Source organism: Pleurodeles waltl, chromosome 10 (assembly GCF_031143425.1).
Source record: "Pleurodeles waltl isolate 20211129_DDA chromosome 10, aPleWal1.hap1.20221129, whole genome shotgun sequence".
Lineage (NCBI taxonomy): Eukaryota > Metazoa > Chordata > Amphibia > Caudata > Salamandridae > Pleurodeles > Pleurodeles waltl.
The window spans coordinates 179,849,946-179,922,034 of NC_090449.1; positions in this window are offsets into that span (position 1 = coordinate 179,849,946).

Genomic DNA, 72,089 nt, shown 5'->3' on the forward strand with positions numbered 1-72,089 from the left:
TGACCTCCTTATGTCCATCCCTGTGGGGCAGACAACCATTATGAATGCCATCCAGGCACTGTCATCCCGGATGCAGCAGACCAATAGTTCCTGGAAATAATTAATGGTGCCCTGTCTGACCTGCAGAGATCGTTTCAGGCTCTGGACTTCTCCTTGATGGCAGCCAGTGTCCCTTTTTCTTCCGTCCCCCCTCCAGCTACCTGTCCCCAACCCACTTCCCTCTCCCCTCACCCATCCAAGACACACTTACTGACCCACATGCATCCACATCAACATACAAGAACAGACACAAGCACCACAAACGCCACCACTGCCATGCACACATACCACATTCAGATGCAGACATGCCAACATCCACTCCCTTCACCGACTACTCCACCACCTCCCTCCTCACAGTCACAACACCACTCACACCTGCAGTCAGAAACTCATCAGTCCCAGATCACGTCACATGTCCCCTCACTTGCACTGTCACCACAATGTCAGACCACCATAAATGCACCCCATACAAGACGTGTGTACACACCACGAAAATGAACACCCCCACATGCAGCACATCCACCCTACCTGCAGACACCACCCCAACATTCACTCACACATCCTCCCCGCCATCTCCCTGTATATCCTCCACCACTCCTCCCAGTACACCTAAACACCCACACTCACCCACCCAACACTCACCCAGCACACACAACACACACCAACGCACCTGCACCCAAGGCACCTCCACGTACACACCTCTCAAACATACCCTCTACCTCCACTCCCAAAAGTCCTTCCCACAACCTACCTTGTGCCCCTAAGAAACGTTTCCTGACTGAGTTTTCCCTGTTCCCCACCACTGGCCTAGTCCCTGTTCCCCCCATGTCCCCTGCTACCCTTCCCAGACCCCTACCTTCTACCTCCCAGGCCTCCACTGGTCATCGTCATGCCCCTCCCCCGCCTAAGACGTCCACCCCAGCAAGGCCACAGTTACCCCTCCCACAACCAAGCCAAGCCCACTCCCTCCAATTCCATTGCTAGGCCCAAACCACCCCCCCCTTGGCTGAACCACCTCCGTCCAGGAGCAAGCCTAGGGACCCCCCCAGATCCAGTCCAAAGGATCCCCCTCCAAGCCCAACCTGCCCCTCACCCCGAGGTGCCTGCATGCCCCAATGATGCCCCTGCCCTGTGGAGGCCAGTACTTTGCAGTCAGGAGTCAAGTTGGGGCTCATACTGTGCCCTGTGTTGTTGGGGCACAATGGACCATTCTGAACTGGCCCTTGGGGCTCATTGTATATAGTTTTATTGGTTTTAAGTTGTTTATTATATATGCACCACTGCACCGTCGGTGTCGATGAAGACAACCTTATCCTGGCTTTCCTTTCACATGTATGTGTCGTAGATATGCGATTTGGCATATGTGCGTGGGTGTGGCTTGCCGTGCCGTGTGTGTGTGTGTTGAGTGTGTGTACTAATGTCCTTCCCTCCAGTGTGTGCTAGGTTGGTGCACTTACGGTTGGTGTCGCTGGTCCTAGAAGTCAATGGCCAGCAGGAGCATCGGGAAGACTTGCAATTTGCGTGCCATGGCGCCTACGGACGCGCCTGTGTTCCTGAAGTGAGTGTGTCCTTTTACGTTGTTCATTTCTGCCATGCTTTTTGTGGCAGTGAGGCCGCCCCGCAAATCCTGGCGGTTTGCAGCCTCGTAAAATGGACGTGGGAAACTGCCTGACCGCCAGCCAGGAGATGTGTGCCGCCAGCTGAGGCAGTCCGTCCACACTGGCAGTTTAGACGGAAACCTGGCTGTATTCCTTCCCCCGACTCGTAATATGGCAGTCTTCACAGCCGGGCCCGCAATGACCTGACCGCCACCTTCACCATGGCGGTCCACTGACCCCATACTCATAATGGGGCCTAAATTTCTAATCTGTCATTTATGCCAGTCGGTTGTATGGTATTCAACAATTTAATTCAATAAATTTCTCTGTAGCATTTTTTTATGATCTGTTTCAGATAATTAGTTCAGGGACCTAAACATGTAAATGACTGATGTTTTGATTGAAGTCTTGGCAATGTATAGCATCACTGGATGTTTTAACTTTTTTCCGAGTGTTTTTTTTGTGCTCAGTGACTTGAACTTTGATTTTTCTTGCAGCTATAACAGAATACAGCATTCCACATGGGCACTTTAAATCATATACAAAATTTTGATTATCCAACTTTCTGTATGTCTCAATAAGATTTTGTGACCTTGATGAGGGCGTGTTACAGTGTTAACTACTATGACATTGTTATAATAACAGCAATTCTCACACTGCAGCATACCTTTCCATTCCTTTTACCTGAATGAGGTTACTTTTTTGGACTTTTATTTTAATATTGATTGAATGTTGAAATGAAAATAGTACTCTATCTATATAAAGATTCCAAAAATCATTCTCACTTTGCAAAATTTCCCAGTGCCTCAAAATGATCCTAATGATCCTCTTCGCTTTGCTGGAGATGGTGGAAACTTTAGACAAAAATGTGAATCTTGGTTGTTGCTGTTTCTTATGTGATAGTAAAGTATTTTTCACTTCAAACAGTTACCTCTATCTTGTATGGGAGTCTTTAGGTACTCACATGCCAGAAACTGTTCAAAGTATTCTCCCTGTGTTAATACAAAATCTGATGTAGTAGTTGATATTCTTTTCATTCTCACACTCTGTGAGCAAGGAGGATGCTTTTTGAGTGCTTCAGGAGGGGAACTCGAGAATTATTGACAGTTGCTTCTGGCTGTAAATTTTCTGTGTACTCATGTGTAAATGCTACTACCCTCAATGTATACTTCCACATCAAGAAATGGATTGATCTTATATTCAATTTTGGTATGAACCTTATGTGCAATATCTTATTATTCCATTCCACCACTTGACTCAGCACACATCATGTGGACCCAACCATATAATAAATATGCCATCTTTGCATCTCCGACTGATGAGGACGTTGAGTTGTTGAAAGTACTAACAAAAGAAAAGGAAGTCTCAGGGCCGGAGAGTGATCGATGGGGAACTGAAACAAAAGGGGAACTTTGCACTAACGTTTTCTTTCGCTTGCTGAGTGAGTATGTTGACACAATGGATGCAAAGGATTGCTTTGTGTGCACACAGATTCCTGTTTCGGTACAAGAGGGGGTTACCTATCATAGTTTGCCATTAACTTATGGGATAAGTTGTAGTCTGTTACTAACAAGATTCTATAACCAGGAAGAGATTCAATATTTCTATTCGAATTATGACCTTGTGTTTTCTTATGTGCCTATAATAGAGGATTTGAGTGGGGTAGCTAGATACTATAGTATAAAGTTAGTTAAAGGATTCTTTGAGTCGACATTGACAGTTAGTACATCTTATGCACACCGCAATAATTTGACATGCTTGATTACACCTGTAGAGAAAAGCTTTCTGTATCACACGGAAGATAGAAGAAGGGCATTGAAGGGTATATTAGAAAAAGGATTGCAGCAGCGGGCTTTGGCTAGTAGTGAAGGTTATGGTGCAATTAGGGAACAAGGGAAGCTAGCTTTAGATGCATTACACGTAGGGAAGCTTTGCATATCTAGGCCGAAATCATATTATGACAATGTGTTTGTGGGAATGAGTGAATGTAAGCATGTGTTTTTGTTTCAGAGTAAATGGACGTTCACGTTAAATGGACAGGATCCAGCGATCCCAGGGATTTATTACATATGTGGACTTAATGCTTATTACGGTCTTCCAAAGGGATAGTATGGGACATGTTATTTAGGGATAGTTTTCCCAAAGATATATAAACTTGACGATTTGAAAAGGTTTCCGAAATTGTCTGAATTACATCGAACTAGACAGAAGAGAGAAACTGCTGCTGGTGTAGTAGGAGACATATTTGGGGCAATAATCCCCTCAGTGGTAGTTATCTTGAACTCAATAAAGATTCGGAAGTTGTCTACTATTGTGGATAACATGCTGACAAACTTTTCAGGGGCTATACTTCTGATGGATACTGAACTTGTTGCGGAGAGGGCTATGACTCTTCAAAACAGGCTTGATTTAGACATTCTTTTAGCGAAAAATTGCGGAGTTTGTAGGATGCTTAATGAGCGTCATTGTTGCACATATATACCAGACAATAGTAATAAGGTTAGAAGTATGCTTACTAATTTAACTAGGGATAGTACAGACTTGAAGGAATTGAAAGAATCAGGTGTTTGGGAAAAGGTTGGTAAAGGATTCGCTTCAGTGGGAGATTGGCTTAGCTACATTTGGCATGGGATATTGTCTAAAATAGTACAGGGGATATTGATTATTATAGCTTGCAAATTTGGATTGTGGGTGGCACGTAAAATTAGTAAAAGAATAAAATTGAAGATGGCAAAAAATAATAGGAGCAGGGACGAAAAACAAAGGGAAAAAATGTATAGGGAAAAATCAAAGGGGAAGCCAATAAGGGAGGAAATTGAGTTGAAAGAATTTAACTGATGTAAATTTTGGGGGGAAAGTTTTGTGTGATGAAAAGAGTCATCAGAGGAGGGATTGTTGGAGTGTGTCTTGTAAAAGCAATATTAACATGAAAAGCTTGCAATGTATTGTGTGATGAAGCTGCATAGAAAACGTGTTAACATAGAAAAGAATACACACGTTTGAAATGTGCCCACGGGAGTGGCTACCAATGTATACGAAAACTAATGAAAAGCTTGTTAATTCTGAATTTTTTTCCAATAATGTTTGAATTTGTATTAGTACATCATGATTAGATTTATGGGTTAAGAGTTTTGCATTATTAAAATAGAAGGCCTTAGCTTAGCGAGGGTCTGGACCTAGCTGCCTGGTCTCATATTAAACTGCATTTCTAACATGTATTGTGCTGTTTTTCTGAAAGACCTGATGCTGTACTTTTCCAGAAGTTATGTGTGTGTGTAGCTGTAGTAAATTCTTTCTCATGATTACCGACTTGCTCAAGGCGACGTTCTTGCTGAATGCAACAGTGTAATTCGTAACAGGTGCAAGGTTAACTGTAGTAGGAGAAAACAATGGAGACACTGACTGGAGTGCAAAGTGTAACTTTTCCTACCTGACATTCCAACCGATGAAGACGTCAATAATATGGACCAATCCGCGACATGAGAACTGTGGTTTGTGGAAAATTCTAGCAAATTGCTTGAACAATTATTGGACAGAGATAACGGTGCACCAATTATTATCCAATGAGGAGTTAAGGGCTAATTAGACAAGTTTTGATTTAACGGCGTGACTCAAGAAGAAACGGGTTTCCTTTTGCTCACTTTACTCAAATTCCCTCCACTTCGACATCTCCATTTGTCATTCCTATTGCTTTAGCGTTTCCATGAGTTTATTCTGCGTACTCTAAACCCATCCTCTACCCCATTCTTGCCTAATACTTCCTTCTCCTTCATATGAGGGAAGGGTCCTATGCCTTAGCTATGCTTTGCCCCGTCCTATCTCTGCTGATGGTGAATTGACTGATGTCCTGAGGACGAAGACTGACGCGGGTTGCTGATCTGTTGGATTGGTAACTATCTGATGCAAATTGAAATTGTCTGTTTGCCTTTTCTTTCTAGGTACCAACTGCTATTTTGATAGAGTCCTTAGTTAGATGTTTTCCAAATTTATGTTTGCTAAATGTTTGCATGAAGCCCAACATGCTAATGCTAATTTGAGGTTAGTTAAGGCGTTCACTAATATCTTGTGCAAATAGACAAATTACTGAGTTCTTGCATTGTTGAACCATGTATTACTGAGACTTTGCTAAGTTGCTTCAGATAAATGATGTGTCTAATTACTGAATGAATATTCTCCATGCATTGATTAATTGTGTTCTAATTGCAAATTCAGAAGAGTTCTGATGAGTTTTATTGCCGATGAAATTAACATAGATGACATTAGATTGTAACAAATAGGGAAATAAATATCCTAACACTTAACGGATTAGTGTGGTTATATGTGACTGAAGGGTCATGGTGTGTTTGACTTATTGATTCATATTAAATGTTATTGATTAGTTGTTGGTCAGCTACTGAAATTATTGAGTGGTTTATTGATCTATTGATTTGTGATGCCAAAAAGACATTTTGTACTGGGAAGTCCCCAAACTTGGTCCAAAGGTTCGTCACCCTAAACGCGTCTCCGTGTAAGTTTACTTATTAAGGCTCTGACGCGCTACCACTTACGTTGCTAGCATACTCTAATATCCACTACCTACCATAACTGGCTATCTTCAAAGGAGCACGTACACTGGAGACAGTAAAGGGTTCTGGGTAGTTTACAGGTAGCTTTGATGTTATTAGGTGACGGATGTCTCTCCCCTTCCGAGATCCAGCAACCTAAATATTGAACATGGGACAAACAGAACTGTAGTTTCTCTTATGCCCCTGTTTAGCCAATTCAGTCTTCAAATACAGAAAATCAACCTTGTATTAGTCCTTTAAGCTTCAGGCAATCAACAAGTCATTAATATATTGAACTAATGTGAATTCTTCTGCCAATCTGTGGGTGTTCGTGGGAAGATAAGTTGCCCTGTAAACTCTTGAAGGAATGGACACTACGTGAATTGGCCCCAGAAAACGAGAAAACAAAAGTATATTGGCTAGCAGTCATACCGGACCAGAAAGGAAAGCAGAACACCAGCCTACGACAGAGAACAATGCAGCAGTCACTGGTGTACATAACATAATGGTGGGGGTATTTGGTACATCAGGAAAACTCGGGAGTACAACATTTCACAGAGCGATAGGTGTCTTTACAAGTCTTCCCCGAAAATGGGTACCACAAATGCTTAAAGTAGGCACCAATTCTCCTTGATGAATCAATGAAGCAATATCCAGGCGGATCTCCAGCTCTACCTCACAGCATAAGGTACTGTGGTATGAGGATGAGGGGGGGCTTTTTCTTGGGATTAATCCTAATTTTTACAGGTCAGCAGTTAAACCTCAAACCGTATTGTTAGCAAGTTTGGAACACAGAGTTAAAGTATCTTCGTTTAAACTCGTTGAGCACTGATTGGGATGAAGGTTTCACATGAATCATTGTTCTTGCACAGCACAGTATTCTAATTTTACACCGGAATTTTAAGATACACAACATTACTAATCCAAAACACAGTACAATTCAAATTTCATAAAAGATCCCTCGCCGGGATGTTGGTTGGTTAGATACGGCTCAAAAATAAGACGTGTTGGTCTGTGATTGGACCCAAAGAGAACACACAGGATCTGTAATGTAGTGAGGAACATGCATGTTAGAAACATCAACCTCATCAATTGTTTCACCCGAGGGAGGCAGTGAGGTAAATTCAGAGGTTTTCAAGACCCACTGTCATCATGAGACACAAGGTGAGCTTTCCATTAATGACATATTGCCGGAACAGCCCCTTCTAATCTACAGGGATTACAGTCAGATCCTCCCAGGTTGTCCTAAAAGGTAGGATATTGGTTTTTTGGGAGAAACGTGAATTCAGATTGGTTTGGTTGATGAAGGGGCTCCTGGGGTACATAAACTATCTTGTTTCCACTGCCCTAATGAACCACAACTGAAATAGGAGAAGCCACCAGGGGGACACATTCCCCCTTCCCTATCCATCCTGTAGGTCAGGGATGACTTTGCTTCTTTAACCCTCCTTAGCCCCACCACTTGCCCATTTGCTGAAATGTTTGCATTTTCAAAGTCAGTAGTTTAGATTCAGTTAATTATTTCTTTTGTTCTTGCACCACAACGCAATGAATTGCAACTGAAACCAATCTGATAGGCCCTTAGTTTGCCAATGAATGCATAAAGCTCTTAGTTGATTCTGTCTCTTGCGGCACTAGCCCTTGAACGAACACCAATCCAACAGCTTTGTGAGCAGTTTCCAAAACATTGACAATGCATGCCAGAATAATAAGCAAGCACATCTTTGAAGTGATCGAGGCAATACGCAGCGGCTTCCCCTTTTTTCTTGCAAGTATTAAACTTGGGTCAAACAGTTTTAACAGGACACATTTCAGCAATTACATTCACCAGTGCATCTTTACCACCAATAAGAGCAGCTGTGTTAATGGCCACTTGTTGCGTCCAATGGCTTTGTCTAACAATTAGTCTTTCATTTCACTTGCCCTCATTACAAGTAACAATTGACTGACATCAGCCTAAATGGGCTTATACCATTCAAAGCAGTTTGTGATTCTTCTCAAAGCTTTTGGCGTTACCACGTATTTTAGGGAATTGTCTGGTGTTCTTTAGGAGATCAGATGTGGACCATGGAACACAAAGAGTGCATGCCCCCCTGATCCAGGACCTTGATACACTCATAGGGGTAGAAGGACAGCTGCAAGAAGTCATTAGGCCATCCCTGTCTTCCTCACTGTCTGAGGGCGTGTCATTAGATCCGGGGGCTGTTTCAAGCTCTCTCGCTCTTCACCCCTTAGAGAATCTTCCATCATAGCTTTGGACACATTGGGCTGTCATACATAGCGCGATCTGATCTTGATCACCGCAGCAAGCACGAGGGCTTCTACACCAACCACATCAATACCCGTTAAATAAAATGTACTCATACACCAGTCAAAGTCTGAGAGACTTTATTAAACTTTATACTTTAAAGACTTTATTAAAAAAAATGAATGGCTGTGAGGCACAGGTTCAACCTGCCAGAGAGACCCCCAGCAAACTGAATTCAGGCAGCCTTGGTAGGAAAAGGCAAGGCACAGGTTTTGGTGATATGAGCGAGTCTGCTTCAGGGAACACGTGATGAATTCAAACAAAAGCCGCACACAGATGTCTGAAGACAGATGATGACAAAGGCTGAGCAAGATAATCAACACTTTCCTAAATGGGGGGTGAGATGTGAAACAAAGGCTCGAAAAGTCAGAGACGGGCACTTCCCTTATGCATTTGTTAGGGCAGAAGAACATGGCTGAAGTAGGTCACAGTTCGGCTAATGAAAATCTTTTTCTCAGCATCGAGTGTTATTCGCCTCTGTTCGGGGTATTAATAGCATGTATTGTCCTCTACTCTGGGTATTACCATCTAGTAATTCTCTGCCCGCAATTATGAGCCAATGCAGAAGCAAAGGAACATAATGTAGGAAAGAGCAAATAATAGCTTCTAAGTATGAACACTTTAAGGCCAATTGCATCTGTCACTCTAAAGTAAGCCAAGACAGGAAGGCAAACACGTCAGCTGCTCCCTGCTGTTGCCCTGTTTTCAATTCCTGGACAAATGATCAGATAAACAACAGCGCGTAATCCCATCATTTTAATCATTCTCCTTGGGTGAAATAAATGTAGCATTTGATACGGGGTGATAATTCCTAAAGGGGACATTTCAAATAAAGGACATTTTAATGATGTTGTTCTTGGCAGACAGGGGTGTGCAGTGATGTAATTGAGAATGTGCCCAGGGCTGAGAGAAAACAGAGTTGTTGTTAACAGAGTCTAATTGCTTTCATAACACAGTCATTTTGTGATCAATATGCAGAATAGTGTACTCTTTCTGGCATCAGTATTCAAAGTGAGTCACTCTAAAGCAAAACATTATATTTGTTTTGCACCATACATCTAGTAATTATAATAACAGATGAGAAACCCATGGACTAATTACCGCCTGAAAATATCACAATGCCCTGTTATGGTTACAGTAGCTGCTCATTTGATTAAATATGACTTGGCACTAACAAAAATAAGACAAATCATACTGTAACCCGAAGCTACCACTAATCAATTTGTGACATGTTAATTAGAAGACCTCTTTATCCACAAAAGTCAATGAAGTGTATAAATTAGCTGTTGTATCACACAGTGTCCAGAAGGGCTGGACTCAAACTTTCAGGGTATCCATATCAGATAACGTTCCTCGAAAAGCAAAACAAATGAATTTTTTTACACCTGCCTATAACATAATCTGTATGACTGCATAAAGGAAAGAACTATATCGATAGACATAGACGGACGTAGCTTTGTTTAGTTCTGCTTGGAAAGATCTTCAGAGGGGAGTCAATGAACACCTTCTCCCGTTGGCATTCTTTCAGGGCTGGCTTACCACGATTACATTGGCCTATGTTCAGGCTTATCATGCCCACCGTTTGCTATCAATTAAGGTTTTTGAGGAAATGCGATGTTGATTTCATCACAGTTGTCAAAGTGACCCATTACTGCACCAGTTCTACTCTATAACAACTCAGGAGATGAGGAAGGATTGTTTTGACCAAGGACAGGTCAAAGTGGACCCCCTTGACTACCACAGTGATTCGCATGCATAACTGAGTTCATCAACAACTGAGATTTTCAGGTCCTTTGCTCTTTGCAAGGGAATAAAGATTTCAGTCAAGCTGAATCTAAGGAACGTTATGGGTTTCTCGCCCAAAACTAAGACATTGGCCTTAACATTGTTCACAAGAAAAAATATCTCCATCGTTCACCAGTGGGTGTGGAGAAGTCATCTCCATGTTGTGTCATCTGCATACATTTGGAAGTGCACTTAAAGCTAACTATGCAAGAGTTTATATGTAGATACTGAAGTGTACAGGGGAAACGAGAGCTCCTCTAATACACTTACGCTATTTGACACTCTGGAAGAAAATGATTCCAATAAATAAATATGAAATTGTTGGCTGTGGTTAGGGAAGAAGTGTTTAATCCCCCCAGAACTTGATGGGCTCACCCAATTTTCAGCTCTCTTTGTTCACAGTATAACAGACTGCAGGGAGGTCAAAGATTGCCAGGAAAGCTGACTGGCCCTTATTGATGTGGAATAGAATGTCCTCTCAGGTTTTGGCAGTGCATATTCTGTGCTCCTCAAGATCTGAAGCCAGTCTGAAGGCCTGCAGAATGTTTTGTTCATGTAAATGTTTAGTTGTTTTAGTAAGAAAATGAGTAATAATTCCATATGTTAACAAAAACACAACCCTCCATGAAAACATAGATTGACACAAAATGCCTATTACAGGCATGATGACCCCAAATAATTAATATCAGGATATAAAGAAAAAGCAGAAGGCTGTGCACATCTCAATTGCCAACCACTAGGACTTTCTAGACCTCAACCAACACCCCTCAAAGGGCACACTCATTGTGCTCTGAGATATTTAAGTAGAGTTGGCAGCGTGGTAAGTATTTTTCCATGCAAAACTGTATTAATAGTATTGTGAGTATTCTTTTTAGAAAGGATCTAAGAGTTGAAAATATAAGGTGTCTTTGAGATACAAAATGGTGCATCGTTAGTTTTCATTATGCAGATGAAAGGATAAAGACTGACCAATCATGTGGGATATGGTCCCAATTTTGGTGATGTATGCTCCTTTCTGGAAAATAGGCAGAAATTAGTGTTGATGCTAGGCATATTTTAGTTAGAGATTGTAATCTTCTCTTTAATCCATTTATTGATGAAACTATGTTACACATGGCAATAGGTCAAATAGAAGAATTTCTAAATGTTCAACCTTTGGAGGCGGATATACAAGAAAAGTAGGGAATTTAGGTGCCAGTTTAAAACCTGGCAGATTGCCCATTGTTCCAGCAGGGTGACAGAAGAAATTACTCCCTCTCCTTGATGGAGGGACCGCCCACCAGATTTATAAATAACTGCCAAACTGGCCGTCATTTATGAAGCATTTCCAGGAACCACCGTCATGGTGGTTCCTGTCAATACATTTCTTTGTTTGGTGCAGGGATTGCCCTGCACCAAACATTTTTTTTACAAAAATACATATGATACAGGACTTTTTTCTTGTAAACAATAAAGAAAGGGTCCCCCTTGCCATGGCAAACTTCACCCTGGGCAAGGGGAACATTTAGCAGTTTTCACTGGCGGTGACGGGCAGAGAAGATTGAATTCCGCCAATTTAAGTTAGGAAGGTGGCATTACAGGTCTACCTCCATTGGCCCTTACTCTGCAGGGAAATCAGAGGGGTTTAATCATGGCAGACACATCTCTGCCATTATTATTAAACCAATGGTCTGCCAATCTCTAAATCAGGCAGGTGGGCCATTATCTTGGTGATATAGATACTCTGTCGCCATTGTGATAGAAGATAACAAATATTCTGGAGTAGGTTATTTTTTTCTTTAGTTGTAGACTGCAAGTGATTGTTTGCAACATTTTTGTCCTCTCCTAGCTGGTCGCTGATCACTCCCAAATTACCACAAGCTGATTGTCAGGAGGAACAGGCACTGGTAAGTCTCTCCTTAAGGCAGAGAATCAATAATAGACTTGATAGTTGTTGAGAGAAGGGGCGCTGTTATCATTGTGGTCTAGGAGACTCAACTTACTACAGTCCTCTACCCCTCAGGTGAAGGATGGGCTGCCGGTATAGGGCTGTAAAGCGCAAGAGACCTTCCTGCACACAGGACACTGTTACCATTGTGGCCAGCCCTGGAGACTTAACTTACCACAATGCTCTACCCCTCAGGTGAAGGAGGGGCTGCAGGGCTAGCACTATAAAGTGCAAGGGACTTTACCGCATACAGGACGCTGTTATCGTTGTGGCCAGTCCAGGACACTAAACTTACCACAATCCTCTACCCCTCAGGAAAAGGAGGAGCTGTGGGCACATTGCTATAAAGAGCAAGAGATATTCCCAGGTGCAGGAAGCTGTCTGTAGGAAAGTACCATCTTACCTGGCATGTTACTCCTATTTTTCACTGTATATATGTTGTTTTAGTTGTATGTGTCACTGGGACCCTGCCAGCCAGGGCCCCAGTGCTCATAAGTGTGCCTGAATGTGTTACCTGTGTTATGACTAACTGTCTCACTGAGGCTCTGCTATCCAGAACTTCAGTGGTTATGCTCTCTCATTTCTTTCCAAATTGTCACTAACAGGCTAGTGACCAATTTCACCAATTCACATTGGCATACTGGAACACCCTTATAATTCCCTAGTATATGGTACTAAGGTACCCAGGGTATTGGGGTTCCATGAGATCCCTATGGGCTGCAGCATTTCTTTTGCCACCCATAGGGAGCTCTGACAATTCTCACACAGGCCTGCCACTGCAGCCTGAGTGAAATAATGCACACATTATTTCACAGCCATTTTCACTGCACTTAAGTAACTTATAAGTCACCTATATGTCTAACCTTTACTTAGTAAAGGTTGGGTGCTAAGTAACTTAGTGTGTGGGCATCCTGGCACTAGCCCAGGTGCTCCCACATAGTTCAGGGCAATTCCCCAGACTTTATGAGTGCGGGGACACCATTACACGCGTGCACTACACATAGGTCACTACCTATGTGTAGCTTCACAATGGTAACTCCGAATATGGCCATGTAACATGTCTAAGATCATGGAATTGCCCCCTCTATGCCATCCTGGCATTGTTGGCACAATCCCATGATCCCACGGGTCTGTAGCTCAGACCCGGGTACTGCCAAACTGCCTTTTCAGGGGTTTCACTGCAGCTGCTGCTGCTGCCAACCCCTCAGACAGGTTTCTGCCCTCCTGGGGTCCAGCCAGGCTTGGCCCAGGATGGCAGAACAAAGGACTTCCTCAGAGAGAGGGTGTTACACCCTCTCCCTTTGGAAAAAGGTGTTAAGGCAGGGGAGGAGTAGCCTCCCCCAGCCTCTGGAAATGCTTTCATGGGCACAGAAGGTGCCCATTTCTGCATAAGCCAGTCTACACCGGTTCAGGGACCCCTCAGCCCTGCTCTGGCGCGAAACTAGACAAAGGAAAGGGGAGTGACCACTCCCCTGACCTGCACCTCCCCGGGGAGGTGCCCAGAGCTCCTCCAGTGTGCTCCAGACCTCTGCCATCTTGGAAACAGAGGTGCTGCTGGCACACTGGACTGCTCTGAGTGGCCAGGGCCAGCAGGTGACGTCAGAGACTCCTTCTGATAGGCTCCTTCAGGTGTTGCTAGCCTATCCTCCCTCCTAAGTAGCCAAACCCTCTTTTCTGGCTATTTAGGGTCTCTGCTTTGGGGAATTCCTTAGATAACGAATGCAAGAGCTCATCAGAGTTCCTCTGCATCTCTCTCTTCACCTTCTGCCAAGGAATCGACTGCTGACCGTGCTGGAAGACTGCAAAACTGCAACAAAGTAGCAAAGACGACTACTGCAACTCTGTAACGCTGATCCTGCCGCCTTCTCGACTGTTTTCCTGGTGGTGCATGCTGTGGGGGTAGTCTGCCTCCTCTCTGCACTAGAAGCTCCGAAGAAATCTCCCGTGGGTCGACGGAATCTTCCCCCTGCTACCGCAGGCACCAAAGAACTGAAGCACCGGTCCCCTGGGTCTCCTCTCAGCACGACGAGCGAGGTCCCTTGAATCCAGCAACTCTGTCCAAGTGACTCCCACAGTCCAGTGACACTTCAGTCCAAGTTTGGTGGAGGTAAGTCCTTGCCTCCCCACGCCAGACTGCATTGTTGGGAACCGCGTCTTTTGCAGCTACTCTGGCCTCTGTGCACTTCTGGCGGAAATCCTTTGTGCACAGCCAAGCCTGGGTCCACGGCACTCTAACCTGCATTGCACGACTTTCTAAGTTGTCCTCCGGCGGTGTGGGACTCCTTTGTGCAACTTCGGGTGAGCACCATTTCACTCCTCTTTGTAGTGCCTGTTCTAGCACTTCTGCGGGTGCTGCCTGCTTTTGAGAGGGCTTCTTGTCTTGCTCGACGCCCCCTCTGTCCCCAGACGCAATTGGCGACATCCTGGTCCCTCCTGAGCCACAGCAGCATCCAAAAACCCTAACCGCACGATTTGCAGCTAGCAAGGCTTGTTGGTAGTCTTTTGGCAGGAAAACACTTCTGCACGACTCTTCACAATGTGGGACATCTATCCTCCAAAGAGAAAGTTTCTAGCCCTTGTCGTTCCTGCAGAATCCTCAGCTTCTACTGCCTAGTAGCAGCTTCTTTGCACCCACAGCTGGCATTTCCTGGGCATCTGCCCATCTCCGACTTGCTTGTGACTTTTGGACTTGGTCCCCTTGTTCCACAGGTACCCTCGTTTGGAAATCCATCGTTGTTGCACTGCTGGTTTGTGTCTTTCCTGCAGAATTCCCCTTTCACGACTTCTGTGCTCTTTGGGGAACTTTAGTGCACTTTGCAGTCACTTTTCAGGGTCTTGGGGTGGGCTATTTTTCTAACCCTCACTGTTTTCTTACAGTCCCAGCGACCCTCTACAAGGTCACATAGGTTTGGGGTCCATTCGTGGTTCGCATTCCACTTTTGGAGTATATGGTTTGTGTTGCCCCTATCCCTATGTGTCCCCATTGCATCCTATTGTAACTATACATCGTTTGCACTGTTTTCGAAGACTATACTGCATATTTTTGGTATTGTGTACATATATCTTGTGTATATTTGCTTTCCTCATACTGAGGGTACTCACTGAGATACTTTGGCATATTGTCATAAAAATAAAGTACCTTTATTTTTAGTATATCTGTGTATTGTGTTTTCTTATGATATTGTGCAAGTGACACTAGTAGTACTGTAGGAGCTTCACTCGTCTCCTAGTTCAGCCTATGCTGCTCTGCTAAGCTACCATTATCTATCAGCCTAAGCTGCTAGACACCCTATACACTAATAAGGGATACCTGGGCCTGGTGCAAGGTGTAATTACCCCTTGGTACTCACTACAAGCCAGTCCTGCCTCCTACACTATCATTGTAGCCACCCCAGGAGACCCAACTTACCACAATCTTCTACTCCTCAGGTGATGGAGGGGCTGCAGGGATAGTGCTATAAACTTTGAGGGACTTTCCCGAAGTCGGCAGGGTGTTATCGTTGTGGCCAGCCCAGGACATTCATTTTACCATAATCCTTTATCCCTCAGGTGAAGGAGGGGCTGCGGGGATAGCGCTACAAAGTGCGAGAGGCATTCCTGCATGCGGGACACTGTTGATGCTGTGACCTCCGCATGAGACTCAACTTATTACAGTTCACTACCCCTCAGTTGAAGGAGGGGCTTCGGGGATAGCACTATAAAGCATGACGGACATTTCCGTATGTGGGATGCTGTTATGATTGTGGCCACCCGGCAGACTCAACTTACCACAATCTTCTACCCCTCAGGTGAGGCGGGGCTATAAGGATAGCGCCATAAAGCACAAGGGACCTTTCCGCACGCGGGACACTGTTATGGTTGTGGCCAGCCCTGGATACTCAACTTACCACAATCCTATCAACCTCAGGTCAAGGAAGGGCTATGGGGATAGCACTATAAGGTCGAGGGACTTTCCAGCACGCAGGACACTGTTATTGTTGTGTCCAGCCCAGGAGACTCAACTTACCACAATCCTCTACTCCCTCAGGTTAAGGAGGGGCTGTGGGGATAATGCTACAAAGCGTGAGGGACCTTCCCGCATGCGGGATGCTGTTATTGTTGTGGCCAGCCCAGGAGACTCAACTTACTACAATCCTCCACCCCTCAAGTTAAGGATGGGCTGCGGGGAAAGCGCTACCCATCAGGGAAATCGTCAAAAACATGAGCTCCATCCACTCAGGCTCCCCAACAGACCCTTGCCCCCACCACATCTTCCACAAGGCCAGCCAAATAATCGCTCCCCGGCTCCGGGCCGTCATCAACAGTTCCTTCAAGACCGCAACCTTCCCAAATATTTGGAAACATGCCGAAGTCAACACTCTTCTCCAAAAACCCAAAGCAGACCCTGAAGACCTCACAAACTTCTGACCCATCGCTCTACTCCCCTTCCCCGCAAAGGTCATAGAGAAGATAGTTAACAAACAACTATCTCGCTACCTAGAAGACAACAGCATACTCAACGTCTCCCGGTCTGGACTCCACCAGAATCACAGCACCGAGACCGCCCTCATCGCCTGTACAGATGACATCAGGACCAGATTCGACAAGGGCGAAACCTCCGCCCTCATCCTCCTAGACCTCTCCACAGCTTTCAACACCATATGCCACCAAACCATCCGCACACGCCTCTTCGATGCCGGAATCGACAACAAATCCCTGGTCTGGCTTACCTCCTTCCTCTCCGAAAGAACCCAAAGAGTTTGCCTCCCTCCTTTCCGGTCTACATCCACCTAGACCATCTGTGGGGTCCCCCAAGGATCCTCTCTCAGCCCCACCCTTTTCAATATCTACATGGCTCCTCTCGCCAACATCATCTGCCCCCACAGCCTCACCATCATTTCATATGCTGACGATACCCAGCTCATCATCTCCCTCACGAAGAAACCATCTACCGCCAAGAACAACCTACACGCCGGACTTCTCGCCATCGCTAACTGGATGACAGCAAGAGCCACCTCAAACTGAACTCAGAAAAAAACAAGATCATCATCTTCGGTCCCAACAAGACAGCATGGAACAACTCTTAGTGGCCCACCACCCTTGGACCACCCCCAACACCCACCACCCACGCACGCAATCTTGGCATCATACTGGACTCATCTCTCTCCATGACTCAGCAAATCAACGCCATATCATCCTCCTGCTTCAACAGCCTTTGCATGCCGCGCAAGACTTTCAAATGGATTCCTTTAGAAACAAGAAGAATGGTCACCCATGCCCTCATAAGCAGCAGACTGGACAAAGGCAACGCCCTCTATGCAGGGACCACAGCCAAGCTTCAGAGAGAACTCCAGCGAATCCAGAACGCAGCCGCATGTCTCATCCTCAATCTCCCTCGCCACTAACACATCTCCACCCACCTCAAATCCCTACACTGGCTGCCCATCAACCAAAGGACCACTTTCAAAATCCTTGTCCACGCTCACAAGGCCTTCCACAACACCGGACCAGCCTACCTCAACGAGTGAATCAAGTTCCACAAACCTACTCGACAGCTCCAGTCCACCAACCTCGCCCTCACTACAGGCGCCCGCATCCAACGCACCACCTCCGGAGGCAGATCCTTCTCCCACCTCGCGCCAAAACCTGGAACTCCCTCTCCACCAACCTACACAAGACCCAGGACCTCCAGTACCCCCCCCCCCCAGCGCCTTGAGACCCTACCGGGTGAGTTGTGCACTTAAGAAATGTGTTTGATTGATTGATCAGGTAAAGAAGGGACTGTGGGAATATTGCTATAAAGCCTGAGGGACCTTCCCTCATGTGGGATGCTGGACTCATCTCTCTCCATGATTCAGCAAATCAACACCATATCATCCTCCTGCTTCAACACCCTTTGCATGCTTCGCAAGACTTTCAAATGGATTCCTTTAGAAACAAGAAGAACAGTCACCCACGCCCTCATAAGCAGCAGACTGGACTACGGCAATGCCCTCTACTCAGGGACCACAGCCAAGCTTCAGAGAATCCTCCAGCGAATCCAGAACGCAGCGGCACGTCTCATCCTCAACCTCCCTCGCCACAAACACATCTCCACCCACCTCAGATCCCTACACTGGCTGCCCATCAACAAAAGGATCACTTTCAAAATCCTTGTCCATGCTCACAAGGCCCTCCACGACACCAGACCAGCCTACCTCAACGAGCGAATCAACTTCCACAAACCTACTCGACAGCACCACTCCACCGCTCTCGCTACAGGCCCCCGCATCCAACGCACCACCTCTGGAGGCAGATCCTTCTCCGACCTCGCCACCAAAACCTGGAACTCCCTCCCCACCAACCTACGTAAGACGCAGGTCCTCCTAACCTTCAGAAAGCACCTCCAAACATGGCTTTTCAAGCAGTAACCCCCCCACAGCGCCTTGAGACCCTACCGGGTGAGTAGTGCACTTAATAAATTTGTTTGATAGATCAGGTGAGGAAGGGGCTGTGGGAATATCGCTATAAAGCATGAGGGCCTTCCCGCATGTGGGATGCTGTTGTCATTGTTACCACAATTACCACAATCCTCTTCCCTTTAGGTGAAGGAGGGGCTGCGTGGATAGCGCTATAAAGCGTGGGGGACCTTCCTGCACATGGGCCAGGGACATCATTGGGGCCAGCCCAGGATTTTCAACTCACCACAATCCTCTAACTCCTCAGGTGAAGGAGGGGTGGCTGGGATAGCGCTATAAAGCAGGAGGGACCCTCCTGCATTCAGGACGCTGTTATCTTTGTGGCCAGCCCAGGAGATTCAGTTTACCACAATCCTCTATCCCCCCGGTGAAGGAGAGTGTGCAGGGAACGTGCTATAATACTCAAGGGGCCTTCCCACATATGGGATGCTGTCATTGCTGTGGCCAGCCCATTAGACTCAACTTACCACAGTCCTCTATCCCTCAGGTGAAGGAGGGACTGCTGGAATGGTGCTATGATGTTCGAGGGACCTTCCCACACGCTGTACGCTTTTATTGATGTGGCGAGCACAGGTTGCAGGGATAGCGCTATAAAGCATGAGGAACCTTCCTGCACGCATGGTGCGTGTGGGAAGCGCCCAATGCAGCCCAGGCAAAGACATGGACAAGAGCTGGCCCTTCCGCACCTGTATGAGCCCAGAAGAGGCTGGGCTACCCATGTTGGCCATTATATCTGGGTGCAATCACATTCAAGCTTCTCACCCACACGTACAAGGCCATACACAACGAAGGACCAGCCTACCTCAACCACTGTGTCTCCTTAAACACGCCCGCCAGATCCCTCAGCTCCCTCCAGATGGCTCTGACCACCAACCCTTGCATCTGCAAAACCACAGCCGGAGGGGGATCTTTCACCTACACTGCAGCAAAGAACTGGAACAACCGCCCCCTGCACCTCAGACAAAACCCATCGCTCACCATCTTCAGGAAGAAGCTCAAGACGTGGCTCTTTAGTTGAGGCTCCTCCCCTCCCCCCCCAGCGCCTTGAGACCCTAATGGGTGAGTAGCCACGATTTACATATACTGATTGATTGATTGATTGATTGAGAGGAGACACTAGTTGTACTGGAGGCCTCTCTTCTGAAAGTCGGCCTCTCTCTTAAGCTGTGTGTTGCAGGAGGCTCCCAGAGTCTGTTTGACAACAAGGAGTGGGTGTTCAAGCGCCTCTGGGACAACATCTGTGTTGTATTACCCTCTAAAAATGTTGCACCTTCTTTTTTAACAACTTGTATTCAAGACTGCAAGAATTCTGTGCAGAGATACTGATACAGTAACTTGTAACCCTGCTAGTGTGCCATTGCAAAATGAACAGACTGAAATCTATGCAAGGATGCCTTCAAATAGCAACATAGAAAGAAACCATCCTTATAATTTGTATCCGTGTATTACATGTAATCAGCCATGAGTGGCCATTAGACACCAGGTCTGCTACCAGAATGTAAATAACCATATACCCAGTGACACTGTTCCTCCTGTACATGACACAGTATCTAAGAAGATTTTACCATCTTCCACCCTATTAACCATTTGCTTTTACCCCCCTGCATGCACCCTGTATGTTGTGTTTTGGAGAAATGGCTGTTATTTTTTTAGCTGTAGGGAAGTTCAAACAAGTGTCAGACAATGAGATCCTTTTGGTTAGAAGAGTCAAAAAAGTTGCCTACGCCCTGGGTAACCCAAAGACAATAGTGTAGTGGCTCATTTTAAGAAACCATGGCTTGTGGGAGTTCGTTTGAATCATCTCACTCACACGTATTCGTGTGAAAATGGCATACAGGCCCTTCCATTGGGGTTCTCCTACAAACCTTCTAGGTACAACTGGATGGAATTGATCAAAACCTGGGGTAGAGATGGGGTATCCCCAGGGGCCTTCAACATTGTAACACAAAATTGTTCTGAGGCCCTTGTGGGCCTAAATGATCTACATTGACTGAAGTACAAGGCGGAAATCTCTGAATCAGGTGAAAAACGTGGCCCGGCGGGATGTTCCTATCACTCAGGTTAGAAACCCTTGTACTTTGGATAAAGACTTAAAGGTCTATTCTGGTAAAATACAGCTTTGTGGCACCTCCACTGGTGTACTTTTTTGGAATTTTGTGGTGTACACACTAAGGTTGATAATCCAGACAGGCTAACTCAAATGGGTAAATAGGATTTAATATGTGTGCAAGAAACTTGGATGGTATCACCCTTTGTTGTGTATGTTTTTCACACTTATGGTAGCCTTGCCATTCCATCAATAGTCGGGCGCATTAAGGGGGCGTGGCAGTGCTGGTCTCAGTTACACTTCCCCTTGTGAAGGTTAAGGAAATATATAAATCTACATGGTTTTATCTGTGGGTTCTAGAAATTTGTTGATAATTAACTATTATTATAACATATTTGATTGTAGGCAGACAGTGGATGGGTGACTTTAACTTTAGGCTCTGTGAATTTGGTGGCAATCCAGAATGTGGCTTAACTGACCACAATGGTGATTTTATTGATCATTTTAAGCACACTCCTAATGGGAAGGTCCTTAATAAGATCCTTATTAAACAATTTGTTGTTAATTTTGGCTTTTCTCCCTATATATCGACCAACACTTCCCACCTTTTATTGAAATGGCAAGTCCAGTAAAATTTATTTTATATTAGTTACTGGTAATCTTGCATCTTTCATTGATGATTTTTCGATTGAGAGTAATTGTGCGAGTGACCACTTTTTATTGTCCATCACAATGTATCTTAGCGTAGGCCCAGTCAGAGGAGGATGGGGAGCTAGTCTGTTCGATCAATTCAGGTGTGACTTTAATGTGACATAATTGAGTGTGAGGTGGTGGGCATTTTCTACTTGTCTATCCCTAGAAGCAGACTCAGCATTGATTATTAAGGGTTATACTTCCCTTTGTCTTACGCTGTCCAATTCATTGATTGCAAGAAAGAGTAAACGGGTGCCCCAAACTTGCAGATGGTAGAATACTTGTACCACCACATATAGAAATTTGAAAAGTGTGCTTAAAACCATCCCTAGAAATGGGGAATTAGTTAAATCAGCTAGGAGGACCTATAAAGAAACTCTTGCCCATAAAAAGATGAAAATTTAACATACAGCATGGGATGACACATATCAAGGGTCATATTTCAGACCCAAAGTTCACAAATGTGGAGAGGTAGTGGAGTCCCTTGTACAAACAGTTTGGACAGACCATTATTTGATTCCTTTCTCCATCCCCAAACCATCAGAAATTGTGCCTAAAGTTAGTGGGATTTATAAATCCAGTCAATGGTCCCAATTGAATTCAGCCTTCTGGGAACAGGCCTTACAACGCTCAGCTCCTTGCCTGAGTTGGAGTGAAATGGCATATCGCTGTTCTACAGTGAGCTAAAACACTGGGTCAACAAGGCATTATAATAAGTCGTCCTCATCAAAACTAGTAAAAGGGATTTATCAGTGGATAAGATTAACTGGTTCTCTCAGGAACTGAAATAACTACAAAAGGAGTGTAAGGTCAAAGAAAGGTGGTGGGGAAGGGGTTATGATGTGACTGAGAGAGTCACCTACAAAGCTTCAGTAAACAAATATCAACATGCTATTTTGAAGAGCACGGATAAATGATTTTGCTAGTAGGATTAGCTAATCTTCTAATTGTACAAAAACAAATCTACCATATCGTAAAATCTTTTTAAAGCAAACCATGCCGAGCTTGGTCCACAACCTTCAGAAGAGCACTGTGAGTTATTGACAACTCACTTCCTTGGGAAAGTGAGTAGCATTTATGATACACTGGCGTCCTGTTGAAGGAGAATCTGGATGGGGAGTATGTAATCAAAACTCAGGGAGTCAGACTCTCTAGGTTCGCTCAATTAAAAAAGAGTAGGTAGCAAGTGTGGCAAGTTTGGTTACATCAGGCTTGCCATTAGTCCAGCCCTCATAGCCATCTTACTGTACTGAAGATGTACATACCCATATCCCTACTCCTAGACCTGAGTAATATCTTGAAGAAGATCATCAACAGGAACTCATCAGCTTTTTTGGAATCTAAAAACACCTCTACCCAACCCAGACAGGATTCCGGGCATACCACAGTACAGAAACTACACTTTTGAGGGTGACAGAAGACCTTAAACTGGGCCTAGACCAGGGTGGAGCAGCGGCACTCATACTCCTCGACTTGAGTGCTGCCTTTGAGACGGTATCCTATGCTATGTTACTGCAACACCTAGAAGGAATATTTTGAGTGAGAGACGTTTCCAAGTCAGCGAGGGTTCATCTAACTCCACCTCAACAGCTGAGATGTGGAGTTCCACTGGGTTCATCATTAAACCCAACACTCTATAATATCTATGTCCGCCCACTGTCAGATGCCATTGGGACTTTTGGGTTTACTATGGTTTCCTGCACAATGATACTCAGCTGATAGTCATGCTGTCTCCTGATACTATGGCCTCCTTGATAAAACTTAACAGTTGTCTAGCAATGGTAGCTAAATAGATGGCGGACAGTTGCCTAAAATTAAATGGAGAGAAAACTGACATGAAGGTGGTGGGCAACAACCCATCCCTCTGACAACAAATCAGCTGGCCACCCGTGCTAGGGGGTCTGTCCAACATCTAAAACAGAGGTACAAAGCTTGGTCTTCATTCGAGATAATCAGCTTTCCATGGCTCCCCAGGTGAACAGGATTGCTGGGATCTGTTTTGGTCTTCTGAGAGGGCTCAGGAAAACCTTGAAATGGCCATGGACGAAGTCCAGAACAATTGTCATCCAGGAGTTAATACTTTCACACCTGGACTATAGAAATTCAGTTTACTTAGGTAGCCCTAAGATGGTTATGAGAAAACTTCAAGTTATCCACAACACTGCAGCGCGGACACTCCTGAAGATTCCCAAATCACAGTCAGCAAGTGAAGCATTCAGAACTCTTCATGTACTGCCTATAAGCAGCAGAGTCCAGTTCATGGTACTCTGCTTAGTTCACCATGCCAAACATAAGTTGGGTCCCAAAATCCTCCACCAACTGATTAACCCATACCAACATAATAGGTCCCTTAGATCTGGCTAGGTGGATCTTCTAGTCACACCTAGGATAAAAAGATCTAGGTGTGGTGGTCAGTCATTCTTCTAAGCTGTGGAACTCGCTTTTGCTCAAGCTGCAAGGCGAAAATAATGAGTTGCACTTTAGGAAACAGCTAAAAACCTACCTTTCCCCTTAAGGAGATACGCATGCTTGTTGCTCACTGGTACTCTTTAGCAATGGGAGACGCGGGTCCAGGTAGCCATGCGCTTTACAAATTCAGTGTATTTTATTGTATTATGAACTAGAAATAGCGATAAGGCCAAACGATCACTCCGGATTCTGCGAAATTATCAACTGCCCCTTCTTTTCTAAACTGAAATCATCTAAGATAGAATGTCTCATTTCATCTAAAACTTGGGTTACATATTACTCAAAACTCTTTGAAATGCCCTGAAAATTGATTATGGGGAACCAACAGATGGGGCTATAGATGAGGTTGTGAATTAGGTCTCTCTGTAGACTATAATGATGTGACTACAGACAATAAAAAGCCCATCAAGCAAAGCCCCAGATCTTGATGGAGTACCTATGGACTTCTTTAAGGCAAACCTAGATCATTGGGCGCCCTTTGTTACACACGTCTTGCGTGCTGAGGTTACTGGCAATATACCCCTTTCCTGGAAAGAGTCGGTTTTTTTCATATCTTTAAAAATGAGGCTCAATCTAACCCTCGTTGTTATAGACCTATTTCTCTGCTAGATTCAACTTCCTCATAGATACTAGAACGGGTTCTCCTTTTACGTTTATAAACTCGGGATGATTGTAATAATATTCTTTACCTGGCCCAATTTGACATTTGCCTGGGCGTGAGCATGGTGAAGCGATGTCTAAACTATGCACTCGTAGTTGGGAAATATGTCAAAGCCAGGGGAGGGGCCTTACATCTGGCCTTTATGGATCTCCACTGTGCTTTTGACAATGCAAATCACTCCAAACTGTGGCTCGTGATGGAATCTATGGGGGTTGAGCATGCTTTTGTGGACTTCCTTAAATGACTGTTGAATACCACCATCAAATTCGAGATAGACAAAATGGGGAATGTACTGCTCTACTCAATTCTAGTAGAGGGGTAGGACAAGTATGTATTTCATCATCATTTAGGGCCAGATGTTCCAGTGGTTTACCCATTTTATATCTATGGGAAAATGCTTTAGTACATATGCCCCTCACTTTCCTTCTTTATATAAATGGATTGGATCTACACTTGGTTAAAACTGGTAAGGATATGCCCTTGATGTGTTTGCGTCTGGTCCCTTCTCTTCTTTACGCAGACAATGCTGTACTTCTTGCACAAACAACATAAGGCTTCAAACACTTCTTGAACCTTTCACCTTATCCATGAGTGACCTAGATCTAAAGGTTAACTTCTCAAAATTTTTCATGTTGGTTTTGGGCCAGGCAGAAACAAAATCCAGGGCACTTGTGGTTGGAGAGGTTATCATTCTTAGAGTCCCAACTTTTAATTATTTGGGCATACCTTTTGATAGCTCTTTAAACTTGGCCCATTTATTTAAAATCAGAGCGCAACAACTGCATGGTGCAATTAAGTTGTTCATTTTACATCTAGGCTAGGTGCCAAAGGGTAAAAGAAATGCTTCTCATATATAATAGCAAATGTATCCCTGTGGGTCTTTATGCTGAGGGTGTCTGGGGACAGGTAAATGTAGATTGTCTCCAGATCCCGGAGAATAGAATTGTAAATCGCATCTTATCCACTCCGACCTGGATATCATTGTTTATCGGTCATGAGGAATTGGGCCTAAGTTACTGTATTGACATGGCCCAACTTGCCCTACTATTTTTGTGGGTCAACATTTGGTCCTCTCTAGAAGCATCTTTCTCGAGATCCCATGGCTGAAATATATTAAGCATTCTTTTGAGCAATTGGGCAATAGATATTTTTAATTAAACCCTTCAATGATAACTGCTGAGTTGAAGGACATGGTAAAAACTCTTTTTCTTGACTATATGAGTAGAAACAGGACAATGAAAGTTTCAAAGATGCAAACAGTGACTGCACCTTTAAATCTTGTCACATCTATGAGCCCAGAAGCATACCTTGTTCTTTTTTTTATAGCCCTCAACGCATGTTTTACTTAACTAGGTTTAGACTCAGCACTGCCCATTTTTATATACTTTTCCAATCCAGGGGTTTTGGTTTAGATCGCTTCCCAAATGCCCCGGTGATAATTTTATGTCACAAAGTATGTCACATTGTATGCTATTTTGTAAACTAGATGAAAATCCTCAAAAATATTTTTACTTCCATTTTTAAAATCTGTGAACATTAGACAATATACATTGGCCTTAACCTTTTTACAACTTGGCTCTGTAAAACTATGTGTTGCTATTGTGAATTTTATTACAAGTGCTATTAGGCGTAGGTATGAGAACTAAAACATGTACTGTTGGATTTGCCAGTTTTAACTTTTATATATGTATTTTATTTATTGTATTGTATTGCTTCATTTTAAGTTTTGAAGTTTCTCTTTTTTCTATTGCTTTTATAATGCTGATATGTAATGTATGTATTGTCTTTTTAAAGTCTAAATTTGACCGCAATAAAAGAAAATGGCAGACTGACTGACTTGAAAGTAAGGATCTTCAATAGTTTTTCTACAAATATTAGTGCTCTCTGGAATGTTCCTAACACTCATATTTGAGGTGCTGGATGTAGGTTTTTTCCGAATAAGAGACTGCTTCTCTGGAAGGGTTTGTGTTCAAGGAAAATAGTACCCAGTATTTCAAACCCGAGTTGTCTAGATGTAGTGCCAATTCACAATTATCACGGCAACTAAAGAGTAAACAATGCAAATTGTCTTTAATTTGGAACAACAAATTTAAACATAAATATGTCTAAAAGCAATAAAAGGCTTTTTTTAGATGTGGGTCACATTTAACCTGGAAACTCAAGAACGTAAAAACTAAGTAAAATTTTGAAGGAGTGCTGGATATTAGGAAATGTGAAATTCATTCACTATAACTGAATGACACATCACTATAAGTGATGTGTTGCCAGGGTTTAAAAAAATGTTGCAATCGGTCTGTCCTGTTTTCAGTGTTTATTTTTTGGGGATTCCAGTGATGTTTCACATTGTTGTCCAAGCCTTTTCAAAATCAGTGCTTATCAGCATTTATTCAGCTGTCTAACCCCCAAAATGGACATAAAATGTGTCTTTCCAGTGTGTTCAAAACACGTTGAACTGTTTTGCAGTGGTTGTTATAAAGCATGCAATTAATTTAAAGGAGAAGCAATACAGGGCAAGTAGTGTCTTCTCATTAGCAGTTTGTCCAATAAACTTATGTTAGACTGTTTTGAGCATTGAAAGTCTGTGTATCGTACTCTCACTTACATCTCATTACACTCTCTCACATGTCTTTACCTTTCACATTCTGACTCCAGGACTATGTCTGATGTACAGCACTATAAATGGATTAAAAAAGTTAGAGTAGTATATTCAGATGTTTTATTAAAAAAGTTCCTAGACATTGTCGGGGTCATTCACCTACTCCTTACTCAATATTATGGCAGTGTAGGGGTGGTCACCCTTGTCAACAGCATAGTAACTTTTCAAACCTTTGAATTTTAATTGCACCAGGTTAATTTGTAGCCTGCAATCTAAGGCAGCCTAAACGTGATGCTTTAAGTATGCCTACTACTGCTTTTCTGCACACTTTGCCAAACCATAGTAAGGTGGTGCTGTTGTTTTGTGGGCGTCCATAACTGCCAAGTGTCACCTTGGTAAATGTTTCACTTTAAGTCAGATTTTAACAGATATCACTTTGAATTCTGTGACTTGAAATTGTGCTGCTAATTTGAAATGTTGCTGCTAACATTGTAACTATGTCACATTGTAACTAACTGCAGTGAAGTGGAATTGGGTAAACAGCCAGGATCAGCTGAAAGCATCACACATAAAAATAGGACATCTTGCTGTTATGAATGTTGTTTGTATGCAAAAAGTCTTATGTCTTTCACCACTGTCCCAAGTGCATGGTGATAGCTCTCTTTTCTCAAGTACCTATCACTACACATAGGATATAATGCTTAAAGCCAGGGGACCTCCTATCAATAGTGACTTGATAGAAAGGGGGCTGATCTATCAATGGGATTTACCCATCCTGTCTCTTTGGGTAAATGTGATAGTACACATTGACCAAGATGCTTATGAGCCAGCCATTTCACTGATCATTTAAAGAATTATACACCACTAAATGATAAAATATGCTTTTGATATTGCCAGATTCTCTATAGTGTATTCAATAAATAGATGTTACCTAAATCATGTCTATAAACCCTGCGCCTTTAAGCCAAGTACACAAACCTAGAGGAAACAAAAGGAAGAAGAAACAATGTTTTAATTTTACTGATAAACAACAAAACACAAGCAAGTGTTAGCCCCTTTACAAAGAAATAAAATTGATTATTTCTCTCTCACTTTCTTTTTTTGGAATGACATTGTAGTTTGTGGAAGTATTTATAAACATGGCAGCTTAGCTATAATATTCTCTATGAAGAGGATCTGTGCTTTAATGGGAATGTGAATAGGTTTTTCCAAAGTCAGGACACTTGATTAGAAGAGAGTTGATCAGACAATTGGTAGAATCAATTTCAACTGCAGAAATTGTAATGGCATTGGGAAATGAAGCAATGTGACGGCAGAAGTTACGCATTGGCTCTTAAGTGAAGTGCATGTATATTGCTTGGGGATCCTGAGTGTCAGATTTACAATGTTTTGGTGCAGGACAGCGCCACAAGCCTTCTTGCTGCACTGCACTGCATCAAAACAAAAGTCCAGGTATTTCGTACATATGGCACATTCCTGTCCTTTTCCCCTGCGCTGGCACGCAAATTGCTGCAGTGTACCACGGTGCAAGGGTGCCTGTGTTGCGGGGATGATTGTTTTTGTGCAGGAAGAGGCACCTTCCTCCACAAAAACAATCCCAAGAGGAGTTTTCCTTTTTCTATGTGTGCTGCAAAATGCAGCTCACATAGAAAGAGGAAGGAACAGTGAGAAATAAAGATATTTCTCCCCATTGCATCAATACATTCCAAGGTTTACAAAACCTTCTAAATCTGGGAATGCGGCAAAATCTATCGGTGTTGCATGGCAACACCCACCAACACCCATGGAAACACCTCCCCTATGCAAAGCAAGGCAACGCAGCGACTTGTGCTGTATTGCCTTACTTCATATCTACAAGGCCATTTAAAGCCACACATAGTGGCTTTGAGTGGCCTTGTTGATATGGGTCAGCAGCCTGCATGCCAATGCGTCACAAAAATTGACGCAGCGGCTGTGTGGCCCGCTTGTACATCTGGGCCTGAATGCATAAAATTGTGTGAGCTGGTAATGAAGGGGGGAGGAGCGGTGAACTTGTCAGTTCAGATGAAGAGCAGTGTGATCCTTTTGTTATTACTAGTCATGCATGACAGGGATACCCTCTCTCCCCCTTATTGTATGCCCTGGTCATCAAGTGAGATTGATACCCGAGAATAAGACTGCCTTCTACCCCATTTTATGTCAAATCATGGGTGTTCAAAATTAATTAAAGCAATTACATTATTCTATTCTTTACAGAAGTAATGTTAAATTGATGCTTCAGTTTAGATTGCAAATCCAAGTGATCTTGGGAGCTTCCATAGATATTGGCTTAGCCAAGAGAAATCTACAGTAAAGCAATTTGGGTAATATGTATTGTACCCCGTCAGAGAAATAGGTGATAGCACTGCCCAATATTTAGGTAATGTAAAGGTAGAAGGATCTGAGTGGACATATTACAAGAAGGTCAATGAAATGGTCAGTCATTACTGAAAGAAATAATATGCTTTACCTCTTTCCCTGATAAGAAGAATTAACTCAAATAAAATGGTTATTCTGCTGAAATGTGTTTTTGTAATCAATGTAATTCTGCTTTGTTCATAAACTGCAATGTTTTCTTACCAATTGTTATGGGGTGCCACAGTCTTTGAGATAATTCAAGAAAAAGTGTAAACAGCTCTAAAAATGGGACGCAGGGCATTTACAAATTTCAAATCTATCAGTAGGCTCCCCACCCTAAGTTGATCAGCTTTTTTTCCTATGGAGTTCACATTGGGATATTCATCATGATTTGGTTAAGCAAAGATTACTGAAACCATCAAATATTGAGGGGATAATCTTTGGATTTTCAGACTCAAAATACTTTTAAAAAAGGTAGTTGATTTGGGAATTTATCAGAATTTGGTTAGGGGTTGCCAGGACACCGAAAATATCTTTGATTCTACTTTGATTGGGGGGGGGGGTTAAGGATGGAGTATGCACATCTATGTTGAAAGGGTAAAATGTAAAGTAAAAAAACTAAATTTCTATTAAAAAAGACAGCAATGTATAATATAAAGTTTAATGTTGTCTATAAAAACAGCTATTAGTTTGAAAGGCATAGTTTTGAAATTTCTTATTTTTTAAGGTACTCACCCAGGCAATACTGTACTCTACCCCTAATGCCCACTCAAAATCCAAACATGAAAATTGTTACTTATTCCGTCCTGATATGTACCCTAACCCACATCTCATAATTATAATGCTTACCTTATTGCTTATCACATTTCTATCCTAAACTCTAAACCTAACTTGAGCCCATGCCTTCACACTCAATGAATCTCTATTACTAACTCTTGTCCAATCCCCAAATCTAACCCTAACATATCTCTTCCCTTAATCTTTTCCTTATCTCTATACCCATCTTTGTCCTTACCATAACTCCTGGCAATCATCTTCTTCTTGCTCTTGCCCTATAAGCTATCTCTTACCTCTCTCATAATGCTAATTCTTTCCTAACCATATGTGACCTTCAATGTATTTGTTCTGAATTTTTGAACTAATATCAAATGATGCATCACTTCTATGCAGACAGGGGCGAACTTAGCAAGAGGATTTTGGCCCTGTTGAAGATTATTAAGAGGATAGGCCTTTTAGATTTTGGTATGATTGCATTTTCATTAGACAAGTTCTCAGAATTCCAAGGTTTCAAGAAAATGCCTTTAGACCAGAATGGTGATGGGAGTAATTCAAGCAATGGTTTAACTTTTTTGAAGTAAATGACACCCTGGTATTAAAAATGTATTCTGCCATGCCGGGATAGTAGGTGACAAAATGACTAATTAAAAAAGTGGAAAAATGATGATGTGTGCTAGTGTAACCCTTTTTTGTTTAATACAGGACTGTTTAACCCCAACAAGCAATTAGAAACACCACATTTTTCCATGCCAAAGGCATTTTATCCCAGAGTGTTTCCAGACATCTGAAATGTCAGCAGAAGTACAGAAAAGACAGCTGTGCAAAAACTCTGAAGCTTGGTGCTTTTCAACGCTGCAATTAAAAAAAAGAAGTTGTCCACCTTTGATAAATGTGAAGCTGGCGGGAATTGTTTTTAAGAAAAATAAAAAGGCTGAAAAATGGGGCTTCTTTTGCAGCAGACGTTTTTCTGCTGGCAAAACACCATGGGGCACAGAAGTTGCTTACCTTGCCTGTCTGTGCTGTACTCCTTCTTCATTTCCTGTTCACAGAAGTTTGAGTCTGCAGTTCAAAGGTTTGTGGGAAATATGCAGATGAATACCTCCCTATGTGTTTCCTCACTCAAATGACAGCAGGGAAACAAATACCTGCAACCTTATATTATGTGCATCTTTTACATAAAATATCTTGGGCAAGTTCTGGAAACCGGTTACCTCATGACACAATAAACAAATTCCCTGAATGACCCCAATCTGCTTGGTTTAATGAAAAACGTATCTACTGCCTACCCACACTGTTAGAGAAACAGATATGTGAGAGAGGATATTATTTTTCCCACTCCTTTGCTATTGTTATAGTCCATTTAAAATTAGATTATATAAACTGAGTCAAGCTCCTTCACTCCTGAGGTAAAATAATTTTATTTTTAATGCTATGAAAAAGGAGCGCAATACTAGGACCTGGTAGGAAATTAGGTTTTTCGGGTTAGTGGGTGCAAGCCCCACTCAGGCAACGATGACAACCCTTATGGGGGTGAATCACTTAATTAACCTCTGCAGAGATCCAACTCCATCTTTGCAGGCAAGAGCTCCAGGTGCACAAATAAGGTAGGAATTAAATTTAGAGGAAAAGGGAAAAATTGCCAATCAAGAAAATTTTAAAAAGATGTTGAATCTGATAATTTATATGGGATTTTAGTTTTGCACACATCACTGAGTGCCACTGCACAAGTACTGGATCCCACCACTGAAAATCAATGGAAAAAATAGGGCTATCGGTTGAGGGGGAGTGGAAGCACCACCCATTCAACAACCACAATCCTAGTCAGGGTAATCCACAAGAGTCACTAAACAGACCTGTGCTTAACCCTCTAGAAGATTGTCACAAACATAGTCAGTCTTAACTCAGGAGCAACGTGTAAACTATGCAGTACACAAGCACTAATAAAGTAAAAACTCAACAGAAGGAAAATTGCAAACCAATTTTCTTTAAAAAAACAGAGTCTTTTGGATGAATGATATGGAACTATGTAGTAAAATTCCAAACAGTAGACGTGGAGATATTTAATTTTTACGTTTTTAATGAAAGCAGAAAGCACCACTCTCAATTGTGTGGTCATGCTAGACCGGAAGAAAGCCGTAAGTTCAAGCCAACTGCGATGGAGCGTGGGACACATGCAGGGACCTGGTGTAAGGAAATGCCTCCTTGGCATGGTTACTCCCTGACTTTTTGCCTTTGCTGATGCTATGTTTTGAATTGAAAGTGTGCTGAGGCCTGCTAACCAGGCCCCAGCACCAGTGTTCTTTCCCTAACCTGTACTTTTGTATCCACAATTGGCACACCCTGGCATCCAGGTAAGTCCCTTGTAACTGGTACACCTGGTACCAAGGGCCCTGATGCCAGGGAAGGTCTCTAAGGGCTGCAGCATATCTTATGCCACCCTGGGGACCCCTCACTCAGCACATACACACTGCTTACCAGCTTGTGTGTGCTGGTGAGGACAAAACGAGTAAGTCGACATGGCACTCCCCTCAGGGTGCCATGCCAACCTCACACTGCCTATGCAGTATAGATAAGTCACCCCTCTAGCAGGCCTTACAGCCCTAAGGCAGGGTGCACTATACAATAGGTGAGGGCACCAGTGCATGAGCACTGTGCCCCTACAGTGTCTAAGCCAAACCTTAGACATTGTAAGTGCAGGGTAGCCATAAGAGTATATGGTCTGGGAGTCTGTCAAACACGAACTCCACAGCACCATAATGGCTACACTGAAAACTGGGAAGTTTGGTATCAAACTTCTCAGCACAATAAATGCACATTGATGCCAGTGTACATTTTATTGTAAAATACACCCCAGAGGGCACCTTAGCGGTGCCCCCTGAACCTTTAACCAACTACCTGTGTAGGCTGACTGGTTCTAGCAGCCTGCCACACTCGAGACATGTTGCTGGCCCCATGGGGAGAGTGCCTTTGTCACTCTGAGGCCAGTAACAAAGCCTGCACTGGGTGGAGATGCTAACACCTCCCCCAGGCAGGAGCTGTAACACCTGGCGGTGAGCCTCAAAGGCTCACCCCCTTTGTTCCAGCACCGAAGGGCACTCCAGCTAGTGGAGTTGCCCGCCCCCTCCGGCCACGGCCCCACTTTTGGTGGAAAGCCCGGAGGAAATAATGAGAATAACAAGGAGGAGTCACTGGCCAGTCAGGACAGCCCCTAAGGTGTCCTGAGCTGAAGTGACTCTAACTTTTAGAAATCCTCCATCTTGCAGATGGAGGATTCCCCCAATAGGGATAGGATTGTGGCCCCCTCCCCTTGGGAGGAGGCACAAAGAGGGTGTACCCACCCTCAGGGCTAGTAGCCATTGGCTACTAACCCCCCAGACCTAAACACGCCCTTAAATTTAGTATTTAAGGGCTCCCCTGAACCTAAGGATTCAGATTCCTGCAACTACAAGAAGAAGAGGACTGCTGAGCTGAAAGACCCCTGCAGAAGAAGAAAGAAGACACCAACTGCTTTGGCCCCAGTCCTACCGGCCTGTCTCCTGCCTTCCAAAGAAACCTGCTCCAGCAACGCTTTCCCCAGGACCAGCGACCTCTGAATCCTCAGAGGACTGCCCTGCTTCAAGAGGAACAAGAAACTCCTGAGGACAGCGGCCCTGTTCCAAAAAGACTGCAACTTTGTTACAGAGGAGCAGATTTAAAGACCCCTGCAATCCCCGCAAGAAGCGTGAGACTTGCAACACTGCACCCGGCGACCCCGACTCGACTGGTGGAGAAACAACGCTACAGGGAGGACCCTCCGGCGACTCCAAGACTGTGAGTAACCAAAGTTGTCCCCCCTGAGCCCCCACAGCGACGCCTGCAGAGGGAATCCTGAGGCTCCCCTGACCGCGACAGCCTGACTCTGAAATCCCGACACCTGGAAAAGACCCTGCACCCGCAGCCCCCAGGACCTGAAGGATCGGAACTCCAGTGCAGGAGTGACCCCCAGGAGGCCCTCTCCCTTGCCCAGGTGGTGGCTACCCCGAGGAGCCCCCCCCCTTGCCTGCCTGCACCGCTGAAGAGATCCCTTGGTCTCTCATTGAAAACAATTGGAAACCCGACGCGTGTTTGCACACTGCACCCGGCCGCCCCGCGCTGCTAAGGGTGTACTTTCTGTGCTGACTTGTGTCCCCCCCCGGTGCCCTACAAAACCCCCCTGGTCTGCCCTCCGAAGACGCGGGTACTTATCTGCTGGCAGACCGGAACCGGGGCACCCCCTTATCTCCATTGAAGCCTATGCGTTTTGGGCACCACTTTGAACTCTGCACCTGACCGGCCCTGAGCTGCTGGTGTGGTGACTTTGGGGTTGCTCTGAACCCCCAACGGTGGGCTACCTTGGACCCCAATCCGAACCCCGTAGGTGGTTTACTTACCTGCAAAAACTAACATTACCTTACCTCCCCCAGGAACTGTGAAAATTGCACTGTGTCCACTTTTAAAACAGCTAAATGTGTTTTATGTAAAAAGTATACATGCTATTGTAATTATTCAAAGTTCCTAGAGTACTTACCTGCAATACCTTTCAAATGAGATATTACATGTAGAATTTGAACCTGTGGTTCTTAAAATAAACTAAGAAAAGAAAATGTTCTATAACCAAAACCTATTGGCTTGGAATTGTCTCTGAGTGTGTGTTCCTCATTTATTGCCTGTGTGTATGTACAACAAATGCTTAACACTACTCCTTTGATAAGCCTACAGCTCGACCACACTACCACAAAATAGAGCATTAGTATTATCTCTTTTTGCCACTATCTTACCTCTAAGGGGAACCCTTGGACTCTGTGCATGCTATTCCTTATTTTGAAATAGCACATACAGAGCCAACTTCCTACATTGGTGGATCAGCGGTGGGGTACAAGACTTTGCATTTGCTGGACTACTCAGCCAATACCTGATCACACGACAAATTCCAAAAATTGTCATTAGAAATTGATTTTTGCAATTTGAACTATTTTTCTAAATTCTTAAAAGTCCTGCTAGGGCCTTGTGTTAGTCCCTGTTAGCATTTCTTTTAGAGTTTAAAAGTTTGTGAAAGTTTGAATTAGAACCTAGAACTAGTTTTAGATTCTTAAAAAGTATTCCAGCTTTTAGAAGCATAATGTCTAGTACAGATGTGAATGTGGTGGAACTCGACACCACCCCTTACCTCCATCTTAAGATGAGGGAGCTAAGGTCACTCTGTAAATTAAAGAAAATAACAATGGGCCACAGACCTTCCAAACTACAGCTCCAGGAGCTTTTGGCAGAGTTTGAAAGAGCCAACCCCTCTGAGGATGGCAACACAGAGGATGAAGATAGTGACTTGGAGGAAAATTCCCCCCTACCAGTCCTATTTAGGGAGAACAGGGCCTCTCAAGCCCTGTCTCCAAACATAATAGTCAGAGATGCTGTTTCCCTCACAGGAGGGACCAACAACTCTGAAATCACTGAGGATAACTCCAGTGAAGAGGACATCCAGTTAGCCAGGATGGCCAAAAGATTGGCTTTGGAAAGACAGATCCTAGCCCTAGAAAGGGAAAGACAAGAGATGGGCCTAGGACCCATCAATGGTGGCAGCAACTTAAATAGGGTCAGAGATTCTCCTGACATGTTGAAAATCCCTAAAGGGATTGTAACTAAATATGAAGATGGTGATGACATCACCAAATGGTTCACAGCTTTTGAGAGGGCTTGTGTAACCAGAAAAGTGAACAAATCCCACTGGGGTGCTCTCCTTTGGGAAATGTTCACAGGAAAGTGTAGGGATAGACTCCTCACACGCTCTGGAAAAGATGCAGAATCTTATGACCTCATGAAGGGTACCCTGATTGAGGGCTTTGGATTCTCCACTGAGGAGTATAGGATTAGATTCAGTGGGGCTCAAAAATCCTCGAGCCAGACCTGGGTTGACTTTGTAGACTACTCAGTAAAAACACTAGATGGTTGGATTCAAGGCAGTGGTGTAAGTAATTATGATGGGCTGTACAATTTATTTGTAAAAGAACACCTATTAAGTAATTGTTTCAATGATAAACTGCATCAGCATCTGGTAGACCTAGGACCAATTTCTCCCCAAGAATTGGGAAAGAAGGCGGACCATTGGGTCAAGACTAGGGTGTCCAAGACTTCCACAGGGGGTGACCAAAAGAAAGGGGTCACAAAACCTCCCCAGGGGAAGGGTGGTGAGACAGCCAAAAACAAAAATAGTAAAGAGTCTTCTACAGGCCCCCAAAAACCTGCACAGGAGGGTGGGCCCAGCGCCTCTTCACAAAACAATTTTGGGTACAAGGGTAAAAACTTTGATCCCAAAAAGGCCTGGTGTCGTAGCTGTAATCGGCCTGGACACCAAACTGGAGACAAGGCCTGTCCCAAGAAAACAACCACTTCTAACTCCACTCCAGCTAACACCGGAATGGCTAGTCTCCAAGTGGGATCAACAGTGTGCCCAGAGCAAATCAGGTGTCACACTGAAGCTACATTAGTCTCTGAGGGTGGGATGGATTTAGCCACACTGGCTGCCTGGCCTCCTAACATGCAAAAATACAGGCAGCAGCTCTTAATTAATGGGACAAGTGTAGAAGGCCTGAGGGATACAGGTGCCAGTGTCACTATGGTGACAGAGAAACTGGTTTCCCCTGGTCAATACCTGGCAGGACAAACTTATCTAGTCACCAATGCTGACAATCAAACTAAAGTACATCCCATGGCTATGGTAACTTTAGAGTGGGGAGGGGTCAATGGCCTGAAACAGGTGGTGGTCTCCTCAAATATCCCAGTAGACTCTTTGCTTGGAAACGACCTGGAGTCCTCAGCATGGGCTGAGGTAGAACTGAAGACCCATGCAGCCATGCTGGGTATCCCTGAACTGGTGTGTGTCAAGACAAGGGCACAGTGCAAGGCACAGGGTGAAAAAGTAGGGCTGGATTCTGGAAAAAGGGCCCAGCCTACCAAGAGAAAAGGAAAGCCAGCTGGGAAACCAGCTGCAACACAAAACCAAAAAGAGAACCTCTCTTCTCAGGAAGAAGTTCTGCCCTCTGAGGGAACTGAGCCTATGGAGCTGGAACCTTATCAGGTTTAGCTCTTGGGCCCAGGGGGACCCTCAAGGGAGCAGTTGTGTAAGGGACAAGAAACCTGTCCCTCTCTTGAAGGCCTTAGGCAGCAAGCTGCTGAAGAGTCCAATGGCAAGAAAACTGGAACACATAGGGTCTATTGGGAAGATGGACTCCTGTACACTGAGGCAAGAAATCCCAAACCTGGTGCCACTAGGAGAGTGGTAGTGCCTCAGGAGTTCAGAGAGTTTATTCTGACCTTAGCCCATGATATTCCCCTTGCTGGGCATTTGGGACAAACCAAGACGTGGGAGAGGTTAGTCAACCACTTCTACTGGTCCAACATGTCCCAGAAAGTTAAGGAGTTTTGTGTCTCCTGTACCACCTGTCAAGCCAGTGGTAAGACAGGTGGACATCCAAAGGCCCCCCTCATTCCACTTCCAGTGGTGGGGGTCCCCTTTGAAAGAGTGGGTGTGGACATAGTGGGTCCACTTGAACCTCCCACAGCCTCAGGAAATATGTACATCCTAGTAGTAGTGGATCATGCTACTACAGTAGGTATCCTGAAGCTATTCCCCTTGGGTTGACTACTGCACCTGCAGTAGCCAAGGCCCTCATTGGTATCTTTACCAGAGTGGGCTTCCCTAAGGAGGTGGTGTCTGACAGAGGTACCAACTTCATGTCAGCATACCTGAAACACATGTGGAATGAGTGTGGAGTGACTTATAAATTCACTACACCCTATCATCCACAAACTAATGGCCTTGTTGAGAGATTCAACAAGACATTAAAGGGCATGATCATGGGGCTCCCAGAAAAACTCAAAAGGAGATGGGATGTCCTCTTGCCATGTCTGCTTTTCGCTTACAGAGAGGTGCCTCAGAAGGGAGTAGGGTTCTCACCCTTTGAACTTCTGTTTGGCCACCCTGTAAGGGGACCACTTGCTCTTGTTAAAGAAGGCTGGGAGAGACCTCTTCATGAGCCTAAACAAGACATAGTGGACTATGTACTTGGCCTTCGCTCAAGGATGGCAGAGTACATAGAAAAGGCAAGCAAAAACCTTGAGGCCAGCCAACAGCTCCAGAGGTTTTCCTATGACCAAAAGGCTGCAATGGTTGAATTTCAACCAGGGCAGAAAGTCTGGGTTTTGGAGCCTGTGGCTCCCAGGGCACTCCAGGACATATGGAGTGGCCCTTACCCAGTGCTAGAGAAGAAGAGTCAGGTCACCTACCTGGTGGACCTAGGCACTAGCAGGAGCCCCAAGAGGGTGATCCATGTGAACCGCCTAAAGCCCTTCCATGATAGGGCTGATGTGAATCTGTTGATGGTAACAGATGAGGACCAGGAAGCTGAGAGTGAACCTCTCCCTGATCTCCTCTCATCAGACCCTAAAGATGGCTCAGTGGATGGAGTGATCTATTCAGACACCCTCTCTAGCCAACAGCAATCTGACTGTAGGAAGGTCCTGCAGCAGTTTGCTGAGCTCTTTTCCCTAACCCCTGGTCAGACACACCTGTGTACCCATGATGTGGACACAGGACACAGCATGCCTGTCAAAAACAAAATATTCAGACAGTCTGACCAAGTTAAGGAAAGCATCAAGGTGGAAGTCCACAAGATGCTGGAATTGGGAGTAATTGAGCACTCTGACAGCCCCTGGGCTAGCCCAGTGGTCTTAGCCCCCAAACCTCACACCAAAGATGGAAAGAGAGAGATGAGGTTTTGTGTGGACTACAGAGGACTTAATTCTGTCACCAAGACAGATGCCCATCCCATCCCTAGAGCTGATGAGCTGATTGACAAATTAGGGGCTGCCAAATTCTTAAGTACCTTTGACTTAACAGCAGGGTACTGGCAAATCAAAATGCCCCCTGGAGCAAAAGAAAAGACAGCATTCTCCACACCTGATGGACATTATCAGTTCACTGTTATGCCCTTTGGTTTAAAGAATGCCCCTGCCACCTTCCAAAGGTTGGTGAATCAAGTCCTTGCTGGCTTGGAGTCCTTTAGTGCAGCTTATCTTGATGATATTGCTGTCTTTAGCTCCAACTGGCAGGATCACCTGGTCCACCTGAAGAAGGTTTTCAAGGCTCTGCAATCAGCAGGCCTCTCTATCAAGGCATCCAAATGCCAGATAGGGCAGGGAACTGTGGTTTACTTGGGACACCTTGTAGGTGGAGGTCAAGTTCAGCCACTCCAGCCTAAGATCCAGACTATTCTGGACTGGGCAGCTCCAAAAACCCAGACTCAAGTCAGGGCATTCCTTGGCTTGACTGGGTACTATAGGAGGTTTGTGAAGGGATATGGATCCATTGTGACAGCCCTCACAGAACTAACCTCCAAGAAAATGCCCAAGAAGGTAAACTGGACTGTAGAATGCCAACAGGCATTTGACACCCTGAAACAAGCTATGTGCACAGCACCAGTTCTAAAAGCTCCAGATTACTCCAAGCAATTCATTGTGCAGACAGATGCCTCTGAACATGGGATAGGGGCAGTTTTGTCCCAAACAAATGATGATGGCCTTGACCAGCCTGTTGCTTTCATTAGCAGGAGGTTACTCCCCAGGGAGCAGCGTTGGAGTGCCATTGAGAGGGAGGCCTTTGCTGTGGTTTGGTCCCTGAAGAAGCTGAGACCATACCTCTTTGGTACTCACTTTGTAGTTCAAACTGACCACAGACCTCTCAGATGGCTGATGCAAATGAAAGGTGAAAATCCAAAACTGTTGAGGTGGTCCATCTCCCTACAGGGAATGGACTTTATAGTGGAACACAGACCTGGGACTGCCCATGCCAATGCAGATGGCCTTTCCAGGTTCTTCCACTTAGAAAATGAAGACTCTTTTGGGAAAGGTTAGTCTCATCCTGTTTCGTTTGGGGGGGGTTGTGTAAGGAAATGCCTCCTTGGCATGGTTACCCCCTGACTTTTTGCCTTTGCTGATGCTATGTTTTGAATTGAAAGTGTGCTGAGGCCTGCTAACCAGGCCCCAGCACCAGTGTTCTTTCCCTAACCTGTACTTTTGTATCCACAATTGGCACACCCTGGCATCCAGGTAAGTCCCTTGTAACTGGTAGCCCTGGTACCAAGGGCCCTGATGTCAGGGAAGGTCTCTAAGGGCTGCAGCATATCTTATGCCACCCTGGGGACCCCTCACTCAGCACAGACACACTGCTTACCAGCTTGTGTGTGCTGGTGAGGACAAAACGAGTAAGTCGACATGGCACTCCCCTCAGGGTGCCATGCCAACCTCACACTGCCTATGCAGTATAGATAAGTCACCCCTCTAGCAGGCCTTACAGCCCTAAGGCAGGGTGCACGATACCATAGGTGAGGGCACCAGTGCATGAGCACTGTGCCCCTACAGTGTCTAAGCCAAACCTTAGACATTGTAAGTGCAGGGTAGCCATAAGAGTATATGGTCTGGGAGTCTGTCAAACACGAACTCCACAGCACCATAATGGCTACACTGAAAACTGGGAGGTTTGGTATCAAACTTCTCAGCACAATAAATGCACACTGATGCCAGTGTACATTTTATTGTAAAATACACCCCAGAGGGCACCTTAGAGGTGCCCCCTGAAACTTTAACCAACTACCTGTGTAGGCTGACTGGTTCTAGCAGCCTGCCACACTCGAGACATGTTGCTGGCCCCATGGGGAGAGTGCCTTTGTCACTCTGAGGCCAGTAACAAAGCCTGCACTGGGTGGAGATGCTAACACCTCCCCCAGGCAGGAGCTGTAACACCTGGCGGTGAGCCTCAAAGGCTCACCCCCTTTGTTCCAGCACCGCAGGGCACTCCAGCTAGTGGAGTTGCCCGCCCCCTCCGGTCACGGCCCCACTTTTGGCGGCAAGGCCGGAGGAAATAATGAGAATAACAAGGAGGAGTCACTGGCCAGTCAGGACAGCCCCTAAGGTGTCCTGAACTGAAGTGACTCTAACTTTTAGAAATCCTCCATCTTGCAGATGGAGGATTCCCCCAATAGGGATAGGATTGTGACCCCCTCCCCTTGGGAGGAGGCACAAAGAGGGTGTACCCACCCTCAGGGCTAGTAGCCATTGGCTACTAACCCCCCAGACCTAAACACGCCCTTAAATTTAGTATTTAAGGGCTCCCCTGAACCTAAGGATTCCGATTCCTGCAACTACAAGAAGAAGAGGACTGCTGAGCTGAAAGACCCCTGCAGAAGAAGAAAGAAGACACCAACTGCTTTGGCCCCAGTCCTACCGGCCTGTCTCCTGCCTTTTAAAGAAACCTGCTCCAGCAACGCTTTCCCCAGGACCAGCGACCTCTGAATCCTCAGAGGACTGCCCTGCTTCAAGGAGAACAAGAAACTGCTGAGGACAGCGGCCCTGTTCCAAAAAGACTGCAACTTTGTTACAGAGGAGCAGATTTAAAGACCCCTGCAATCCCCGCAAGAAGCGTGAGACTTGCAACACTGCACCCGGCGACCCCGACTCGACTGGTGGAGAAACAACGCTACAGGGAGGACCCTCCGGCGACTCCAAGACTGTGAGTAACCAAAGTTGTCCCCCCTGAGCCCCCACAGCGATGCCTGCTGAGGGAATCCCGAGGCTCCCCCTGACCGCGACTGCCTGACTCTGAAATCCCGACGCCTGGAAAAGACCCTGCACCCGCAGCCCCCAGGACCTGAAGGATCGGAACTCCAGTGCAGGAGTGACCCCCAGGAGGCCCTCTCCCTTGCCCAGGTGGTGGCTACCCCGAGGAGCCCCCCCCTTGCCTGCCTGCACCGCTGAAGAGACCCCTTGGTCTCTCATTGAAAACAATTGGAAACCCGACGCGTGTTTGCACACTGCACCCGGCCGCCCCCGCGCTGCTGAGGGTGTACTTTCTGTGCTGACTTGTGTCCCCCCCGGTGCCCTACAAAACCCCCCTGTTCTGCCCTCCGAAGACGTGGGTACTTACCTGCTGGCAGACCGGAACCGGGGCACCCCCTTCTCTCCATTGAAGCCTATGCGTTTTGGGCACCACTTTGAACTCTGCACCTGACCAGCCCTGAGCTGTTGGTGTGGTGACTTTGGGGTTGCTCTGAACCCCCAACGGTGGGCTACCTTGGACCCCAATCCGAACCCCGTAGGTGGTTTACTTACCTGCAAAAAACTAACATTACCTTACCTCCCCCAGGAACTGTGAAAATTGCAGTGTCCACTTTTAAAACAGCTAAATGTGTTTTATGTAAAAAGTATACATGCTATTGTAATTATTCAAAGTTCCTAGAGTACTTACCTGCAATAAATTTCAAATGAGATATTACATGTAGAATTTGAACCTGTGGTTCTTAAAATAAACTAAGAAAATATATTTTTCTATAACAAAAACCTATTGGCTTGGAATTGTCTCTGAGTGTGTGTTCCTCATTTATTGCCTGTGTGTATGTACAACAAATGCTTAACACTACTCCTTTGATAAGCCTACTGCTCGACCACAATACCACAAAATAGAGCATTAGTATTATCTCTTTTTGCCACTATCTTACCTCTAAGGGGAACCCTTGGACTCTGTGCATGCTATTCCTTACTTTGAAATAGCACATACAGAGCCAACTTCCTACACCTGGTTAGTCTGCTGATGAGTGACCTGCTCAAATCCAGTGTTCAGAGTTCTGTTCATGTTGAAGGAAGCTGTCAGTGGCCCAGCTTCAGGATTTTCACCTTTTTCTTCTTGGAGGAGCTTCCACTGATCCCACTCAAAGGTCAATGAGCTGTATGGGGTGACAAAAGGCAGGGCATTCCTGGTGTTAGGTTGCTTTGTGTGTGCTGAAGGCAAAACCCTTTGAGGTGTAAGAGGGGCAGCGTACAGCTCCACTCCAGTCATCCTGTCAAGAAGGCCCTCTCCCAGCTACACCAAAGTCCTATTGCTCATTGTCTGGGGGCAATAAGCATTCATAATTGGGGGGCATTTACAGGGGGAGTCATTAACAGGCCCAGACAGCTGGAAACACCTAACAGGCCTCAGAAACGCATGGGCAGGAAAATGACAACTTTCTAAAAGTTGCTTTTTCAAAACTGTAATATAAAATCTGACTTTATCTCTAAAGAGAATTTTCAATTACAATTCATGTGAGTGTAAACAGCATATTGCTATCTGCTCCCACTCAACAGTTTGTACTAATTAATTGAAATAAGTTAACCCAGTGTTAGCCTATGAGAGAGGTAGGCCTTGCTGTAGTGAAAAAAAACATTTAGGAGTGTTTCCACTACAGGACATGTAAAACTTGGACACAAATGCCCTATTTTTAAATATCGTGCACTCTGCACGCTGAGTGTTTACAGCCTACCTCAGGGGTAACATATAGGTTTTAAAAAGAAAGGTTTAAGCCTGGCAAAAGGTTTATTTTGCCAAGTCAAAATGGCACTGTAAAACTGCACTATGGGCTGCAGTCACAGACACAAGACATGTTTAAAGTTCCACTTTAGTGGCACAATGAGCGCTGCAGTCCCACTAGCAGCATTTAGTTTACAAGCCCTGAGTACGTATAGTACCATTTACTAAGGACTTACTAGTAAATTAAATGTGCCAATCAGATTCAAGACAATTTTGCCATGTTTTAGGGAGACAGCACAAGCACTTTAGCCCTGATTAGCAGTGGTATAGTTCTAAAGTCAACCAAAACAAATCCAGCAAAACAGGAAAGGTGAGGGCAAAATGGTTTTGGGAAATACAATCCCACGTTTGTCAGGTCTAACAGGCCTCCCTTGCAAGTTGACTGGACTTTGGTGCAGAGATATCAGGGGCCAAAATGAAAGTTAACAGGCAGTGTCTCTGCACCAAAGTCCAGCTACTGCAAGCTATTCCATCAAAATGGGGAATAACTGCTCAGACTCTGCATCACAAGAACCTTCATTGGGCAGTTTTTCACCATTTTGGTGGAAAACAGGAATATTTTCTTCTTGCTCTCCAAAGCGGAAAATGTAAATGGGAGTGTTGGAGGAGGGTAGGCTGGTGCGGTCGTGCGGGGTGGCAGGAGGGAGGGCATGCTAGTGCCTGTCCGGAAGAAGTATTGTCTGCTTTTCCTATGCTGTTGCCAAGTGTGGGCAGGGGCCAGACAATGGTGCTGTGCACAGCACCTGGCCTACAGTATTAGTCACACTCAGGATGATGTCTCTGTGCCCATAAGTATTGGGGATGGAGTTTTCAGACCCGATAAATCCCGAGGAGTACACATTTGTAATGGTAACTTGTAATGAGAGTCTAAGGGGTTAATTTGGTGTGTGGACCTTCTGATGAGTTCGAAATTGGATTGTTAAGCTGGAGGTAGGAAGGGGAGTCAAGTCTGGATGTGAACTTTTACCGAGTTCCTATAAGGCAAAAACATCTGACCCCTTCAATATAAACTTGTTTCTGGGAGGAATCCCTGGCTTCCCCAACACAACAACATGTTTCTATTGTGGTCTTGCTAAGCAGCACCCAATATAAGGTGTATGTGCAATACTGGAAGGGGAAATTATGTGATCACTCACATAGCAAGAGGTCACTCTTGAGCAGGTGCTTCACTGCCCACTGGGATGTTCCAAACCCTTGCAAGTGACCCAGAACTGTGCTTTTCAGACCTCTTTGTGGCAGTGGCCATATTCTAGAGCAGAAAAAAGGAAGCCTGATGCACCTCATTCCCACTGACCAGAGTTAAGTAGCTCCAGTAGATGGTGCAAGTTAAATGGCTGCAGTTAGAGATAATTCCAGGGTGCAAATAATTTGAGGTCTTACTTGTGGGTATTGTTTCACTGGTGCACTCAAGTGTGATTTCATAGCCTGCACTGCAGGTTCGGCTTCCCATTTCCAGAAGACGTTTCCCTGCAGCACTCCTTCCTGTGTATTCCTGTGCATCTGGTATCTGAGTCAGTGATGTAAAAAGATGCTCTTTATAGGTACATGCTGCTTCTGAGGAATGAAGGCTCTGAAAGGTTCATCCTTTTTAGCTAGCTTGGTCCAACCATCAAGGGTTTTCTGAGAGAAATTCATGTTTCACATGCAAAACAGCTAACCAAACAACCAATTCAATGAAGAAACAAAGAACTTAAAACGTCAAAACAAAGTGAGTTGAAATCGGGGGAAATGGTATAAGTATTTTTCTATATATATTTGAAGAAAATTAGACAAAGGAATAAAATGTTACAGTAAAACACTGTTAATTTAACATCAATTGGAAACCAAAATCCAATGCTAGTTTTTGGGGTGTTGTAAATGTGGACATGGGAACCCGCTGCAGTGACTTACAATCAACCAAGGCTTGATAAAACTTAATAGTTTGCCTCAGCCGAAAGTTCCACCTTTTGATTTTTCCAGAGGTCGTAGATCCCCATTGGTGCAAGGCTGGAAGTTTTACCTTAGAGGGCTTCACCAGGTCAGATATGCATCTTGAGCGGTCACATGCAACCTTGAACCCTATACCAACACTATCTGGTATGGAAAATCCCAAAGATGAAGGCGCTGAGGTTGCCTCTTTTCGGGCTGGGTTGTCATCATACCTCGTTCCTCCACAGATGAGGTCCCAACTTTTACGAAATGTACAGCAGCGCAGGGATCTTGATCTAAAACGTCTCAAATGTTCTGGACTGCTTTCTCAGACTGCAACGCATTGATTCCAGTTTCAGGGGACTCTCCAAATCGAGTTCAACAGCATGAACCCTCTAAATTTCTTTGTAGCAGCAGCACCGGCTTCCATTTTTCATGGGATTCTATGCCCCCCCCCTCCCCCCCCCCCCCCCCCCCAGAAGCAGCGGAGACGTTTCAGAGGGGAAGGCAGGGGAAATGTTTCGGTCCAGTGGCCTCCACCTTTTCAAGATCTGCAAGCTTCAGCATGTCCGTCGCGGGAGTGAAATCCCGCACAGGACGCACACGATGGTTATTGAAGATGGTTACAGTGGGAAGGCCTGAAACTTGACAACTTCACTGCCAGAGTACGCAGCCTCAAGGTTTCGACATTATTAATGTTTAATTTCTCTTTATGCCTTAACATATTACACAGCCTGCGTGCCTATCTGCACTGTTCCGCTTAGGCTCGATCCTCGTGCATCCAGCTGGTCACATTGGAGACAAGAAATGGTCGGGCTCTATTGCCCTCTACTTGCTGTTTCGTGGAAAAAAGTCATTAATGTTACTTAAATATTGCAGCTGTAATGATGGTCTTTCAAAATGATATGGTCAAAGCCACTTCTGTTATAAACCAGTTAATGAGCTTTCCCATTATTATGGTGGATGGGAAAGACAGAAATCCCTAAGAAGTGCAGTGCTTTGAAGAGTATTCGTACACTGCAGTAGTGTGTACTACATTGTATGCATTGCATAGTGCATTGTGCTCAATGCATTCCAAGGTATTGCAGTGCCTTTTTGCTCCTGCAAGGCTCCCATATGGGCCAGTCCTGTTTTATCCTTGGGAGCTCTTGGTTTTGTCTATTGTTTTTGAAGGCCCTGAACAGAGCGCCTGGACGCTGTATAGTGCTGTTATAATAAAAAAACAAAAGATAATGCGCTGTGGCGTCACATCATTTCACTGGCACGTGCACGCGTCAGCAGAATGATGCGGGCGCCAAGCATTTGCTTTAACGCTTTATTTGCCGATCCAAGGTGTTGAAGGCCACACGGAGCAGTAAATAAAACAAATATTGCATTTTTGAAGAGCCCATTCGATAATTCATAAAAAAGCACCACGGGTGTTGAAAGCGGGGAGGGTGTAACGGAGGACCGGTAAGGGAACAGAAAGGGGAAACGAAGCAGACTGAAGGAGAGAGGGAAGGAAAACCGGGAGACGGCATCACGGATGAGAGTAACATTGCGAGAAAAACAAAGGGACCTGAGAGAGAGCAGCGTGCTGGGGAGGAAGAGAGGCACACAGGCAGGAGTAACTAGGAACATTCTTTTGGGGTTTGTACAGGAATGGGGTGGGAAGTTTGGTGGATATTTATTTTAAGATGATTTTATTTTTTTTAGAAGTTTTACTTTGTTAGTTAGGCAACTAAATAAGTATTTTATAGTTATTTAATAGATCGTTTTAAAATATGGTCAGTCTTTCACCTCTTCTTAAGGCCTCCAGTCAGAGGCGCCGTGGGCTCTAGGCCTCTTTCACTGACACGCACTGTGGCAGTCACTGAATCACTCCAGCTAGGCCTAACTCTTCTGAGCATCGTCTCTGCATCCCTTCCGTCCACAGGCCTGCCAACAGCTGTTCTCTATGTTCGCCCCCTGCAGCTTCTGACTGCTCATTGACAGAATCATCTACTTATTCGTGCAACCCCCCTCCCAGAGCCTTTTGAGGGCCAGAGGGACCCCATTCCCCTGGGCAATTTCATTTTTTGGGTGTAGGAGGTGCAGTGTTTCCACTCCCCGAGCCACTGGATGGCCATGAGGACCCCATTCCCGGAGCCTAAAGAGAGACAGTGTCTCAAGAACTTCATCCCTAGGAACACTGTCTTAATCTCTTCCCAGAAAAGTATGTGCAGGGATATAAATGTAATTCCCTTCCTGCATTCATCCGGGTAGGAAACATAGCTCTGCTGTCAACTAGCGGGAGCAGAAACAAAAGCTGCTCCCCCTGGTCAGGAGCAAACCAATCGAGTCAGCTCCTGCCGGAACCCAGAATAGGTGCTGGCAGGGGAGCCGGTATGTGAGCAGGCAGTGGGGCCCCAGTGTAAGATGCGTCAGGCACAGGGCCTCGACCAGCCCTGGGCCCCGAAAGGAAAACGCGTGCACTCAGTGGTTGCTAGAGTAGGGAACTGCGTCAGCGCAGACCCTCATTTATTTTGTGACCTCGGTTCTGCGTTCCGTCCGGGCACGTGGAACCAGATACAAACTATTACAGAGGCCGGGTGGCTCTCTACATCCCTCCCATGTTTTACTTCACACATAAGAGGAGAAACACCCAACAACAAAAGAAACACAAACATATATATGTGAACATGAAAATGTCAAAAACATCGATGAGAGACATGCAGCTTAAAAAAAATCTTTTCTGATGACAAAACAGCCAGGGTCTATCACATCTCTCTAGGGACTCAGAGAGTATACGAAGTCCCGGAGTTGACTATTCGGGGCCGGATTAGGGTGTAGATCATATCGCCCGCCCCTAGGGGAGGGTCCCTCAGAAGCGTTGGGTTCACCTGGATGTGACTGGGCACTTGGCGTCACCACCGGAATGTCCCCATTCCTGGCTTCCTCAGCAGCAGACTCCACCGTGGGGTCTTCAACCTCCTCCTCCTGGCTTACGACAGGGACACCAGCTCTCCTAAAATGCGATACGTTTCTGGTGACCCTCTGACTGCCTAAAGCTGCCGTCACCATGGCGACTCTCACACTGACAACCTGCCAGGGTTCAGGCTCAAACGGGGTCTGGAATTTTCCTCCTGGCCGGCGATTCTTTACCACCACCATGTCCCCCTTTTGAAAACCTCGATATTTACTTCGCCGTCGTTCGGTGGCTTTCCGATTAGTGGATTCTCTGCGTTGTTGTGCGGCCTCAACATCAAGCTCGGGTGCGACCCACTGAGGACCCGATGGAATGCAATCCCGGGGAGGGACCTTGAACATCAGTTTGGCCAGGGCACATCCTGTGGTGCTATGAGGAGTCTGACGATAAGCACTCAAGAACTCTTGTAGACTTTTCTCGCTGTCCTCTCTTTGTTCCACTCCTATTCTGAGGGCTTGGTTTAGAGTTCTCATGAACCTTTCAACATCTCCATTGGCCTGCGGCCAATATGGCATGATCCTGCGATGACGTATGGCCAAACCCTCTAGGTAAGACCGGAATTCCTGTCCATGGAATGGCAGCCCGTTGTCTGTTCTGACTTCAAACATGGCAAAAGTCTTCTGCAGTACCGGTCTCACATTCTCAAACGCTGTGGAAGACACAACATCCACGACCGGGAACTTAGTGCACGAGTCAATGATGACGACCGTCAGTCGCCCATCCGGGAAGCTCCCAAAATCCATACTCACTTTTGCCCACGGCTTCACACTCGCTGGCTCTGTGACCACGGGGCAACAGGGTGGCTCTCCTGATGTGATGATAAAGGAATGGCACTTCCCCACCAGTTCATCTACCTGGCTGTCCATCCCAGGGAACCATACCTTTGCCCTCAACCTTGCCTTGGTCTTTGCAGCGCCTTGATGGCCCTGATGTGCTAGCTCCACTACTTTGGCCCACAGACTCTGGGGCACCACAATTCTCCTTCCTCTCAGGACCAGTCCTTGCCCATCCGTGGATAGTTCATCACGCACCCTCCACATTCCTTGCATCACAGCTTTACACTCCTGATTTGCTGCTTTGGTTCTTTCCAGAAACAGCTTCCACCTTTTGTGCTGAAGCGCTTCTTTAACCTGGTTGAGGGTTGCGTCCTCCTTGGAGGCGTCCACAATGTCTACAATACTCAGGGCTGTAGGGCACGCCGACTGTACCACCATGTTAACGAATATCTCTGTGCTCTCCTCATCATTTTCCTGAGAGTCACTGGATGTATCTGCGGAGGGGTGACGAGACAGATAGTCTGCAGGGTTATTCACTCCTGGCCGATAGACAATGGTGAATCGGTATGGTTGCAACAAGATGGTCCACCGTTCTATCCGTGGAGGTGCCAGACGAGGACAGCCAGCAAACAATGCGACGAGAGGCTTGTGATCCGTCACAACCCGGAACTCTCGGCCGTACAGGTATAAGTGGAAGTGTTTGCACGCCCACCGAATCGCCAGAGCCTCCTGTTCTATTTGGGCATAGCAGGTTTCCACCGATGACAATGCTCTACTAGCATAAGCAACCGGAACCCACTCCTGCGGGTTCTGCTCCTGCGGAAGGACGGCCCCTAGCCCTACTGGACTCGCATCTACCACGACCTCCGTTCGCCGGTGAGGGTTAAAGTACGCCATTGTTGACTTGTCAAGTAACGCTGTCTTGATGTCGGCAAACGCCTTGTCTGCCGCTGGGCTCCATACCCACCGGTGCCCAGTCTTGGTGAGTTGTCTGAGGGGTTCAGCCATGGTCGCAAGCTGCGGGATGAACCTACCACAGTATGTGGCCATGCCCAGGAAGCTTCTCACCTCAGTGGTGTTTTTGGGGATCGGCGCTTGGCGGATAGCGTCTGCTTTCTGAGGGTCAACTTGTAGACCATTCTTTGAGAAGATGTATCCAAAAAATTCTACTGACGTCTGATAGAACGCACATTTCTTTTTGTGGAGTGTTAGGCCTGACTCTGATAGCCTTTGCAATGTAGCTCTTAGGTGTCGGTGATGTTCTTCTCAGGTTTTGGAGTAAATGAGGATGTCGTCACTCAAGTTGATCACCCCTTGCAGTACTGAGAGCGTCTCTTTTATCGCGTTTTGAAATACTTCGGCGGCCGAGGATACCCCAAAGCTCAGTCTTTTGTACCGCCTCAGTCCCACGTGCGTTGAAAAAGTAGTGATGTTTCTACTATCAGGCTCCAGTTCCAGCTGATGATACCCAGCATTGAGGTCCAACTTCGAGAACCACTGTGCGCCGTTCAGGTCTGCTATGATATCATCCATTGTAGGCGTTATATGCCGCTCTCTTTTGATTGCTTTGTTGGGCAGGCACATGTCGACACACAGACTGATGGCACCAGGCTGCTTGGGTTTCGGTGCTATTACCAATGGCGACACCCACGGTGTGGGCCCTTCTACCTTCTCGATCACTCCTTGATCCTCCAGTAGTTGTAGTTCCCTTTCCACGGCGGGGCGTAGGTGAAATGGAACCCGTCGATGCCTGAGGGCAACGGGTGTCACCCGGTGGTCTATGTGCAGCTCGACACTCTTGTCTTTAAGTCGCCCTAGGCCTTCAAAGAGCTGCGGAAACTCATTGACTAGACGTTCGGCATGAGAGTCATAAATTTGTTGCGCGAAAAATACTAACTCAAGCTCCTCCGCGGTGTGGCACCCTAGTAGTGTACCTCGGTCTCCGGCCACCACGTAGAATTTTGCCCGTGCCGCCACCTGTTCGCTGGACAAGGTCACCTCCACCGTGCCCCTCAGAGGAATCGGTTCTCTGCCCCCATAGTTGTAGATTCTGGTGGTAGTTGGGGAGAGCACTGATGCGGGGGTCAGCTGTCTGAACAGAGTCTCATCCATCACGTTTACTGACGCTCCGGTATCTATGAGTACTGTTGCGGACTTGCCATTGATGTGGACTTTGCTCATGGGGGGTGGTCGCTTTTTCTGTAGTCTCTCACCAGTGAATGAGATGACAAAGATATCCTCATCTTCATCCTCTTCGAAAATGGGGGTTTTCTGAGCCATCATCTCGCTAGGATTGTCAGTCTCGGCAGTCACGCTTCTGACCCTGGTGTCTCTTCTTCTCTGGTACCCCTGCCAGCCTTTGCCAGACCTGCATACTCTGGCAAAGTGGTTATCTTTGCCGCACTTGTCACATTGCTTTCCTTTTGCTGGACACACCATGGGTGGTTTGTGATCATTCCCGCAGCTTCGGCAGGCGCGGGCATTTTGTCCCCCAACGTTCACCTTCCTTCCTGATGGCTGACATGTTTGGATGGCCTCCACGTGCTCTTCCTTCACCTGAACCGGGTGAGCCGTCGACGCAGCTGCCAGGGACCGTCCCCGTACTGCTGCCATGGCATCTGCCCTTACTGTTGACAACTCATGTGAGCGCGCTAGCACTAGGATGTCATCAAGGGGCATACCCTGCTGGCGTAGGATGAGTTTCCTCAGCGCATTTGAACGACATCCTTGAATGATCTGCGCCCTGATCTCCTCTTGTTGATTGAGGCCTACGCATGAGCTTGCTAGTTTTCTTAATCGGGCATAGAACATGTCCATTGACTCTACATCAGTTTGTTGAGCTTGCCGAAGTTTGAAACGCTCAAAGTTTGAATTTAGTTGTGGGTCAAAATGCTTGTTCAGAGCTTCGACCGTTGCATTGAAGTCCGACTTATCACCGGTGTTGGGGAGCGCATCAAACAATTCTTGCAGCTCATCCCCTCCCATTAACAGCATGAGAGACCTGCGCACAGCCCCGTCTGTCTCCCTTGTGGCGCAGAAGTAATTCTCTAATCGATTTAGCTATAGGCGCCATCTTGGCGCGGCGGTGGCGGGGTCAATTAGTTGGCTAAACGGTGGCAGCGCAGTTACAGTCGAGTGGGCCCTGGGGATTGCTTGCACGGGCGCCTGGGGGTTTTCTTGTGCTGGGGCACTCATGGTGTGTATACTTATTTACCTCTCTTTTTTTTTTTTTTTTTTTCCACAGGGGCTGCCTTGATTGCTAATTTACGCTGTGTTTTTTTTTTTTTCTGCTGGTAATTTATTACTTTGAGGTCCCTTTCTTCTATGTATTTTTTTTCTCTTTCCACAGGGCCTTCTGCCCTATTTGCCTCTCACCTTCTTTATTCCTTTTCCCTTTTTTTTTCTCTTCTGCTGTGTTCCTGTCTGGGGAGCACAGCCCGGGCGGGGTCTCTGTGCCCAGGATCGCACCTCCCTCTCTTGGTGCTACCGGGCTAGGGCGCTGCCTCGGCGGTCGCGGTGGTTGTTCCTTTTCTGATTTTTTTTTTTTCTTTTCCCAGCTGCTCGTGCAGCTTGCCGATGCTATGCGCGCCTCCGGGCGGCAGCACCGCACTTCAGCCCTGTGTGGGATGCTAAGTGTTCCTCGCGGCACAGAGGCCTCCCGAGTTGGAGTGCCTCGCGCCACTTGCCTCTTTGTCCTCTCGACGTTGATCGTGCAGCCGGGCACGGAACTTCAGCCCGTCTTCGCTGCGCTCCTTCCGTCTCCTGCGGTCGATGCGGGGATTCCAATACCCGCCTCGTCGCCAATGTAAGATGCGTCAGGCACAGGGCCTCGACCAGCCCTGGGCCCCGAAAGGAAAATGCATGCACTCAGTGGTTGCTAGAGTAGGGAACTGCGTCAGCGCAGACCCTCATTTATTTTGTGACCTCGGTTCCGCGTTCCGTCCGGACACGCGGAACCAGATACAAATTATTACAGAGGCCGGGTGGCTCTCTACACCCAGGACCACATGCCTACCGTCAGGGCCCCCAGCAGTTGGCATTGCTGTGGGTGTCCCGGGTGAAACCAGGCAAATTCACAGAAAAAAATGAAACCTTTTCCCGACAGCACACATGATCACTGCCGGCAAGAGAGCCTGCGGGTGTCGGTGCCTTGTGCTGCCTTACAACCCTCAATTTATACAAATTTAAAGGTGGCCATGGGCAGGACCGGAACCCCAACTTATTAACATTAAAACAAAAAATTAGCAATATGAAATGACCAGTGTAGCTACTCATTTAATATTCACTGCTTCTGCTGGTCGAGCTCCCCATTGTGCCCTGCGAGGGCTTGTCAAATACATTCTTGGTTCCCATTGGTCTCCCAAGAAGGGGCCAGGACACCACCAACCATTTTTTAACGTTGTGGGGGGCTTCTCTAAAATCACTCCAAGCTGGAGCTCCATGCTTCTCTGCTCGAGCGCAATGGACCCTTTTGATTGGTACTGTGGCTGCATTTTGTGGCCTGAAGAGTGTGAAAAAAGCCTCAGCATGTTTATGGTTGCATAAAAAGCTTCTTTATTTCACATATTTGTGTACTAGTAATTATTATTAATCATAGCCATCTACATGGGAATACATTGGATTATAGTTATTGATAAAATATTGTGGTGATTTATTGCCAAAGCCACTAGGTCTGCTTTAAATATGTTGATGTGAAGACCCTCTATTAAAGACAAAAGGCATTCCTTTTATATTATTGACTTCTCACACTTTGCCAAAGCCCAGCCTTTATATTGTTATCTTATGTTAAAAATACAAAAAACTGAGAAATTCATTGAAAAAAGCAAAGGTTAACATGACATTATACTAAGGTCTGGTAATAATAGCTTTGCTTTAAAAAAATAAATAACTGGAACAAAAACAAAGTTCTAGTTAGATGAAACGTAATGCTTTAAGCTTGAAAAAAAACCTGAAATTCACCATTCAAAGTTACCTGAAGTAACTTGCGTCCTTGCCATGCACTACTTATGACTTCATATATGACATCGCTCATGACATGTTCTATGATGTGATTGATAACATCACTGATAACATCTGAAATTACTTCAGTTAACTATAACTTGTGAATTTCAGTGTTTTTTAATTTAAAATATAACATTTCGCCTAACTATAACATCACTTTAACCTCAGTTGAGCAAACTCCAATTGAGCGTGCTATGGCTCATTCTGAGTAGGAAAACACAGAATATAGTGGTAATAGATTCTGCATACTCGCATGCAGGGCAAGCAGTGTATTCAACCTTGTGGAAAATGTGTATGATGTTATTTCCATCATTGTTTGCATTCGTCATTGAGAAATATCAGGGTTTTGTAGCTATGAATATACATATACTTGAATAATTTGTTGGTTCTTGTGGTTTTCTTTGTTGCTGGTCGTGGCAGAGAAAGAAAGAGCGAGAAAGAGATATGTGTTTCAGATGCAGAGTGTCACATATAAATAATTAATAGCAGTAACTCTAGATTTGCACTGGTATCATTGCACGGTGACATCAATTTTGTTCTGAAATTCAGATCTTCTAGTCTTTTGAAACCTATCTCTAACAGGATTAGCATCCGTTTGGGTTTTTGGATTAGATTTCAAACATTGAAGTACCTGGTCGCTAAGCAATAAACTTAACCCGTCCACCTCAACCCGTCGACAGCGGGAGATGCTTCATTCTACTGCCAAAGAAACTTTATTACAAAACACTTGTAGGGCTTAATTTGAGCCAGGGGTTGCAGGTGGTGCCCACCGGCACACTTTTTGAGGGACCCGCTTTCATTTTTTCTCATTAGATCTTGGACAGAGACAAACACACAAGAGGGAAACAAGGAGAATGAGAAAATTTGAAAAAAAAGTGAAAAATGGCAGGAACCTGCAAGAGCGGATAAAGGGGAGGAGAGTGTCTAGCAGTGGATTAAGAAGGAACGCAGTGGAATGAAGACTACACTGTCTTGTGTTCCACTGACATTTTAAAGCACTGGCCGCGGGATACTGAGTGAAACTTTGGGCCCCAGACCCAACTTTCTGCTTCTTTTACTAATTAAGCGCTGCACTTATTTGCCTATGAGAAGCTGGAAAAAATTGTTTTTTTAAATGAACCTCGCTAGCCCAGTGTTTCTAGGAGGGTAAACACTTTGTAGTGGTGGAATTTAAATTAAGTCCATGCTCAGCTCCATGTCACTCTAAGATATAAAATGAAGGCAGAAAGACAATGTCTATAGAATAGGTATTCTCTCACTCTGCCTAATACGTTTCATTTCCTACATATTGCATTCACTACACCGAGCTCACCACGACCTCACAGGAAAATAGAACATTCTACACAATTAATTGTTAATTTTACAAAGCTGTACTTAATTCGAACTAACAGATTACCTTGTAGGCAAATAATTTGAGAAAGGAGGTACATGCAAAACAAGTGGGTGTAAGATTACAATAATTATCTCTTTTTAAAGCAGTCTTATGCGTGACCTAGAGGGGAACCTAGAAGGAGTAAAGAGAAGTTGTTAGCATTGAGATTAAGGGACAGGTACATAAAGGTTTTGCGGCTATAAATGCGGTGGTTTGCAAATTCACAGGTTTGTGACTACAAAATGGCATTCTGCTTTGTTCTGCATCAGTAAAACACTCCCGACGCACAAAATTGGTTTATTGATCTATTTTGAATGGAAATTTGATAAGGGCCTGAAAAGGGCATCAAATTCCCTCCTAATTGTGATTCAGAATGGTATGTATCAATGGTTTGCTAGAGTAACTGTGGTCACAAACCATTGAGAAGTTACTGACTCCTCAAATAAGACCACTGCCTCCTCTATGTGTTCCAAAATGTAACTTTGTTGTTGGTTAAGCAGCACCAGTAGGTTCTTTAAGGTGCTTTTCCTTGGAGGCTGCCATCCTTTTTTGGTATTTGTAGCCAATCACAAGGTGACCCAAATAGAAAATTGTCTAATTAATATTCATTAAGCAAGTCATTCTGTAACCCACTGCAGCTAGACGTTTTGTAATGCCACCTATTAGTACGTAGGACACATTGCCAAATTAATGCCAGGTCACAAAGAGTTGGTGTACAACTTGCAACACTATTTTTGACCACACTTCTTTTTATTTGTGACCAGTCGCGGCTTTGGGTGGAAGAAGGGGGGGGCGCGGCGCAGGGTGGGAGGGGTGGTGAAGGTGGGGGGGAGCGTCACAAAAAGATATAAATCAATTAAAAAAAGTTCCAGTTTTGCCGTGCCACCTCCAAACCGCTCCTCATCTGCAGGGACAGGCTCAGACTCCCAGCCTGCCCTGCATCCAATCCTACCACTGCTTTCATGGTGCTCGCAGCATGAAAGCTGTGGTAGGATTGGACGGAGCTCCCTGGCTGGGCACTCAAAGGCAGAGTGGGAGCCTCTGCCTGATCTTTCCAATCGGCACTGCATTGCTGAGTTGGACAGAGCCTACTGCGCATGTAAATTTGGCTGGCCCGAGACTGCCAGCCAAACATACGTGCGCACTGCAAAGCACTCCCCCTCTGTCCCTGTCACATCCGTGACCCTGTCCCTTTTGCAGTAAAAACATAATAAACATAGTTTATTATGCTTTTACTGAAAACGTTTCGCAGCTGCTGCTGCAGGCGGGGGGGCAACGCTCCATAGCGGAGGAGCCGCCCCCTGTTTGTGACCCCTTTTAACCTACATCTTACCACTAGTCTGAGTTCTGCTTCTTCAATTGTACGCTTTTTTACTTTAAATAATTGTTGCTATTTGCTCCCACGTCTACAATGTTCTAACTCTCTGTCAAATCTGCCTATACACTATCGTCTGTCCATTCCACTAGGAAAAACCGTGGTAAAATTGTACTTGGAACTAGATGCTGGAAGAGGCAAAACATGCAGCAGTGGGGTCCTACCCAACTCATAATTATGCAGAAATATACCTGGAAAATATCACATTTTGTGGTATAGGTAAATCCTGTTCAATATGAACGCATCATTTTATTTTATTATGGTACAGGTAATGACCCCCATGTTTCTTTCTTACTAGTCAAAGTGTTATAAATACCAATTTTATTTATTCCATCTGTGTGAAAAAAAGACTTTGATGAAAGTGATTTTTAAATCCAATACAATTAACTAAAATAATGCATATTTATTTTAAATTCAATATAGTACCGTTGTACATATTTTCTGCTTTCTAAAAAAACGTTATCAAGAAAATCTGTAACCGCAACGCACTGTTAAAGACTACGTCCTTTGTCAACTTTTTTTGAGAATGCCGTCTTTTGGGTTGTTCTTTTTTGGATACCACAGAAAAATCCACACCTGTACAAAGGACAGCAGCCATTATAATCTGTCTCGAAGCTTCTCCTTCCATTTGTTAGGCAGCGTCGCGTCCACACACATCGCTGTGCAACTAGTATGAATGGAGAGAAATCATGGACTGAACAGGTGGGCGGAGAAGTCTGCTCCTGGCAACCGACCTACAAGTGACAGCCACGAGTTTCGAGAAAGACGCGTTGCAGTTGAATAGAGACCGGATCAGGAAAGCCTGCTCGTGTTACTGGCCTGAAGGCTCACCTTTCCGAATACACTCCACTGTTTATGCAAGGGTAGTGAGCTGCTGCTCCCCTGGCTGATGGGTTGAATTAATGATGTTAGTCCAAACTGGGTGGAAAGCTTAACCCTTTCACGGCAGGGTATCCAGGGTTGAACTGGTCTGGCGGACAGTCTGGCAATTTGCCGCTGCCAGATGGGCCACCTTGAAAGAACCTGTATGTGGTCTATTTTGTTGGTCTCGTCACGGCCCACGGGACCAAAGAAAGGAGCCTACACTGGTCCTTTCAAAATGACCAACCTGGCATTGTCAGATTGCCCGACAGGCCAGACTAACACTAATAAGGTCTGAAAATCATAGGAATGCATTAGCACCAGGGCAACGCATTAATATGCACATACACATTAACTGCTGTTTAAGAAAATGGTAAAATATGGAATGGGGAGGGCTGATTACTACCTAGCTGGAATTATCAAAAGTTTAAACTGTCCTAGGACAATACCGTTGCCACATGGTGATGGTATTTCCACCCGCGGTTTTATCATCCAATTAGGAGTTTACAAGGTCGGAATGGAGGTCTGATTTTAGTGTTTGCTTTCCCTTGTTGTGACCTATTTTACTAAAACAAATTTCTTTTGGATATACCTTGAAAACATTTTCCTAGGAAAACCACAGGTGCAAATGACACCTGACTCAGACTGTGAAATCAGGCATAAAAAATAGTACCAGATGTTACATCTCCCTCAGAATTGCAGCTGGAACGCGTCATGACTCACAATCGCGTGTATTTTTTTCTGTGAGTAGCTACACGTTGCTACTTGTAATTTTAAAAAATGGTAGACAATATAGGGCAGGGTGGGGACTGGCACCACTCTGCAGCCATCCTTCCTCGTCGTTGCTCTGATGTTCACCTGCACAGTGTGTCCTGGCTGAATGGTGCGAAACCCACCCAATCCTCTCAAATTGTTAACCATCCCAGTCATCCACCTGCCCTCAGGGTTTCCCAGACTGTATGTAAAGTGCCTGACAGCCAGGACCATTCCTGACTTCCCCATCCGCAATGTCCTTAGAAATTGCTCTTTGATAAGAAAAACTCCATTCGGGTTTCCAAGTCTGTCTGTAAAACTGCAATACCTGAATAGTCAAAGATGACAGATTAGATGATGTTAAGAAATAATTATTCCTATACACAATGTAGCACAGTTACATATTTGGTAGCATGGTTAAATATGTAGATATGGCCATTCAGCCACACACCACATCCATACTGGATTTGTTTTAACTGTGGATTATGTGCTAGAGACCAAGAAACATTGGCTCACGCCATGACTGATTAGCCCTGCAGCTCTTCATTTGCAACCCGTGCACAAATGTATTGTTGAGGTCCTTCCACCTGGATACAGCTGAAGTTAATTAATGTGACTCTGCATTGTTTTTGGTGCCTTCTGACCCTGCCATTACCTACAGACTGACATATACATGCATAGTCATTACTCATTGGATGGTATATCCAGCATTTGTTTCTGTCCTGATGAAGACCAGGTGCCTAAACTAATCTGTGCATGGGTCGGAACGTCTACTACATTACACCTTAACTTCTTGATTGATAACACTGGTGAATGGGCAATACATTGAATGGACTGTTTGCCATATGTACATTCAGTTTGTAGCATCAAAACAAGCATTTCAGTTTCTTGTTGTATCACTTCACTTTCAGGTGCACTGAGCCGACCACACTCACTTGAAGAAATAACCAGCTGTTTTGTATTGCATCTTAATTACAGAAATAGATATTACTAAAATACATCTTATGGGGTGTATCCAATTACCCATTTGTTTCACTTATAAGTGTAGGAAGCTAGACTGGTGTGTGGTGAGCACCTATGATGTTATCGACTTATACCAGGTCCAGGTATTCTCTATTAGTCAGGTGTAGACAGTGTCACAGTCTAGGAAGCCTGGGCTCTCTGGAGGTAGCTCTGGATGAGCACCCAAGACTTATCTCGGAGACATGCAAAGCTTATGCAATACCACTACAGTCACACAGCACTTACACACATGAAAGAACCACAAAGTGTTACAACAATAAAATGTACTTTATTATAGTGACATAAATATTAAACTACTGAATAGGCAATACTCCAATAGGAGGTAAGTAAATACAATATTATGTACACATTAGAAGTCAGTGATTAGCATAGAAAGCAATCGCAAATAGTAAAAACAATAACAAAAAGTGAAAGCCCTGGGGGAGACCAAACCATATACTAAGTTAGTGGAATGTGAAAGGCAGTTCCCCACCCAAGGAAGTGAAAATAGTAGAGGGGAGCTGGAGGAACTAGGACCCCCAAAATGTAAGTACCAGGGTGCCCCCCAGTGACCAGGAGAGAAGAGGTAAGTACATGTTTTTTCCATAAACCCACAGGAGAAATTTGGAAAAAGACTGTGCTTGACCTAGACAAGACTGGAAGAAACTCAAGGTGGATCTTTGCAGAAGAGGACCTGCAAAAGAAGGGGACCAAGTCCAGTTCGAGTTGGAGTGTCCGGCTGTGGCTGGAGCCACTACCCACCCTTCTGTGGTTGCAGGACCAGGTTGACGGTGGATGAAGAAAGTGAGCAGTGTAGCACAGGAGTAGAAGAGGAGTTCCAGAAGTGATGCAAGTGATGTCCCATGTTGGCAATCGTAATGCAGTCAGTCAGTGGTGTTGGAAAACTACCAACAAGCCTTGGCAAATGCAAGAGTTGGAGAAGAGGATTTTGCAAGAGTGAAGAGGACCAGCAAGGCCCAGGGGACTCAACACAAGAAAGGGAGTCCGAGGGGATGCTCAGCAGCTGAGAGAGACATAAGAAAAGGAGGCAGCCCCCAAAGGCGACCCATAGGCAGCAGGCACAGGAGTCACACTGAGGCCCACTCAGCACACCTGAAGAGGAGTTCCACGTTGCTGTAGCAGCAGACAGGAGACTGTGCTTTGCAGGGAAGAGTTCTGGAGACCAGGGCTACATAAAGCCTAAAGATCCCTTGGAGGATGAACAAATTAGGCTTGGTAGCTGCAAGAGTCATGGTGCAGAGGGGTACTGTCCTGCAAGGAGAGGCAAGGTCTTACCATCTCCTAAGTTGGACAGCTGGTAGAGAGGATGAAGGGGACCACTTCAGACCATCACCTGTGATGCAGGGTCCACACGGTTCCAGAGAAGATAAGATCCACACTGCTGGTCGTCATTGCAGTTGATGCCTGCAGATGCAAGGGAGTGACTCCTTCACTACAAGGGAGATTCCTTCTTGCTTCTTGTGCAGGCTGAAGACTCATCACCCTCAGAGGATGCACAGCCAGGGAAATGTTGCAGATGCTGGAAGGAGTGGGAGAAACTATGTTGCAGAGCGGAGCCATCGCTGGAGTTGCAGCTTGTCGGATCCTGGAGGGTCCAGTTGCAGTCCCGGTGGCCAGAAGATAAAGTAAATGATGCAGAGGAGTCCTGCTGGAATGTTGTACATCAAATCTGAAGACCCACCCTGAGAGAGACCCTAAGTAGCCCAGGAAGGGGGGTTGCTTAACCATCAGGAGGGGGCTGGGGCATCACCTGCCTGACCTGGCCACTCAGATGCTCCCAGGGGCCTCTGCCCACCTTGGATTCAACATGGCAGAATCAAGTTGCCACCTGGAGGAGCTCTGGGCACCACCCCTAGGGTGGTGATGGACAGGGGAGAGGTTACTCCCCTTTCCATTTTCCAGTTTTGTGCCAGAGCAGGGACTAGGGGTCCCTGGACTGGTGCAAACCGGTTTGTGCATGGAGGGCACCAAATGTGCCCTTCAAAGCATACAGGTGGCTTGGAGAGGCTACCCCTCCCAAGCCATGTAACACCTATTTCCAAAGGGAGAAGGTGTTGCCCCCCGTCTTCCAAGGGAAATCATTTGTTCTTCTGCTGCTTGAGCTGACCAAGCAGCAGGAGGGCAGAAACCTGTCTGTGTAGTGGCAGCAGTGCGGGCTGCCCCAAAAACCCCGGAAGAGTTATTGGAGCAATGCTGGGGGTCCTCTAAGGAGCCCCTAGAGTACATGAAATCATACAACCTATACTGGCAACAGTATTGGGGTATGATTATGACATGTTTGATTTCAAACATGCCAAGGTTCGGAGTTGCCATTTTGTAGCTGGATACAGGTGTCCAATAGATGGGTAAAATTGCTTCCCTGCACTTCCGAAGTCCAGGAAAATGGAGCTGGAGTTTGTAGGGGCACCTCTGCTCACGCAGAGGTGCACTCACACACAGGTATTTGCACCCTGCCCTCTGGGCTACAAGGGCCTGCCATAGGGGTGTCTTATAGTGACTTGGTGCAGTGACCTGGAGTGAAAGGGCGTAATGCACATTTTCACAGAGGCTGCAATGGCAGGCCTGCAAACACATTTTGCATGGGCTCACATGGGTGGCACAATACATTGTGCAGCCCTTGGGAGCCCCTTGTGCCCCAAAGCCCTGGGCACTAAGTACCATATACTAGGGACTTACATGGGGGAGTATGCCAACTGGGGGGTGCTAAGTCCTAAGCAACCAAATTTACAGGGAGAGAGGACAGTCAGTGGGGTCCTGGTTAGCAGGATCCCAGGGAACACAATCAAAACACACTGACAGCAGGCACAAATGGGGGTAACCATGCCAAAAAGAGGGTACTTTGTACAATAAGGATTTGTGTGTGCTCAGCCTCTTTAAAAGTAACATTTTGCTTTCTAAAACAGATCACCTACAGAATCTTTAGGAAATACCCCACTACAGACTCAGATTGTGAAGATTACTGGGTTGACTCCCCCACATTTTCATAATAGCATAATTGATTGTCAAGCACTTCTTAAAATTATAAGTATTATGACTGACCATTGTAAAAGTAGACTGTGTTTTGTAACTGAATATTTATGATGCAAACTATAAATACATCTTTTTTTGATTGTTCTTAAACGTTTTTGTGGAACCAGACAAGAAGCCCCTTCTTACAATACAGGTGGGATCCATACTGGAGTGTGCCTAGTTTGATTCCCTCACAAGTGTGGCCTCCAGGATCCCAGGGAGAGGAGGACAATCTGAGAACTTGAGTGCATAACAGCCCATTGATCTGAATGGAGGACCATGCTTGAAATACCTGAGATCTGAAGATTGTTATGTGTCCCCTTGAGATGTGGAATGCTATGTACGTTAAAATCCAGTTTTTCTCAGATATGGACAAGAACCCCTCCAACTCCTCCTCCTCCTCCTTATTATATATGCCAGATAACCCAGGCAGATTGTCATTTTCATCCCACTGTTCCCATGGGAGTCCGATCTAAGCTTCAGAGGTGGGAGACCCTCTACAACCCTTACTACTTCTGCCACAGTCTGTTCTTTCATCTTCCTTAAGTGTGCTGTTTACACGGTGAGTGCGTCTAGAGGAGATCCTCAGAGGAGATATCCAATGCACAATAGGCAGAGGAGGGTATGGAGAAGGGCGGAAGGATTGAGCTGTGGATTTGGTGGTAATTTTTCCTTCTGTGTGAATTTGAAAAGTACATATCTGGGATCAGCTGAATCCTCTAACTGGTGTCTACCTTCTTATGTCTCCATTAAAGGTCATTTTTTGAAAGGTCAATGTGACATCCTTAATGTAAGGAACTCAGACTTAGGCAGCGACTTCTCATTTGAATCAATATTCAAAATTAGCCAGTTTCAGGCTACAAATAAGACTACTTGCTCAGACATATTTGACTCATTCCTCATTGTTTATTGCTTTCAAAAGGCAACTAATTGTGTGCTTTGCTTCATGCGCCCCACCACCTGCATTTTACTTGCTTCAGCAAATTTGCTGACGCAAAGCAACCTTCTTAGCAGCCAGGCATCTGCTTCAGTAGAGTATCATGCTTAACCATAGCCCTTGATATGGGGATGTCATGTAGTCCCGAACACAACAAGAAGCAAGGAAGCGAGATGACAGCCCAGTCACCAGTGTGGTGCCATCAATTGTTATGTCACTACCTGAAGATACATTAAAACGGCATCTTTATCATAGAGAAACTCAAAAGATCCTCTCTTACCTTCCTCATTGAAGGAAACTAGTGTATCAGCCACAGTATCAGAGGCATCTATTCCAACTGGAGAAGCGCTCCTTGCCCACCAAGTCCTGGGATTACTTCTGAGTGTTTGCACTTTCTTGCTTGAAACTTTGTAGCCTTTCACCTGAGCTTCCTCCATACAGCAATCGACCTGATGGTAACTCACATACCCCCACCCACCAACAAGTGACCTTCCTAAGGACTCCATCAGCAAGAACCATCATCCCCTCTTACGAGGGTACCTGCTGAATATTCTTGAAAACACGTGCCACTTTTTACCACTTTGGGCAGTTTACTATTGAACTGTGTTCTAAGGACCAGCTTAGATTAGGAGGGAAGAAAGTCCTGAAACCAATTTGAGAGCCATATCGGATCACTGGATCATGCTGAGAATATCTATCTGATGCACGCTATGATTTACTCTATTTGTACTTCATTCCTGCAGGCATATGTTTGAACTATGCGGTGATGATAAGCACACTTTTTCTTCAATGATTTTTATTTGCTATCAAAGTCTTGTAGATAACCAACCACTCCTACCTTAAGAGTGTTCTCTACTCTATAAAATCTGAAAAAGAAAAAAATAATATTATCAGTGGCACCACATTGACCGATGCTGCACAAAACGCTGACACAAGTATAATTCATATTTTATTTTTTCCATAGCTGAATAGCATCACGACTCACCAATACCTAAAGGAATGCAAGATTAAATGTGTTGTGTCGCTACAAAATGCCAGAGTTTGGCCAGGGACAGCCCCTCTCACACGCTGAAAGAAAGCATTATTAATTATTTGCTCAATCAAAGCACCGTTGGTCATGAAGATCTGGTGGCTACTGATCACCTTTAGCACTGGCCTCCTGTCAGACCACAGTCCTCTTTATAAGCCGATTAGTCCAAATAGACAATGTCAATACAGTAGGAAGCAACTTGAGGACTTTGACATTCATTGGCAACCGTAAATCAAGTAAAGCCCTAGGTCTATTCTGCATGCCCAAGTGAGCACCAAGAATTACAATGAAACCAATGCAAGCAGATATACCAGACTATTATTGGTAGACTGCCTTTTTCAATGCCACATGCTGTCCAGGCCACAGACTCCTGGCCATGCCCTCTCAGCAGTATACATGGGCACACAGGAAGAGGCAGGCAAAGTCACTGTGCCACTCATGGAGACTTCTAGGATACACAGTAAAGTAATGACACTGTGCACAAAGATTTGCTTGCTTCCCAGTGTAGCCCTGTGGTTCAAAAAGCAACTCAACAATACTCGGCTCGGAGCACTGCCAGCTTGACATTTTCACCCTGTTATTGTAAGAGAGTTTTTTTCGCTGTATGTATGTATGTCTTATACTTATAGTATAATCTAAGCCAGAAGGCAGCGGCGCAATATAGAGAGTTAAAACCAAACATAAAGCCAATGAGCAATAGTAAAGGTAGCTGGTTTGTGGAGTTAACACATTGTGTTGTAGTGTTCTTTAAAGGGATGTGTCTTCAACTCTTCTAAATTGGAGCAGGATTGTCGCAGTCATGATGAATATCTGGATGTTGTTCCAGATCCTTAGTACATAGATGGAAAAGGCCTGCTGACTGTTTTTTCCACTAGTTATTGTATAGTCTGATCGTGACTTAGCTGCAGGTGTGCCAGGAGCCACCAGAGACGGTTAGTTTATCTGTAAGATAAGAAGGGGTGCTAGTTGTGATGGCTTTGTACATGATGCAGCTGTTTTTTAAAGATGCTGCAGGTTGGCAAATGGAGCAAATGGAATTCCATCATGGTAGGGGTGATGTGATCATAACTCAAGGACATATGACATGGATTAGATAGGATCCCTGAGTTGGCCACTGTAGATAGTACAGTCTGCTGACCTGTCACCCATTAATGATACTGGCAGGGGATTGTGCATTACATACTAAGGCACTGAGGGTACTAGCCTAGTTGTGTCGCTTTTCACGCTGTTGCATTCCAGTTTCTGGCCCTGGGATAAAGCTTTACACACTGGGATTTTGTGGACATTGGAAACCTACCTTAGAATACTATTGGACATCCTGGGGCATTGAGGATACAGGAACATCAATACTGCGTCAATACCAGGGATTTCTAGAAACAAGCCGGGATGCCTTGCCCAATATATTGAGGCATTATAAAGACGGGCCTTCGTTCATTCATTCTATATCATGCCATTCCACACAAGTGCCTGTTCTGCGTTACCTGGGTCAGGGGCAAAGAACTACAAGGTATGAAATTATAATTTCTCAATGGCATCCCTGGTTCAAGCTGTCGTGAGTTTTCAGGTTCAGACTGAGGAATAACACAAGGGTCCCAGAATTATTGGGTCCTTTTGTTCATGTTTTCCCCAATTTCATGCCTGTACCTCTGTTGTGGGTACACTAGCATATCCAAGAGCTCAATCACAGTAAGATGCAGTGGCTTGCAACATTCAGACTTAGGTGGTCATTACAACCCTGACGGACGGTGTAAAAGGTGGGGTAATACCGCAAACAGGCTGACGGACAAAAAAAGGGAATTATGACTCTGGCGGAAACCGCCAACAAAGACAGCCACTTTAACACACCGCCCGCCACGGCGGTACAGACAAGCAGCGCGGCGGTCACCGCCAACAGACAGGCGGAGGACAATGTACCGCCCACACCATTACAACCCACCAATCCGCCACCTTTTCCAGGGCGGATTCACCGCGGTTAAAAACACGGCGGAAACAGCTTTTGCTATGGGAAAACGCTCACCTCAACACATCCCACGAGGAACGACGACTCCATGGACCTGGAGCTCCAAGTACTCCCTGCCCTTGTCTTTCTGCACATTTACGACCAACAGCGACGTAGGCGCAGAAGATACCGGTGAGTACTGCATCTACGACACGGGGAGGGGGAAGGCAAAAGTTAGGGGGACACCCACCATACAACCCCACCCTCGCATATTACAACATACACACCAATGCAGTCAAAAAATATCACATTAACAACCCACAATCCCCCTGGAAGAATGCAAAGACAAAGCGAATTTCGGTCAAACATTGTAATGTGCCAATATACATGTCATTAAAAAATATACAGATATATATCTCAAAATCACTCATAATTATATATACAATACAAGAAGTAGTGCAGATATGTACACAACAATGTCCGTGCACCAACAGTCCAAAAATGCATGGGCGAGGCCCACAATAGATGCCTGACCAAAATCCGAGAGAACACTGCCGGGGCATCAGATAGAAACACTACAGGCACCTCAGGGGGAAGGGAAGGGGGGGCACCTCAGCCACATGAATGCAGAGCCAGATCCACGACGGGGCTCCATGCCCATTGATGTATCCTGGGGAGTGCAAAGCCACAGTCTCACAAGTCTCTACAGTGGGAGGGTTGCCCACTGTGCCATCCTGGGGAGTGCAAAGCCACAGTCTCACAAGTCTCTACAGTGGGTGGCTTGCCCACTGTGCCATCCTGGGGAGTGCAAAGCCACAGTCTCTCAAGTCTCTACAGTGGGTGGGTTGCCTACTGTGCCATCCTGGAGAGTGCAAAGCCACAGTCTCAAAAGTCTCTACAGTGGGTGGGTTGCCCACTGTGCCATCCTGGGGAGTGCAAAGCCACAGTCTCTCAAGTCTCTACAGTGGGTGGGTTGCCCACTGTGCCATCCTGGGGAGTGCAAAGCCACAGTCTCTCAAGTAGATGCAGGTCTCCACTGGTGCTGGAGGGGGACTGGTGCCCTGACTGGATGAGTCTCCCCGTGAAAGTTCCTGTCCTGTCACTGTCCCAGCTGCACATGGGATAAGGATGCCTGATGTGGCGGTACATTCATTCCTACACGGTGCATGCCCTGTTCAGCGGTGCTTTGCCCTGGCGGTCTTTGCCCTGTTCAGCGGTGCTTTGACATGGCGGTTCTGGACTGTTCAGCGGTGCTTTGACATGGCGGTCTTTGCCATGTTCAGCGGTGCTTTGCCATGGCGGTCTTTGCCCTGTTCAGCGGTGCTTTGACATGGCGGTTCTGGAATGTTCAGCTGTGCTTTGCCATGGCGGTCTTTGCCCTGTTCAGCGGTGCTTTGACATGGCGGTTCTGGACTGTTCAGCGGTGCTTTGACATGGCGGTTCTGATACTGACATTGGTGTGTGGCATGACGATCTCCACACTGGACATTGGTGTGTGGCATGATGATCTCCAAACTGGACATTGGTGTGTGGCATGACGATCTCCACACTGGACATTGGTGTGTGGCATGACGTTCCATCATTGGGCAGCGGGGCTGTGGCATCCTGGCCCCTCCTGGGCTGTGACTCCGGCAGTGGTCTCTGGACCAGTGACGACGGTGCTGGCGGTTGTGTCTGCACCGCCGGAAATGATGGCGCACTTCTCCGCCGTGACACTCACAACAGGCTGGGGAGACTTCCTCTGGACCTTCCCCACCTTTTTTGGAGTTACAGCAGACTCACCAATTGCCTTCAATCACATTTCACTTGTTGTCCCACCAGGAGTCTTGACACGGTCCCGTCGTCCACTCTCCAATTTCAGAGCCTTTACAGGGGATGGGCTACCAGTGCCTTGGCTCCGGGTCCTACTGCCTGCCCTGGTGGACGGTGCACTCCAAAAACCTGGAACACGCACCACTGGCACTGGAGGCTTTTTGGCTGAGGCGCTACGACGGGACTGATGAATTGGAGGGGGGGGTGGAGGCAAAAAGGTCAATTTGACAGAGGGACAGTTTCTGGCGGACACTGGGATGGGTAGCTGGAGGGGGTCTGGGAGTGAAGGAAAAGGAGGTGGTTGTAGGAGGTGTCACTTTAGGTGTTTTGGGTGCAGGTGCAGGTACTGGAGGCTGTCATGAGGTGGATGGATGTTGGGTGAGTGATTGCCGGCGTTTGGGTACTTTTGGAGGGGGCGTCACAGACACACTGGGAGAGGACACAGGGGATGTGAAAATGGAAGTGGAGGTGGTGAGTGGAGGTGAGCGGCTTGTGGTGCTGGGTGTCCTGGTGCGAGTCCTAGTGCCTGTAGATGTTGTGCATGCAGGTGTGTGTGTAGACGACACTGGGAGGGAGGAGGGAGAAGAGGAGGAGGGGGACACAGTGGAGGCAGTGGATGTTGCTGTGTCTGTATGGGTGTGATGCTTGTGTGAGTGCCTGTGGTGTGTGTGGTGCCTATGTTTGCTTGAGCTACTTTTGGGTATTGACTTGTGTGCATGCTGGTCTGTAGGTGTGTTTGGGATGGGCTGGGGTACAGGGGATTGGGTCTGGGTGGAGGAAGTTGGAGGGGGGAGGCTAGAAACAGGGACAATGGCTGCCATCAGTGCTGAGGCCAGAGATTGCAGGGTTCGCTGAAGGGCAGCCTGACCAGAATGAATGCCCTCCAGGAATGCATTACTGTGTTGCAACTCCCTTTCTACACCCTGGATGGCATTCACAATGGTAGACTGCCCAACAGTGAGTGACCTGAGGAGGTCAATGGCCTCCTCACTGAGGGGAGCAGGGGTGACTGGGGCAGGGCCTGAGGTGCCTGGGGCGAAGGTGATGCCCACCCTCCTGGGTGAGCGGGCACGGGGCGTATGCTGAGGGGCTGCTGGGAGGGCGGTGCTGGTAGGGGAGGTGGCGGCTGTACCTGTAGAAGTGGGGTGCACAGATGGTGCCGCCACCACAGTGGAGCTCCCATCGGTGGACAAGTCTGTGTCTCTGGTTGGTGATCCGGTAGCCGACGTGAAGCTCCCCTCGCCCTCCGCCCCACTGGTGCATTCAGAGTCTGTGGTGTGGCCCTCCATGGCCATGTGGGATGCAGCTCCCTCGTGCTCCGGTGCCACTGTACCTCCGCCTGATGATGCTGATGTACAAAAGGACAGGGAGAGCAGGAAAAGGTGGGGGGAGACAGAAGAAAGAGAGTTTTAGTGCATGGCACACCGCTACCGTTGGCGGACAAGACAGACGCAGCAGCCCCATGCATAACGCCGTGCTCCTGGCCTCTGCACATGCAATTTCTGGGATACGGCCTACATGGCAATGGTGGAAATCTGCGCACATGGATGCCACAGGGGCAACTATACCTCAACTTGCCACTCTTCTGAGGTGGGGTAGAGTGCCACATGGCCTACATTACGGATGGGCCTTGTCTACCAAACTCGCCCTGGCCTAGGGACACCCGCAGCCCACCTCCCCCACCCAGACCCCTCCACTGCATGCAAAGTCCGCAGAATGAGGTTGTACTCACCCCCTTGTGTCTGCTGTGATGTCCTTAAGCGCCCATCCAACTCCGGGTAGGCCACCGCCCGGATCCAGAACATCAGGGGGGTCATGGTGCGACGGGCACCCCTCCCACGTTGGGAGGCCATCCCCAGCTGAGCCTCCACCGTCTTCTTGCTGCAGCGGCGAATGTCCTCCCATCTCTTTCGGCAGTGGGTGCCCCATCTCTGGTGGGCCCCCAGGGTCCGGACGTCCTTGGCGATGGCACGCCAAATGTCCCTCTTCTGGTGGGCGCTGACCTACATGACATGCACAAGGAAAGAGGAACAGTCATTACCAACTGCACCGTCAATGTGAGTGGTCCCCTCCCTACTCTGACCATGTGGCCCATTTATTCCCATGCTTTACTGTGGTATGAACTCTGGCCCTTCCCTCTTCCACCCAGCCCTCTCCACCCAGGCCTAGCCCATACAACGTGCTCCCTGTGTACTAACCTGTTGGTCTGGAGGACCGTAGAGTAGCATGTACTGGGGAGGACCCCATCCACAAGTTTCTCCAACTCCTGTGCAGTGAAGGCAGGGGCCCTTTTCCCAGACGCAGCAGCCATTGTTGCTTCCAGACCGAGGTCACAGCAGCACTAGCAGTGTAGGTCCTCTCCTGTCGAAGGTCAGGTATCTAGTGATTGAAGAGATAGAAAATGGCGGTGACGTCCGCGGCGGTGACGTCCGCGGCGTGGCGTATCATCACCGCCGGCGCACCTGTTCATTGGCTCCTGGGGCCCATAGGGTCCAATGTTAACCAATGCAGCATTGCGCCGTGGTCTACGACCGCCTACCGCGATGGTGTGTCATGCCAGCGCTGTTACCCCACAATCCATTTGTCCCAGTTTAGAGGTCAGGCAGCCGCCATTTCAGGGGCCCACATGGCTTCAGTTACTACTGCGTCACAAATAGCTAGGCCTATACTCAACACACATACAGGAAGGGTTTTGTATTTGGTGCCGTGTTCTGTGTGACTGTGGGTACATACCTGGAGGAATATTGACTGTTTCTTCGCTGTTGTCCTTCTTAGGCACCGTCAGCTGGGACATATGAGAAGATGGCGGAATCCTCCGGTGTACCGACCGCTGGTGGACCTGTTGACAATGGAAGAGAGACATTTAATCGTCACCTACAGGTTTGACCGTGCCACAATCCAGGAACTATGTACCCATTTGGAGCCAGACCTGATGTCACCAATCCGCCATCCGACTGGAATCCCCCCTGACATGCAGGTGCTGTCAGTGCTCCATTTCCTTGCAAGTGGGTCTTTTCAAACAACAGTGGCCATGGCATCAGGGATGTCCCAGCCTATGTTTTCCAACGTCTTGTCCAGAGTGTTGTCTGCCCTGCTGAAACACGTAAGGAGCTACATAATTTTCCCTGAGGTGGAGGATTTGCCTACAGTGAAAGGTGACTTCTATGCCCTTGGACATATCCCCAACGTCACAGGTGCCATTGATTGGACCCATGTAGCTCTGGTCCCCGCCGCAGGAGTGAACAGGTGTACAGGAACAGGAAGAGTTATCACTCCATGAATGTCCAGATTGTCTGTTTGGCAGACCAGTACATCTTGCAGGTAAATGCTATGTTCCCTGGCTCAGTGCATGACGCCTACATCCTGCGGAATAGCAGCATCACTGATATGATGGGTCAACTCCAGAGGCACCGTGTATGGCTATTGGGGGACTCTGGTTACCCCAACCTTTCCTGGCTATTGACCCCAGTGAGGAATCCCAGGACCAGGGCAGAGGAACGCTACAATGATGGCCATGGGCGGACTAGGAGGGTGATCGAACGCACCTTCGGCCTCCTTAAGGCCAGGTTCCGGTGCCTCCATATGACAGGTGGATCCCTATTCTACTCACCAAAGAAGGTGTGCGACATCATCATCGCCTGCTCCATGCTCCATAATTTGGCATTGCGACGCCAGGTG